The sequence below is a fragment of the Oncorhynchus gorbuscha genome, linkage group LG12, assembly GCF_021184085.1.
Source record: "Oncorhynchus gorbuscha isolate QuinsamMale2020 ecotype Even-year linkage group LG12, OgorEven_v1.0, whole genome shotgun sequence".
NCBI classification, from domain to species: Eukaryota; Metazoa; Chordata; class Actinopteri; order Salmoniformes; family Salmonidae; genus Oncorhynchus; species Oncorhynchus gorbuscha.
The window spans coordinates 32058671-32130759 of NC_060184.1; the positions used below are offsets into that span (position 1 = coordinate 32058671).

Genomic DNA, 72089 nt, shown 5'->3' on the forward strand with positions numbered 1-72089 from the left:
CCTAAATTAAATATCCACATAGGAACAACCACTTACTTATTGTGTGTCTCCTCTAACAGGTAAACATGTCCTCGGTAATGTACTGCTGTCACGACTTCCGCCGAAGTCCGTCCTTCTCCTTGTTCGGCGGTCGACGTCACCAGCCTTCTAGCCATCACTGATCCATTTTTCATTTTCCATTGGTTTTGCCTTGTCTTCCTTCCCACCTGGTTCCAATCCCATCAATTACATGTTGTGTATTCAACCCTCTGTTTCCCCTCATGTCCTTGTCGGAGATTGTATGTGATGTGCTATTTAGTGTTGGTGTGCGACAGGTTTTCTACCCACTTTGTTATTTTGTACATTTTGGTTGTTTTGGAGTTTTGTCAGCATTTATTAAACAGCTCTGTTCATACCAAGTTCATTCTCCTGCCCCTTACACATGTTGTTGGCTGTGTTTGTCACGCTCGTTATACGAACAAGGCATAGCGTGGTATGCTTACATTCTTTAATAATATAAGAATGAACACTGAACAAACTAACAAAACCTGAAGCTAATACAGATAGTGCAGACAGGCAACGTAACATAGAATAAGAACCCACAAACACAAAAGGGAAAATGGCCACCTAAACATAATCCCCAATCAGAGACAACAATAAACAGCTGCCTCTGATTGGGAACCATCAGTCCACCATAGACATATAAATACCTAGACCTACAAAACCCTTAGACATACAAAACCCCTAGACAATACAAAAACTAGCATACCCACCCACGTCACACCTTGACCTAACCAAAATATAAAGAAAACAGAGATATTAAAGGTCAGAGCGTGACAGTGTTTTACATTCAATGAATGGGTTTCTTTACTACCTACTGTAGATTTAAAAAAATAGTTTTGTCACATACACTGGGTAGGTGCAGTGAAATGTGTTGTTTTACAGGGTCAGTGATAGTAGTGGGTCACCCCTGGAGCAAATTAAGGTTAAGTGCCCTGCTCAAGGGCACATTGACATTTATCACCTTGTCTGCTCGAGTATTCGAACCAGTGACTTTTCGATTACTGGCCCAACGCTATGCTACCTGCCTATTGATTGATGATCTAGGCTAATGCCTAGATGATATATTCACAGCCTTTGTAGTCATTTCCCTATGTTGATGTGATCTAATGAAATCATCAAGGGGCATCAATCTCTCCCTATACACCCTAGACAGCCTATTAGAGACCGATGTTTCGACAAAATAACTACACACACACACACACACACACACACACACACACACACACACACACACACACACACACACACACACACACATAATTCAACATCATTTGTATATATATATATATACTTTAACGCCATAAACTTAATAATAAATTAACAAATAATGGATGAAATGATGAAATAAGCTCTAATATACAGGCTGATGAAAGACAATAGATGATCACCTGGCAGTCCATTTATTTATAAACCTAAGCATTACAAATCACATTGTCGGCATCGGCTAAGGTCCACCCAACCAGGAGATGGATGAATTAATCTCAAATGTTATTGTCGGTCAATACATTGCAGAGGACAAAAATGCCCCATATCAACTATATCTAACAATGTGACATTTCAATTTACTGTATGTGTATGGTTAATGGGGGATGATGATTTTTGAAGATCTTAGAATCATTGCCCATTATAATTTACCAGTGAATGTTAGAAGATAGGGAGGGGAAACAAAGAGGAGCAAGTGAAACGTGGAAGAAATCATCATCGTAGACATCGCCACCATCTGAAAACCAAAGGACACTACTATTAGCCATTAGGCCCCACAATAACACAGCTGGTCTTTTATTAAATGAAGACTTTGTCCCAGCCATCACTCAATCACACTTCACAACACATTCCAGAGCTGTCAGTCTGCTAAACACTGAATTCCAGGCAGCCATGCCTCTCTCTCAGCCACTGTGTGTGTGTATATGAGTGTGTGTGTGTTGGGGGGAGGGTTGTCTCTGACTGACACAACCATTAGAGTGTTTTTACGGCTGTCTAAACCTTCTCCTTATAATGGATTATCCTCCCTGGGAATGGGGAGGAGGGGAAGAGAGGAGAGGGGAGGGGAGGAAAAGGGAGGGGGAGAGAGGAGAGGGGAGGGGAGGAAAAGGGAGGGGGAGAGAGGAGAGGGGAGGGGAGGAAAAGGGAGGGGAAGAGAGTTTGAAGTACCAAGCTTTATTAGTCGTATGTACGGGATACACATGGTATACACCATCCTACAAAATGCTTCTTCGAGATTCCTTCTCGACAATACAACTACAATAAGAAAATATAAGAAAATGAAAATTAAGTAAATGGCTCAGTAGAATAGAAAACATTTTAGCATTAGTATAATACTGAAAAGCAGAAATGAGAGGAAAGGACTGGAGCTGAGGGGAGAGGCTCTGTTCAGCTCTCCAGGATTCACAGGGTTGTCCCAGTGCAACAGAGGTGGTTCGTAACCACACTTGCTTGATGAGTAACCTTGCCTGAGGTCTTGCGTAATGATTAGGCTTTAACTCAGTGGGCTAAGACAGTCTTGTGGCACACAGGAGACATGGGCCACTGCTGAGGAAAGGAGACTCTCTCTGCAGCTCATCAGGGCTCAGAGGGTAGCCTCGGCTATATACCCACTCCCTGACTGACTGCTCAGTCATCAAATGACTAGTCTCGCGAGCAATAGCCAAATCACAAGCCACATGAATGTCAGTCAAGTGAGACTAATCCAATGGGTTTAAAGCTCAGAACCTAGACTACCAGGGCTAGTCTGGCAATGTGATGAGTGAATGATGCAATTCAGGCAACATGGAAGAGCTAATGAAAAGAAAGTAACTGGCTGAAGATGACAGGATTCTTTAGATGGTAGGTTATATGGGGACTGAATGAGAATGTCCTTCTGTTTATCATTTACATTGACAGTAGAATCAAATTGTCCATACTCAGACTGATTCAAAACTCTAAAAACAGAGGTGGCAATTATATGGAAAGAGCAAGGGACAAAGAGATGGATTTCAGCATGACCTTATAAGCAGTGGGAAAACAAATCTACATTGTAAGATCTTTGTCCAGAACTTTAGACAGGTCAAAATGATCGTGGAGCACACCCATTTATCACTAAACCCAATCGCTTTCGCCTACCCACTATTAAACAGGCAAGAAGAATATCACAGAAACACATTGCAAATAACTATAAACCCCCCTTTAAGTGACCACAGCGAAATAAATAAATATTTCCTGTACAACTCAATATTGTTCCTTTCTGGATTTTGCTCCATTCTGGAGCAAAGATAAGAACCTATCAATCATGTATGTGTTCTGTCTGCACATTGAAGATTCCATTATGGAAAAAGGCACAATAGTATTTGGCTGTTTATGTTCAAAGCCAAACAAAAGCCAGCCAAAGGAACCAATTTCCTCTTTGTTGCCTTCATGAATAAGAAACCCATTCGTCTTCCACTGTTCCACATTCACAACCCAAACAACAGACTAGTGAAGAGCCATTATCAAGCTGTCTGAGAAAATTAAATACACCTCACAGTCTCAACAATAATGGTCAAAGCTCAACTGAGAATTGAAGGAATACTGTACACTGAAGGGTGTCTGTGGTAGGGCTAACCCACTAACCCACTGGACACAGATGTCAGTTCAACATCTAGTTTGGATGTACATTTGGTTGAATTCAACAATTCCATTATGTTGATGGCTATTTTCCAAACCCAATCAGTTTTCTATATCGATTCAACTCATGGAGATGGAAAACACACATTTTCCATATTCAACGTCATCACAAATTTTAGTTGTTGAAATGACAGAAACAACATGAATCCCCCCCCCCCCCCCCCCAGTGGGATGCTTCAACAGCTAAATTACAGTAGTAGACTATAGCATCATCATAAAGGCTGAGGTGTTCCTGATATTGTTGTGTAAAGGGCTTGGCCAGTCCCATTATAATAGGTAGATATCATTTGAAAACATCATTTGTGCCAGGAGTCTTTCCCTGACCATACAGCCTAACTAGGAAACACTGAGCCGGAGTTGTAGCATAATACAAAGGCTCAGAGGTCAAGGTCACTTCGTCAGGATATCTCTTCGTCCTGTGACCTATGATGTCAACACATCAACATGACAGATCAAGGGTGCATATTTGTGTCTGAACAACCCACAATAACTACATTTTACCGGCAGTAACAGTTACACTGCATACTGCAGCCTTTGCCACCACCATGAACCAGTAGACGAGGCCTTGCATCAGACCAGTAATAACTTTGTTTATTGATTCCTCTTGCTGTTGCCTGATTCTCTCACCCCACGGCTTGTCTCACACCTCCACAGCGAGCCCATTGTCTCTGTAACGGTTCTCTTGTGGTGAAGGACAGTCGGACCAAAATGCGGCGTGTAGATTGCGATCCATGTTTAATAAACAAACGTAAAACACGAATCAATTACAAACACTACAAAACAAAGAACGTAACGAACGTAACGAAAACCGAAACAGCCTATACTTGTGTAAACTAACACAGAGACAGGAACAAGGACACTAAGGACAATCACCCACGAAACACACAAAGAATATGGCTGCCTAAATATGGTTCCCAATCAGAGACAACGATAAACACCTGCCTCTGATTGAGAACCACTTCAGACAGCCATAGACTTAACTAGAACACCCCACTAAGCTACAATCCCAATACCAACACACCACATACAAAAACCCCATGCCACACCCTGGCCTGACCAAATAAATTAAGATAAACACAAAATACCTCGACCAGGGCGTGACAGAACCCCCCCCCCCCCAAGGTGCGGACTCCCGGATGCACCTCAAAACAATAGGGAGGGTCCGGGTGGGCGTCTGTCCATGGTGGCGGCTCCGGCGCGGGACGTGGACCCCACTCAATCACCGTCTTAGTCTCTCCTCCTTGTGTCCTTGGATAGTCCACCCTCGCCGCCGACCATGGCCTAGTAGTCCTCACCCAGAACCCCACTGGACTGAGGAACAGATCAGGACTGAGGGGCAGCTCGGGACTGAGGCAGCTCGGGACTGAGGGGAAGCTCAGGACTGAGGGGAAGCTCGGGACCGAGGGGAAGCTCGGGACCGAGGGGAAGCTCGGGACCGAGGGGAAGCTCGGGACCGAGAGGAAGCTCAGCACCGAGATGAAGCTCAGCACCGAGAGGAAGCTCAGGCAGGTAGCTGAATCCGGCAGATCCTGGCTGGCTGGCAGATCTGGAAGAGTCTGGTTGACTGGCGGATCTGGAAGAGTCTGGTTGACTAGCAGATCTGGAAGAGTCTGGCTGACTGGCAGATCTGGAAGAGTCTGGCTGACTGGTGGATCTGGAAGAGTCTGGCTGACTGGCGGATCTGGAAGTGTCCGGCTGACTGGCAGATCTGAAAGAGTCTGGCTGACTGGCAGATCTGGAAGAGTCTGGCTGACTGGCGGATCCTGGCAGACTGACGGATCTGGCTGCTCCATGCTGACTGGCGGCTCTGGCTGCTCCACGCTGACTGGCGGCTCTGGCTGCTCCATGTAGGCTGACAGCTCTGGCGGCTTCTTACAGACTGGCAGCTCTGGCGGCTCCGTGCAGACTGGCAGCTCCGTGCAGACTGTCAGCTCCTTGCAGACTGGCAGCTCCTTGCAGACTGGCAGCTCCTTGCAGACTGGCAGTCTCCACCGTGGCCTGAAAAGCATCTCCCGCTGAGAGGCTATCAGATAACAATCACCGATTCCGCTCCTCTCCACATGCTAAAGGTCAACACAATAAAACGCACCACTTTACAAATGAAGCTAGTCACGCTTTTAATGTTTCTCAGAGGGCTGTAGAGACAAGCGTACACACAGGCACACACACCATGTCATCCCTGTGAAGCCTGTAAACAAACAGTGTGTGTGTGTCTTGGTGTAGTGTGTGTACGAGCGCATCACGTTCAGCCCGACCTCTCACTGGGGGAGGAAATTAATCCTGATGGCAACATAAGAGCTGTGACTAGAGACAGGCTGTGAATCCTTGAAGAGACACACTGGTGAAGTGGAGTGTGAAAACTGTCTATCGGAGAATCGGCACGGGGGGCGAAATAAAGTCAGAGAACAGTCTCCCATCTAAGCTGCTGAACTTGGCATCCTGTGATGATGCTGTAGTTATTGCTTTGCTCTGGTATCAGTCTCGTCTCTTCTGTCTGAGAAGGAACTCTAGGGGCCAGATTGTAGTGTTTGGGAGGAGAAAATGTAGTTCAACCGCAAATATAATTCCAGTACACCTGGGAGGTAGAAGAAAAAGCGAGGTAAACAGTGATGTGAAAGAGAAAGACGTTGACATAAAGTTGAAATGAAGACACGTCGTAGCTTTTGATTTTGGTGTTTCATCATATTCTGCACTTGACAACCCTACAGAGTTTGTCTCTACAACAGACAACAGTATTTAAGTTTGCGCTATTGGACTGATAATGACCTACCTCTGACAGAGTATACAAAAGCCTGAGCTAAATGTAGAAATCCACAACTTAATTACAATTGAACTAAATACTTCTATAGAATAAACCCTCTGCTAAGCTACCCCCTCCCATTCAAGCATGAGGGCCGGCTGACACAGCGTGATACTGAGAAATCCCCAGTCTGCTGGACTGTATCATGTCGTGTTGATTATTTCTTTGAGGCCTGGATGTAGCTCCATAAATCATTAAGATTTATAATTACTGGAACCAGTTTTGTTCTTATCAAATCTAATCCCCATACCGTCTGGATTGCGGCCCAAATGGCACCATGTTCAGTGCTGGACTAGAGCCTTATACTGGGACAAAAGTAGTGCACCATGTAGGGCAGGGTTTCCCAAACTCAGTCCCGTGGACCCCAAGGGGTGCACGTTTTGTCGTAACAACACGCTGGTGCAGGACCGACTTTGGGATACCCCGATGTAGGTAATAGGGTGCCATTTGGGATGCGCATCATACTTCCGTTGGTAACGCTTGGGAATTGATGGGTCCTCCGCCACTTCGGGTCTTTCATCTCATGTAAATGTGAGGCATTATTCAAGATGTGATGAAAATAAAAATCAGGGGAAACTGAGGCACTCTAAATAAAACGATTACAACAAGAATAGACCTAACAGAGAGTCTGCATTCATTGACTGAGGAGAATGCATCTGGGTCATGTTCATTACGGTATGCAATAGAACATGTTTAGAAACAGAAAAGACACTTATTGGATGAGTCAGGTAGTCCCTCCCAGTTGCAGTCGGTTCTCTTCTGGTTGGTGTTGAATAACCTCGACGATTGCATTCTGTTAGTGCATTTTCTATGACACTACAGCACTGTAAAATCTGATCACAAAGGTTTATAACATTTTTACTAGCACAGACTTCTCCGGGGTAATAATAATATTTCTTAGAAATACTAGGGGGCTTTACTTAAAGCTCACGTTACAGGCAGGATGGTGCTATACGTAAAGATAAATGGATGCTGTAAAGGAAAAAGTCATTATCATCAAATAATCCCTGATAGTTCCTGGGGGGGGGGGGGTCAGCCATACAACACACACAAACAGGGTCCCAACTCCCCCTCCCTCATCCACAACTTTTCCTCCCTCTCCAACTTTCCCTCATGTCCTCCCAAAAACCCAGGGTTACATTCAGTAGGTACAGAAAGGAGAAAACAGCTTCAAACTTAAAATAAAAAGGCCCATTCTCATTGGATACATTCAGGCGACACCTACGTTCAAGTGAAAAAACACATTCAGTGACTTCTGAACTTTTTATGCATACTGAACGCTACCCTCCCTTCCCATCAGACCGAGGGTCTCAGTCTTGTTCCAATCACTCCTTCCTGCGTTCTTGTCATGGTCATAGTCCTTGGAGTCTCTGCTGGTGGAGGGTCTCTTGGAGCCTCTGCTGGTGGAGGGTCTCTTGGAGCCTCTGCGTCTCTGGTGGACCCTGCTGGTGGAGGGTCTCTTGGAGTCTCCTTCCCATCAGACCTGGTGGAGGGTCTCAGTCTTGGTTCCAATCTTGGACTCCTTCCTGCTGGTGGAGGGTCTCTTGGAGCCTCTGCTGGTGGAGGGTCTCTTGGAGCCTCTGCTGGTGGGGTGTCCTGGAGTCTCTGCTGGTGGAGGGTCTCTTGGAGTCTCTGCTGGTGGAGGGTCTCTTGGAGCCTCTGCTGGTGGAGGGTCTCTTGGAGCCTCTGCTGGTGGAGGGTCTCCTCTGCTGGTGGAGGTTCTCTTGGTGCCTCTGCTGGTGGAGGGTCTCTTGGAGCCCCCGTGCTGCTTAACCTCCTCCAAAAACTTGTCCAGACTGAAGGGATCCTCCTCAAACTGGACGGGCCGTCACTACGAGGACCGTGATCCGTACCAGAGAACTCACGGTCAGGAACAAACCTGGGAGAGGGAAGGAGAGAGTCAGGATATGTGTTGTTTCTGAAACAGTAGACAAAATGCTGCTGCTGCTGCTGCAAAAAAGTGTTTTGGATCCTTGTAGTTATGACCCATAGAAAGTATAATTCAGGGAATATTTTCTTTAATGGTTTATTTATACAGGTATATGTAAACATATAGCTAACTAGATAATTAAACTGGCTTCTCCCCTCAAGCCATAGGACTGCTGAACAGTTCATCAAATGGCTACCTGGACGATTTGCAATCGAACCCCTCATTTTATTTGCATTTATTATCATTTTTTCCCCACCGACTCTCTTGCAGAGGCTGGATGTACATTCACTGGACTCTAACCACACACACCTCTCTGTTTATTATTTATGCATAGTCACTTTACCCCTACCTATATGTACATCACAGGAGGTTGGTGGCACCTTAATTTGGGAGGATGGGCTCATGGTAATAGGTGGAGTGGTATCAAATCCATCAAACACATGCCATTCCATGTACTCCATTCCAGACAATATTATGAGCCAACCTCCCCACAGCAGCCTCAACTGATGTATATTACCTCAATTAACCCATACCCCTGCACATTAATCCAGTACCACTTGTATATATCCTCATTGTCATTTTATATCATCCTTTAGTTTGTTTAGGACTTTTTAAAAACTGCATTGTTGGTTAAGGGCTTGTAAAGTAAGCATTTCACTGTAAGGTAAAATGTGATTCGATAGAGGACAGACACACTTTAGTAATAAGGGATACAAAGTATATTGAAAGCAGGTGCAATTATCCTCCCATCAATGTCATAGAGATGGAAAGAGGCCTCATCATTGTGTCTGTACCACTATGGCGTCTGTGACAGCATGGGCAGCGCCATTGAGTACATTTTCTTATTTTGTGAAAAAAGTACAAAGCTTATATTGGTGATCCACAGCCTGCAGTGCCTGAATCCTGAACCAAATATTGCGTCATTAATTTATTGTGGCCACTAGATGGCGATGTTTATGCCATTTACACACCATAGGACCCAATTGGAAGAAGACACTGCGCTGATCATTGGCTGTTGGTTCCCAAACCATAGGAATCCCCACCGATGACTACTTAAAAAATGGTGGAAGCCCTCAATGGAAATGTCCATGCTAAAATGGGTTAGATCCAAGTTGAATCCTTTATCCATCTCTATACGCCATGAATAAAAAGTCTGTTCCCCATTATTTTGGATACCATGTTTAGAAGAGGAGATCTCGGTGACTTTGAAAGAGAGGTCTCAAAAAGGAGCATAGGGGGTTTAACGCGTTATTATAGGCACTAAACTCAGTTTTTCAACTGGTACCCGGCTACCTTCAGAATAGTCTTGAGGCTTGTTGGCATCCTAGAGTAAAACCAACAGCATCGTGTTTGTGAGAGTCTCGTCTCTCCATAGAGGGGTGTCGTGTCTTTACTATCATTAACTGAAGACTGATAGTTTTGTAATTAGTTATTATGTGGTTAGACTGATTAATCATGTAACTGTAATTACTAGGAAGTCGGGGCACCAAGGAAAAATATTCAGATTACAAAGTTATAATTTCCTAAAATAACTTATTTTATCTATTCTATCTGATCAATTAGTCTTCGAATTAATGAATTCTTTACTTTACCTCACATTAGTCTCGTAAATTGTTGGTTATCTGCACGAACCCAGTCTTCACTATGAGTCATCCATACATCAATTGTCTTAAATCATTTATTTATTACTAACTAAGTAATTCACAGAAATGCATAAACAAACAAACAAAGGTAAATGTGGTTTCATGAAATGATAGGAGAATGTGCCTGTCACGTTCTGACCTTTTATTTTTATTTCCTTTATTTTGTTTTGTCATTATTTAGTATGGTCAGGGCGTGAGTTGGGTGGACAGTCTATGTTTGTTTTTCTATGTTTTGGGGTATTTCTACGTTTCGGCCTAGTATGGTTCTCAATCAGAGGCAGGTGTCATTAGTTGTCTCTGATTGAGAATCATACTTAGGTAGCCTGGGTTTCACTGTATGTTTGTGGGTGATTGTTCCTGTCTCTGTCTTTGCACCAGATAGGACTGTTTAGGTTTTCCATGTTTATTGTTTTGTAGTGTTCATGTGTACATTTACGTATTAAAAGAACCATGGACACTTACCACGCCGCATATTGGTCCTCTGATCCTTTTCGCCTCTCCTCTTTAGAAGAAGAGGAGGAAATCCCTGACAGTGCCCTAGTGGGCTAAACTGACATGGCGGCTTGTTAGACAAAAGGGGAAGTGGGGGTCACTACAGAGTGATAATTATAACAATTGAAATGCTAATCCTTTGCACATGAACGCTCACTCATTCAGGAATAATTACAATCAATATATTTACGCTCAGTGTGTCGTCTTGATCGCTGGTGAAAAGTTCATTTATTTTGTAGAATTGTCCATCTCTTTCCCTCAGTTGTGGTTACAGGGGATTGTTCAGAGTGACATTCGTTATAGAATGGATGTTTCATCGGTTGTCGTTCTTCGCGTTCAATGATACCGAATTCCTAGCTGCAGACTAGTAATTATTATCAAAGACTTGTTCTTATTCTGTCGTTAACGATAGTCTAAGAGTTTTACCACGTGGTATAGTTAAAAGATTCAGCAATGGTCTACAACCTTTACCTTTACCAATCTTGTAATTGAGGTAAGCTCGGTCTGCTGATCGAAAACCCAAGTGGGGGTTTTATTCAGATGGGCCGAAGAGGGCTGTCCCAGGATGTCTGACCCTAACTTGGCTCGGGGGCGGTCCTCTGATTTAGTTCAAATCAAAAGGGAATCATATTACACAATTATACAAACAGTATCATACTCACTCATTCATCTCATACAACAATTAGATGTAAACCTCATATCTGAGGCTATTATATAAACAGCGTTATGGTAATGTGGCCACACCGACTCCCATGAGCTTTCCCAAGTTGTGACAAACGGACCAGTTCGTAGCTGGATTCTTCACCGATCTTTTATACCTTCTCCGGAACGTAAACGTTGTTCAGACCTCAAGTTCTGTGAGGTGGAAGGATTTCCTTTGTTCTCTATGAAAATGTACTCTCTCTCTACTATGTGGCCATGTGACAGGGTCTTTCATGAATTTACGACCTCTGACCACAGCAGCCTAGTTGAAGGAGGCAAGGGGGAGGCAGGGAGAGGGGGATGGGGTTGCTATACCCAAAGAGGCCAACGTCATGACAGGGGTCAAAATAGTTTGTTGGCCAAACTGTTGGGGACGCTACAGAGAATTTTGTGAGAAGACCGATTTCCCGGGATGTCTCACGGTTTGACAAACACTGCTCTAGCTCTGCCGCCTTTCACGCAGATGCGGAAGGGCGACATCGGCAGACGCAGAGGTTTGAGACGCATCCCATGTAGAAATGTGATATCTAGATAGATATTCTAACTTAATGTAATTAGATTTCCACGGGGACATTGACACATTGGGGTTTCCTTTATTTTGGCAATTACCTGTATGCATTGATGTGTACTGTTTGGAATGCTGTCCATTGAACTTTCTCTGTGTATTATTTCCCCCAATAGAAATGTGATCGAAAAAGGTAGAATGTATCAGTGATGGCAATCTGTCAGATAACGAATACTGTTCTGTAGTGTCTAGAAGGCTATAGCTAGCATCGCATTCCACCACCAGTCCCTGTTAGTGACCGGGTTATCTGTAGAAAACCCAATAAAGAATCCTAACCTATAAACCAGCCAGTACAACGAACTGAGAGTGGATTTCAGTAGACATAATGGACCTTAGGAGAGGGATATTACGAATGAAGCAAGCTGCTCTGCTCTGGTATACGTACTATACTGTAGACTCCTGCATGTCCCGCTTTGGTGCAATATCATTACAGCCCTTACAGTACACATCACTACAGCCCTTACACTACAGACTGCAGCGTCCTTGCATTGCATACATAGGGTAACAAGATTAGGCTTAAACATTGCATTTCTCAGCAGTCGACTGCATCGCTCAATATATCTCTCCCCAGAGAGGAAGCAGTGCCAGGGAAACAGATGGCCTACGATACCTGATGCTCTGCACGCGAGTGATCAGGTCATCAACATACAGTAATATACTGCATATGGATATAGTATAAGCCAGGTCTCGCCAACCCTGTTCATGGAGAACAACCTGTCCTGTAGGTTCACTCCAAACACTGATCTAGCACACTCAATTCTAATAATGAACCTGTTGATAGGCATAAGCAGGTTAGTTAGAACCTAGGTGGGTAGCTCTCCAGGAACAGGGTTGGAGAGCCCTGGTATAAGCTATAGTCAGCAGGGTCATTTAACAGACGGAGGTGGTACCTGTTGCTCTGCATGAGCTTGTCCAGGTCGTCTCCATACATGTCCTTGTCAGAGCTCTACTCTAGTAGAAACACCACTATAGGAGAACCTCTGACAGCACAGCAGGTGTGTGTGTGTGTCACCTTGGTCTGGTTGAATAGTCTCTGGTCGTACTGAGCCTCACTGGAGGCTCTAGGGTTGGGCTGACCCAGACCGCCAGATGGTTAGTTAAGGAAGAAGGCGAGAGAGAGAGACAACATATGGATACGGGAGAGCTTGGTGTTTAGTACCACCTCTGTAGCTTGTGTGTGAAATGAGTTTCTGCACCAAACATAGCACATCACTGTCTGCTAACATTATCACAATCCCAACATATCTGCAGATAATCACATCCAGCAGAAGCGACTGCAAGGTTAAGTAGACGCTCTGGGCTAACCGGCTCTTCATAATGAGGCCATTTACAACCAGCAGTCAGGCCTGTCGTTGTAATCAGTGGCCGTCTCCCTATCCTTTCTTCCTACTGCTCTCCCCCCTTCCCCCTGCCATCATCTGACAGCTCCACTGCAGAGACAGACAACTGGAGCAGAGTAGCCTAATCTCTATGTCCGCCTCTCACCAATTTGCTCTCTCATTTTCTTTGCCTGTCTCCCTCTCGGCCTGTCTCCCTATCTCCCTCTCACTCTCTGAAGCACTGCAGCTGTAGCAGACAGGACAGTCAGGGGGTCTGGGCTGGTGGCTGCTGTGGCCAGCTGCGTTCCTTCAGCGTTCCGAATGAACCATGAATGATTCAGCAGGGTGTGTGTGTGGATGTATGTACCTCTTATCGGGGGAGGCTCGGGAGATGTTCCTGTCGTGCTGTCTCTCTGTCCTCCTGTCATGGGGGATCTCGTCACACTCTCTGGCCTCACCGTCCTCGCCACCTGCCACAGGAGAGAGAGCGGGAGGGAGAGGTGGCGTAGAAGAAAGAGGATAGAGAGGAGAATAAGGGTGAGAGGATGGAGAGAGACGACAGAAAGAGGGGAGGTATGGAGGGAGAAAGCGTGCGAGAGAGAAGGAGCAAGGGTGTTACCAGGCAGCTCACTCACACATAATCAGGACTGACAGCTGAGTAGTCTGCTCTCTGCGTGCACAGAGCTACTTGGACAAGATTCTGAGAAAGGTCTAGGGGTTTGTGTTCCTCAATGCTACATTTGGTTAAACCTCGTCAGTATATTTCATTTCAAATATATTGATTGATTTGTCACAGACCATCCACACGACTTTACAACACTTTACATTGGCAGTCCTTGTACAGGAAAACATGACATCACAAACAGGTGACCTGATCCTAGATCTGTGGTTAGGTTCAAGCAGGAAGAGGTTGTGGACTGACCTCTGTCCCCTCTGTGACCTTTGATCCCTGCCCTGCGTACTCGCGCCATCTGAGCCAGCTCTCTTGAGTTTTTCCTCCTTCTTCTACTTCTCTTTCTGGGCCATCTTCTTCTCCACCTGGGATCTCATCTCCACAGCCTCTCTGGCCTGGATGCAGTAGACACAGAGTTAGTTTACATTCATTTAAATCAACATCACATTTTAAACTTTAGGCTACAATCATAAATGTGGCTTGGAGGCATATAGGCTTAGACACAGCACAACGAAGAGAAAGAAAACACAGAATCTTCATTTTATGATGAGAGAATCACTCTAAAGGCTATAGCCAATATCATACAGAAAAGTAGTCGGTTTTGAAATTGACACAAAAGTCTGTAATTTTTATCATAGGTACACTACAACTGTGAGAGACGGAATCTAAAAAAATTCCAGAAAATCACATTGTATGATTTTTAAAGTAATTAATTTGCATTGTATTGCATGACATAAGTATTTGATCACCGACCTGTTAATTTTTCTTTAAGAAGCCCTCCTGTTCTCCACTCATTACCTGTATTAACTGCACCGGTTTGAACTCGTTACCTGTAAAAAAGACACCTGTCCACACACTCAATCAAACAGACTCCAACCTCTCCACAATGGCCAAGACCAGAGAGGGTGTAAGGACATCAGGGATACAATTGTAGACCTGCACAAGGATGGGATGGGCTTCAGGACAATAGGCAAGCAGCTTGGTGAGAAGGCAACAACTGTTGGCGCAATTATTAAAAAATGGAAGAAGTTCAAGATGACGGTCAATCACCCTCGGTCTGGGGCTCCATGCAAGATCTCACCTCGTGGGGCATCAATGATCATGAGGAAGGTGAGGGATCAGCCCAGAACCACTGTGCTTCTACACCTGCATTGCTTGCTGTTTGGGGTTTTAGGCTGGGTTTCTGTACAGCACTTTGAGATATCAGCTGATGTACGAAGGGCTATATAAATAAATTGGATTTGATTTGATTTGAGAACTACCCGGCAGGACCTGGTCAACGACCTGAAGAGAGCTGGGACCACAGTCTCAAAGAAAACCATAGGGAACCCACTACGCCGTCATTATTTAAAATCCTGCAGCCATGCAAGGTCCCCCTGCTCAAGCCAGCGCATGTCCAGGCCCGTCTGAAGTTTGCCAATGACCATCTAGATGATCCAGAGGAGGAATGGGAGAAAGTCATGTGGTCTGATGAGACAAAAATTTTGCTTTTTGGTCTAAACTCCACTCGCCGTGTTTGGAGGAAGAAGAAGGATGAGTACAACCTCAAGAACACCATCCCAACCATGAAGCATGGAGGTGGAAACATCATTCTTTGGGGATGCTTTTCTGCAAAAGGGACAGGACGACTGCACCGTATTGAGGGGAGGATGGATGGGGCCAGGTTTCGCTAGATCTTGGCCAACATCCTCCTTCCCTCAATAAGAGCATTGAAGATGGGTCGTGGCTGGGTCTTCCAGCATGACAACGACCCAAAACACACAGCCAGGGCAACTAAGGAGTGGCTCCGTAAGAAGCATCTCAAGGTCCTTGAGTGGCCTAGCCAGTCTCCAGACCTGAACCCAATAAATCTTTGGAGGGAGCTGAAAGTCTGTATTGCCCAGCGACAGCCCCGAAACCTGAAGGATCTGAAGAAGGTCTGTATGGAGGAGTGGGCCAAAATCCCTGCGGCAGTGTTTAAACCTGGTCAAGAACTACAGGAAACGTATGATCTCTGTAATTGCAAACAAAGGTTTCTGTACCAAATATTAAGTTCTGCTTTTCTGATGTATCAAATACTTATGTCATGCAATAAAATGCAAAGTAATTACTTAAAATGTTCTGATTTTTGTTTTAGATTCCGTCTCTCCCAGTTGAAGTGTACCTATGATAAAAATTACAGACATCTACATGCTTTGTAAGTAGGAAAACTTGCAAAATCGGAAGTGTATCAAATACTTGTTCTCCCCACTGTATGTATGTATATATATATATTTCAGAGAGACTCAGAGAAGGAATCGCTAATCACAGGACAAACATCGGTTCTCAACCACAAACAGTGTACCTTTCTGTCAGCAATGTAGAGCGCCTCGGCCAGTTTGGCAAAGTTGTCATTGATGTGAACGGTCTGCAGTCCTCTACCGTCCGCTGCCAGATGCTTGTCCAGGGGGGGTGGTGTAACTCGAGAAGACAAACCCAGAATATAGGACTCACCTTTGGGAACACTTTCTATGAAACACACACTCACACATAATTATGTGGTAATGCCAGAGAAGCCGGTGTTTGGAGGATATACTGGCACAGGTCTGGTTAGGCTTTATCTCGGGTCAGCGAACCATGCCAAGATATCCTCCAAACACCGGCTTCGAGGGCATTGTCACTTTTAAACAACAGGTTACCAACATATTCAAATAATGACAGACATATTTCAATTTTTCACACCATTTCATCCTTCCACAAGATATAGTCTCGACACAAATCTAGGGTTGCTACCAATGCCGGCTGGTTGTTCGTTCTATCGGTTTGGTTGCTAGAGATGCGACCCAGTCGTTCATTCTAAATGTTCCATCGCCATACTGGCTGGCAACTTTCTTATCCCTTCCTTGCTAGCTAGTCAACTACAGCTAACTTAGTCACATCAAAAAGTGCAGCCAGAATAACAGCAAAGTCGCCGCATTTGCATAAGCTGTTTTCTAGTGACATTTATTTGGATACATCCATAACAATGATCTAATGAGGCGTGATTTCAACTGGCATAGAACATGTGCTCACTCGTCAGGACACTGTTGTTCAGAGGAGCTAGCCAACAACACAGCTAACACAGTCACTTCAAACTGAAGCTGGAAAGACATCAAACAAGCTGCATTTCATTTCACTTTTTATTTTATTTTTATACATATCCATAAAATGATGCCAGCTGATTCATAATGTCGATTGGCTGAGAAACGCTGCCTGTCTATCTCATCCCCCGAAACTGTCTATATGCTTTTAATAGTGGAGATCAAGTTAATGAAGTGCCTGGCTGGGCTGATGAGACAGTGGATTGCTCAGTCAGATGGAACAGAGTAAATAGGCATTTTAACGTCATAGGATTTAGCCGGTGGTAACTTGTGGAATAGACACAGACTGGAATGCGCTTTTAACCAATCAGCATTCAGGATTAAACCAACCAGTTGTATAATGCCTTATAATAGAAATATAGTGCATTACACAACTTTGCTTTAGGCAATCACAAAAACCACTAGTCATAGAACACAGGAGTGTACTTACAATGTCAGCAATCCTGACCTCAAACAAACACAACCTCCCATTGAGTCAGTGTCTCCAGAAGGAGAGAGCAGAGTTGGTATATCTTTGCGTTCTTCCAGTTTGAGATGCAGGGAGGAATCTCCCTCGACTGTCATCTGGTAGGACAGAGAGAGAAAACGCATCACATCTTTGCTCAACACATCAACACAGCTAGAGAAGAGAGTACATTTCATTTGGACACGAAAAAAGGTGTTGAGTTGAGCTGATCCTTTTACACATTATTAAAAGTAATAAAAACACTATTGGCAACTTAAAATCTCGAGATCAGTTAAGTCTGTCTGAACCCCAACGGTACCTTTCTGCTTGACGAGTCGATGACAGGTGCAGGAGGGGAGGGAGTTCCACCAGGAATATTCTTATTGATCCTGGAATAAGGAACCTTGACACACCACATCCTAGATGACAAAATAAGCGAGTGTGTTTCTAGCTTTATTTAGCAGATGTGCATGACTCAAGTTATCCTAGCACATAGGCAGGTTGGCTGTTTAGCAACAAAAGCGACGAGTGCACAGCTATAGGACAAAACAGACTTTGACGGTTGACAACATGTAAGCTATATTTTGCACAAGGACCACGTATCGTCTCTGAAATACATTGTTACAGTTGCTTGTTAGCTAGCCAGCGAATATTCCGTCAAAACATGACATGGTATCAAGTACAAGATAAAACTAGCTGAAATGAGCCACCCACGATTCCCTACATGGCAGTTTCTGGTCATTGGTGCTAGCTATTTAGGGGCGGCAGGGTAGCCTAGTGGTTAGAGCGTTGGACTAGTAACCAGAAGGTTGCAAGTTCAAACCCCCGAGCTGACAAGGTACAAATCTGTTGTTCTGCCCCTGAACAGGCATTTAACCCACTGTTCCTAGGCCTTGTTAATTAAAGGAAAAATAAAATAAATATCTAGCCCCCCAGAATCACATAACACGTGCACATTGTTTCTGTGACCTTGTCAGCTAACCTGTCTATAGCAAGATAGTGAAAGCACATATGTTTTAAAGTTTAGTCAGTTATGAGTTTAGTCAGCGACGCTGGTGGGAATGTACTTACTTGACGCTTGGGGCTCCATGGGGTCCTTCTGCATCTCCACCATACGTTTGTCCCCCGAGTTGAAGTCCACGCCCTGCTGGGACGGAGTGTACCTGGGGAAATGATACAGGTATCAGAATCAGTATGAATAAATGCATGCATGCATACATTACAGCACAGTGTGTGGAGGATGTATTTTCTAAGTATACCCTAGTGCTCCTGATGCTTTCTATACCGCCCATGATGACAGGATTTATATAGCCTAGTCTTTAGGGCATTCACTCACTGCTACAATGTACAATGTACACACACACACACACACACACACACACACACACACACACACACACACACACACACACACACACACACACACACACACACACACACACACACACACACACACACACACACACACACACACACACACACACACACACACACACACACACACACACACACACACACACACACACACACACACACACTCTACAGGTCACAAACGCCACCATTTTCCCAGTTGTTATTGAAATTCACAGTTTAATGTCTTAATGTACTCTGAAATTAAAGCATAGAACAAATAAACAACTGGAGACAAAAAAAATGTAACCATGGAATCATTTTGTTTAACATAACACTTTGCAGACATAATAGCCAAACACACTTGTGGCATTCTTTCTACAATGGAAATCAAATATTGTTGGGAAAGTTCTTCCCGACACTGTTGCAGAAGTTCCCATAAATGTGTTGCACTTGAAGGTTGCTTTGCGTTCACCCTTCTGCCCAGTTAATCTCAAACCAGCTCCATGGGGTTTAAGGCTGGAGACTGTGCTGGCCATTCCATGATTTGAAGCCTACTGTCTTATTTTCTTCTAAAGTAGTTCTGACATAGCCTGGAGGTATGTTTTGGGTCATTATCTTGCTGTACGATGAACCCCTGCAAAATGCTGTGATCGCCGTTTTGGTTCAGGGTGCCACTCACTCTGTGCAAGTCTGCAACTCTGGATCCAGCAAAAGTGCACGAGACCATCACACTTCCTCCTCCATGTTTGACAGTTTTTTAAAATTTATATTGTACCTTTATTTAACTAGGCAAGTCAGTTAAGAACTAATTCTTATTTTCAATGACAGCCTAGGAACAGTGGGTTCACTGCCTGTTCAGGGGCAGAATGACAGACCTTGTCAGCTCAGGGATTTGAACTTGCAACCTTCCGGTCTCTAGTCCAACGCTCTAACCACTAGGCTACCCTGCCGCCCCAGTTACTGTCACACACTGAGGAACCATCCTTAAGCCTACTTGACGGTGTACAAAAACCCTGCACGATGAACCAAAGTCCTCCTTGAGGTCTTCAGTTGTCCGCTGGCAGTGCTTCATGGCCCAGGCAAGCCTATTTCTTATTTTGTCATCTTAGCAATGGCTTTCTTACTGCCACTCAACCTCTCAAACCTACAGCTCGAGGTATTCTCTTCACAGTTGAAACAGACTTGCTTAAGTTGACCAGTGTTAAGCTGTGCTTGAAGCGGTTGTCCTGTGAGCCACCTATCACGCAAGCTGTTGACTCTCAGAATCTTGTCTTTCGATTCTGTTGTGGCTTTGGGTCTGCCTTTTGATGGTGTAGGAAACTGTACTCACTGACACCGTGGCAATTTCTCTAAAGGAAAGACCTACACTTTTAAGGGTTATAATGGTCTGTCTTCCTTTGTTAATTTTCCCCTCGCCATTATGATAGCAATATACTACTTCCTGCAGTACAATACTGTCCAAATAATGCTTAAGAGGGTGTAGTAACACAGTCTGTTCCAACACGGCTTTTATATAGACTGCGGGTTTGTAAGTAATCAACAAAAGTTGGGACACCCGTAGGAACTGTTAGCATCAACTTTCAAGGCTTAATTTACTTTCATTGCTGCAGAACAGCTGTAAGTTGTTAACCCATTAATTGTTCCCTGAAAAAGGCCCCTTTTCACAACTCTGGAATGTACATTCATTTTCAGCTTTTGGTAAGCTAAACTTTTTTTAAACCTCTGGCAGTTTATCGCTTACCTTTGTACCATTTCAGGTTATTCACTGGACTTAAACTGCTTAAAATGTAGAAAATAGTAAAAATAAAGAAAAACCCTTGAATGAGGAGCTTCAAATAAAGGTGTAGGTGTATAAAATCAAGCACACAGCCATGCAATCTCCATATACAAACATTAGCAGTAGAACGGCCTTACTAAAGAGCTCAGACTTTCAATGTGGCACCGTCATAGTATGCCACTTTTCCAACAAGTCAGTTCCTCAAATTTCTGCCTTGCTAGAGCTTCCCCGGTCAACTGTACGTACTGTTATTGTGAAGTGGAAACTTCTAGGAGCAACAACGGCTCAGCCATGAAGTCGTAAGCCACACAAGTTCACAGAACGGGACTGCAGAGTGCTGAAGCACATAAAAATCCTCTGTCCTCAGTTGCAACACTCACTACCGAGTTCCAAACTGCCTCTGGAAGCAACTTCAGCACAAGTACTGTTCGTCAGGAGCTTAATGAAATGGGTTTCCATGGCCGAGCAGCCGTAGTGCACAAGCCTCCTCAATGCCTAGCATCGGCTGGAGTGGTGTGAATCTTGTCGCCATTGGACTCTGGAGCAGTGGAAACACGTTCTATGGAGTGATAAGTCACGCTTCACCATCTGGCAGTCCGAAGGACTAATCTGGGTTTGGCAGATGCCAGGAATGTTTGGTGGAGGAGGAGTAATGGTCTGGGGCTGTTTTTCATGGTTCAGGATATGCACCTTAGTTCCAGTGAAGGGAAATCTTAACGCTACAGCATACAATGACATTCTAGACCATTCTGTGCTTCCAAGTTTGTGGCAACTGTTTGGGGAAGTCCCTTTCCTGTTTCAGCAAAACAATGCCCCCGTGCACAAAGAAAAATCCATACAGAAATGGTTTGTCGAGATTGGTGTGGAAGAACTTAACTGGCCTGCACAGAGCCCTGACCTCTACCCCATCGAACACCTTTGGGATGAATTGGAACGCCAACTGTGAGCCTGGCCTAGTCACCAACATCAGTGCCCGACCTCACTAATGCTCTTGTGGAGTTGTCCCTGCAGCAATGTTCGAACATCTAGTGGAAAGCCTTCCCAGATGAGAGGTAACTGTTATAGCAGAAAAAGGGGGACCAACTCCATATTAATGCCCATGATTTTGGAATGCGATGTTCGACGAGAAACATGTCCCCATACCTTTGGTCTTGTAGTGTAAATATATACCTGTATTTAGTATTGTATTCAGCGGATTTCATTTAGAAAAAGCCCATATTTTAACTCACGAACCGGCAGTCACTAGTTAGCTTTTCAGTTCACGCTAGTGCCGTTCTGCTGCGGAGCAGCGCCAGAGTTCTATTGAGCATTGACCACTTTTTGATCATGCCCTTGATGACGTTCCATTCACTCTAAATGTGCTACATTCTCACAGTAAATCGTTGGTAACTTTTGGAACCATATATGGTAGAGACATGAGGTTTGGAGTATTGTTTTTCTAACAACATGTTCTATTGAATGGACATACTTGTAGAAACCTTGAATGAATGAATCTTCCATTTTGAAAAGGGAGAAACTCATAAACAACAGTTGGCATCATCCATCACATTCAAAATCCGTACATGATGTACTGTGCTGGGGCCTGTTTTGTCAGCTGCCCTCACAGGCATAGCTGCAGCTATCTTCTGAGAGACCTGCTTCAGCAGAGCATCGCGGGTCTTCTCCGTCAGCTATTTGACAGCCTCCTCGTCAGGCTTCTGCAACTCTGGGGCATAGTCGCTCAGCACTTCCTTAGGAAGCAGGTCTGAGTACTTACTGAAAATCACCTGCACAGTGACAACAGTGGAGACAGCTGAATATATAGAAACTGAACTGTACACAGGTCCTCCGTGACAGTAGTTATTCAAATGATGGCTCTCTGTTTAATACAGGATTGTGGCAAGAAACAGCTTTTTTTACTTGGTAACTAGATGACAATAACAAAAACTTGGTGGGTCACAGCACAGGAAGGAGTCTGGAGACCACTGCTCTATAAAATAAAGATGTGGGCACAGCGATTCATAGGCAATTTCATCCCCAGAATCATGGTTCCCAGCGTCATGGTCCTATGTGGCTCAGTTGGTAATGTATGGCACTTGCAACACCAGGTCTACTACATTGTAGATCTAGGTAGACCAGCTGGATATCTATTAACATTCTTACTGTCCCTGTCTGGCGATGGCGTCGTATTTGATCTTGGCCTCCCCGTCCACCTGTACAGGGCGTTGGAGCACTTCTTCTTCCTTCCCATCTCCAGAGGGAACTGGGCCACGTGGATTTCAGGGAACGCAAAGCCATCTCAAAAGTCCTCCAACACAAGGAAGGTTGTCAAACACTGAGAGACTAGTAGTAAGAAGCAATGTGCAGATGTACCCATTTCCACTGTCCTACAACACAGGGGAGTCCAACACACAAACTGAGAGGAAAAAGCTATATCCCGTGATATCGCTTTTCTGAACATTCAGGGCGTCATTTCTAACACAACACCAACAATAACACAGCTTCAATCCATTAAACTGGGTATGGAGTAAAGTTTAGTACTTCCAGAGAGCGGGGCACCGAGCTATTCCTGTAGCCGTGGGGAGGGGTTTGTCTGCGGGAGGAGACGAGGGCGGTGGAGTGGGACCTCTGTGCCCGGGCCCTCTACTCGGACTCCAGCTGGTGCTGGGACAACTGAGTCGGCGCAGGTTAGGAAATTGTCATTATTTTTGCACCATTAGCTAAGATTTCCACTTCCAACATCTCGACTGTAAACAAGGCCATCTAACGTTAGGATAACGTAGTTAACCTTACGTAGTTACGGTAGCGTATGTGGGCGATGCATGTGCTAGCTGCAAATACTAGTTTTGAAACACAACAGAAGCTTTTGTGTTCGCAGTAGTAACGTGCAGGTACTAATAAACCTGACCCCGATACAATAACTAGCTAAACACCAAAACAAGAAACTGGTGAAGGAGACCAGCTAAGGTTAGCTTGCTAGCTAAGGGAGTAACTAACTAACGTTAGGGAAAGGCCAGGACTCGTCTCAGGAGTTAGCCATAGCTAGCTATAAGCGAACGAACAAAACATCAATTTCAAAGCAATAATATGGCAGTAAAACCTTAGTAACTTTACATAATCTTAACATGACATCTTATCGCTTAAACGCCTGATTGGAATTGTTTTACATTATGTAACAAAAAATAAGGCCTTTCCACAACACTCACTTCATAAGTGACATTCTTGTTTATTCCACAATGTCTATGATCTCGCAATGCTTGCTTCAACGTTTTTCTGAAAACGGCGAGGCAGAGGTTCAAAGTGAGAGGTTTCACTATCAAATCACATTGTATTTGTCACCTGCTTCGTAAACAGCAGGTGTAGACTAACAGTGAAACGCTTACTCAAGGGTCCTTTTCCAACAATGCAGAGTTTAAGATAAATTAAGAATACTGTCATGTATTGTCATGTATTGTCATGTCTTGTCCCTGTGCTTTCTCTTCTCTTCGTTTCCCCCTGCTGGTCTTATTAGGTTTCTTTCTCTCTCTCTCTCTATCCCTCTCTCTCTCTATCGTTCCGTTCCTGCTCCCAGCTGTTCCTCATTCTCCTAACGACCTCGTTTACTCTCTCACACCTGTCCCCTATTTTGCCCTCTGATTAGGTCTCTATTTCTCTCTCGGTTTCTGCCTCTGTCCTTGTCGGATTCTTGTTTGCTGTTTGCTGTGTCCTTGTTCCGTCCTGTCGTGTTTTGCCTTTTCATCAGATGCTGCGTGTGAGCAGGTGTCTCTGTCCGCTACGGCCCGCGCCTACCCGAAGGGACCTGCAGTCTGTTGCCGCTTATCCTGCAATTCTCCTCAACAACTAAAGAGGATTTATGTTTTCCCTGTTTGGACATTTCCTGTAAAGGATTGAGGATTATGTTTTCTCTGTTTGGACTTTAATAAACTCAGTTTCTGTTAAGCTTTTGGGTCCTCACTCACCTGCATAACAAATACAAATAGTGACACAAGGAATACATATACAGTGAATAACGATAAAGAGTCATGCCCTCTTCACAACTGTGTGGGTATGGACCATGTTAATTCCTTAGTTATGTGGACACACATGAACTTGGAGCTCTTGACCCACTCCAGTACAGCTCCATCGATGTGGATGGGGGCGTGCTTGCCCATTAGTTTTCTGTAGTTCACAATCAGCTCCTTTGTCTTGCTGACATTGAGGAAGAGGTTGTTGTTCTTGAACCATACTGCCAGGTCTGTGGCCACTTCCCTCTAGACTGGTTCATCATCATCGGTGATCAGTCCTACCACCGCTGTGTCGTCAGCAAACTAGATGATGGTGTTGGAGTCGTGCGCGGCCACACAGTCGTGGATGAACAGAGAGTAAAGAAGGGTCTAAGCACACGCGCCTGAGGGGGGTCTTACTCACATCGGCTACAGAGCGCAAGATCACAGAGTCGTCCGGAACATCTGGTACTCTCATGCATGGTTCAGTGTTGCTTGCCTTGAAGTGATCATTTAGCTTGTCTGTTAGACTCATGTCACTGGGCAGCTCGTGGCTGGGTTTCTTGGTAATCCATGATAGTTTGCAAGCCATGCCACATCCATCCTGCCAGAGCCGGCGTAGTAGGGTTCAATCTTAGTCCTGTATTAACGCTTTGCCTGTTTGATGGTTTGCCGGAGGTCATAGCCATCAAACAGGGTCACCAAAATCTAGCCAAAATATGTGCTTATTTTGGACCTAAGCTTGCCACCTGCCTTCCCACCTTTGGGACAATGACTCCCGTTGTTAGGGTGGAGACTTGAGCATCTCGTCATTATACATATACAATTGGATAAAGCCAATGTTGACTTTGTGGCTGTGCTATCTAGTGGAAACTGTTGTATGGGAGAGTAGGGGTGTGTGGAAAAGAGTGGGTGTGTCGAAAGGAAAATAGTGGACGTGTGGAAAGGAGTGGTTGTGTTGAAAGCGCTCTGCTATAGATTAGATGGTTTTGATTGAACTGTGTTTTTTCTTTTACGTTGAGCTACCAGAGGATGAGTCTGAGGATGAGTCTGCCAGAGGATGAGACTGAGAAGTATTTCACTGTATATTTTCACTTATAAAGTTATATGTTTATTTTTTATTAAAAGTGCTGATGTAACTCTACCTACATGTACATATTACCTCAATTACCTCAACTAACCGGTGCCCATTGACTCTGTACCGGTACCCCCTGTATATAGCCTCGCTTGTTATTTTACTGCTGCTGCTGAATTATTTGTTACTTTTATCTTCTATTCTCTACTTATCTAGTATTTACTTAACACTTAAAAAAAATATTCTTAAAGCATTGCTGGTTAAGGGCTTGTAAGCAAGCATTTCACAATTTGATTTGATGATGGCTGCAGTGTTGCTTACATTGACTTGGCTACTCCGTAACTTGTCAAGCAGGGGGCGAAGGGCACAGTGTTGTTGCCATTCATGCCTTCCCCAATGAGTAGTAGACTGTATGTTTGTATCAAGGTTACATCTACAGTATGGTTATCAATATCAGTTATATTTTTGGGTAGGCTGCTATCCTACTTGAAATAAAATCATGGGAGGGGAAAATGCTACCCCCACTGCTAATGGCCCAGCAAAGGCAATTCAGGTGAGGAGCCCCTGCAACAAAGCAACTCACGCCAAACATTTAAGACTAGATAGCACATTAATCAGTGATCCACAAGGATGTCCAAGGTGAAATAGCTTATGAAATCTAGCGATAGGCTATTAGACGTCAAATATATAGGGCGAAGTCAGAAAAAGTGGAACCTCCATTTTGAGGCCTAGCATTCTACACTGCCTCAAAATGATCCGAATTAGGCTATTGAGAAGATGGCAGAAAGAGCATCGATGACCCAAAAGATAAATGCTGCCTTGTCTCATTCATCTCCCTGTCACTCATCCTCAATCCTCTGACAGTGTTATTTCTCCAAACCCTGTCAGCTCACATCCATCACAGCATTTCCGCATCAGATCAAACTTCATTAGGTGTCCATTCGCCAAAAGAAGACACAATAAAGACCAAAATAGCAATAGCCTAAGTGCCTCTTCAATACTGTTGACCTTTGTGCAGGTCTTTTCTAATATGTTCCACTGAATGGAAATCCCTCTTTGAGACTTTCTCCAATAGGATACGTATTGTATTAATACATAACAGTGGGTCACATCCCGTGTGGAAAATATATAGAATAATGTATTAACAAGGTTCTTAAGTGTTCTACCTGGAACTTGGAAGTGATACATATGGCAGTAAATACACTTACACGATTCATTGAAGATTCTTGTAATATACAACTTGTATGTTGCATGTATTGTATGAAAAACATACATTAGAGACATGTAAACAAATCCTTCTAAAGTCTCAATTGGTTTTTTTTATTTTTTTACCTTTATTTAACCAGGCAAGTCAGTTAAGAACATATTCTTATTTTCAATGACGGCCTGGGAACAGTGGGTTAACTGCCTGTTCAGGAGCAGAATGACAGATTTGTACCTTGTCAGCTCAGGGGTTTGAACTCACAACCTTCCAGTTACTAGTCCAACGCTATAACCACTAGGCTACGCTGCCGCCCCAGATACAATATCTATGTAGGAAAATGACCTCAATCATGTATTCAAATGAGTTTTGCCACATACATGTGTATGTTAACACATACAGTGCCTTCGGGAAATTATTCAGACCCCTTGACTTCTTCCAAATTTTGTTACGTTACAGCTTTATTTTAAAATGTATTAAATTGTCACGTCCTGACCATAGGAAGCCTTAATTTTCTATGGTAGAGTAGGTCAGTGCGTGACTAGGGATTTAGTCTAGTTTATATTTTCTATGTGGGGTTCTAGTTTGTTTTTTCTATGTTGGTGGGTTGGTAGGATTCCCAATTGAGGCAGCTGGCTATCGTTGTCTCTAATTGGGGATCATACTTAAGTAGCATTTTTACACCTGTGTGTTATGGGATAATCTTTTGAGTAAGTGTATGTAGCACCTCTGTTGTCACGGTTTGTTGTGTCGTTGGTTTGTTTTGCAAATTTTCACTTTCGCCTTGGTCCGTCTATACAAATGAACGTGACAGAATATCCCATCAACAAAGGACCAAGCAGCGTGCCCGGGAGGAGATGGCATCCTGGATCTTTGGCGGAGATCAGGGAGAGAACATCCTGGACTTGGGATGACATAATGGCAGGAGAGAAGAGCCTGCCATGGAAGCAGGCAGAAGCAGCGAGGGAGGGACAGCGACGTAGTCGGGGAGGAAGGCCACAGAAACCCCACATTTTTTTTATGGGGGGGGGGGCACATGGAGCAGTTGGCAGAGCCGAGGAGTGAACCAGAGCCAGTCTGGGAGAAGAGGGAGAATGTGGAGGAGAGAGAAATGAGAGAGTTATTGAATTGGTGGAGGATGCACGACATTTGCCCTAAGGAGCGTGTTATCGATTTAAAGCCACCTGAGTCAGCTCTCCGTACTCATCCTGAGAAGTGTGTCAAAGTTCCGGTACAAGTGATGCCGGTTATACGCACCAGGTCTCCAGTACGCCTTCCCAGCCCAGTACGTCCTGTGTCAACTCCCCGCAATCACCGTGCGAGGTGTGTCATGGTTCCGGCACCATCTGTGCCAGTTCTACGCACCAGGTCTTCAGTACGCCTCCACAGCCCAGTACGTCCTGTGCTATCTTCCCGCACTCACCGTGCGGAGTGTGTCATCGTTCCGGCACCATCTGTGCCAGCTCTATGCACCAGGTCTCCAGTACACCTTCCCAGCCCAGTACGTCCTGAGCTAGCTTCCCGCACTCACCGTGCGGAGTGTGTCATCGTTCCGGCACCATCTGTGCCAGTTCTACGCACCAGGTCTCCAGTATACCTTCCCAGCCCAGTACGTCCTGTGCTAGCTTCCAGCACTCACCGTGCAGAGTGTGTCATGGTTTCTGCACCATCTGTGCCAGCTCTATGCACCAGGTCTCCAGTGTGCCTCCACAGCCCAGTACGTCCTGTGCCTGCTCCTTGCACTTTCCCTCAAGTGCGGTTCCCCAGTCTGGTATGTCCTGTGCCTGCTCCTCGCACTTTCCCTCAAGTGCGTGTCCCCAGTCCAGTACGTCCTGTGCCTGCTCAACGCACTCTCCTTGAAGTGTGTGTTCCCAGTCAGGTAGGTCCTGTTCCTGCTCCTCGCACTCTCCCTCAAGTTTGCCTTCTCAGTCCGGTATGTCCTGTGCCTGCTCCTCGCGCCCACCCTGAGGTGCGTGTCACCAGCCCGGTACCACCAGTGCCGGCCACACCAGGCTTCCTGCGACGATCCCCAGTCCAGAGCTTCCGGCGACAGTTCCCAGTCCAGAGCTTCCGGCGAACGTGACATAAATAAAACAATTTCCTCCGAAAAATAAATACAATACCACATAATAACAAAGGAAAAATAGTTTTTTGGAAATGTTTGAAAATGTATTAAAAACAAACAGAATCATATACATTTTAAGAGAAGGGATGACCTTAATGTATGTCAAATAGAGGCACAATGGGCTCAAGTACATCTGCCTCACCAGGCACCCATATTGGTAGGATGTGTGTATAGACCTCCTAGCTCTAAGGTGTGCTATCTGGGTAACTTATGTACTGGGTTTGACCAGGCCACAGATAGCAACAGAGATGTATTTATCTTGGGGGATTTTAATATAAATTGGAAGGATCACAATAATTCCAATAGTACAAAATTGATGAGATATGCCAAGAACTGTGGTTTGAAACAAATGGTTAATGATACTACTAGATCTTCAATTAAGTTGGGTCATCGTTCAGACACATGCATTGATCAGATTTTCTGTAATATACCATTGCAATGCTTAAAAGCCAGATTAATGCCAGTGGGCTGGACAGACCATAATATTGTGACCATAACCATAAACACCAAGGTTCCAAAGAAACCCCCTAGGATTGTGGTCAAGAGAAATATTAAAACATTTCATCATGAGCTATTTCTAAATGATTTGGCTGCTGTACCCTGGGAGCTGATTTATCTAGAGGATGATTTAAATCACGCTACAGGAATGTTTTATTGATTTGCTCACTGAGGTAATGGACCATCATGCCCCTTTAAGAAAGAGTACAGTTGGTGCCCGTCCATCTCCATGGATTGATGAAGGAACTGGGTGAGGCTTTTCCTCAAAGAAATATGTCAATGCTTTAATTGATTGGAAAAATGATTCTATAAAGGTATGGAACACAGTTAAGGGCTTACTTGGTACATCTATCTCATCACGCCCATCTAGTGTGGAGGTTGACGGGAGAATAATAACAAAACCAGTTGATATTGCCAATCATTTTGAAAAGACCAAAACAGCATGGGATACAATTAAGTATAAGAGGAGTACAAATTGAAGAAGTGGCAGAAACAAAACTATTGGGAGTGCAGCTAGACAACTCCTTATCATGGTCGTCTCAAATAACCAATCTATGTAAAAAAAAAAAAATATTAAAACAGCATGCATAATCAGAAGGATAGCTAAATATTTACCAGGAAAAATTATTCAGCAAATAACACAAGCATGAATTGAGAGTCAGGTGAACTACTGTTCTGTGGTCTGGGGAAATGCATCATCAAGTGAAGTTAGGAGGCTGCAGAATGCACAGAACAAAGCAGCAAGGATTGTTTTAAGGTGGAGATATGTTTCTTCTGTTGCAGTCATGCGCAATGCTCTTGGTTGGTCATCAATCGATAAGATAATTGAAAGGAACATGCTTATTTTATTTCATAATATACATAATTTAAAATGGCCAAGTTCTATTCACAACAGTATTCAGTTGGTAAGAGACAGACATTCAGTAAATACAAGGAATAGATTGTCCACCATCTATGCGTTATCTAGACAGAAAAGAGAAATAGGCAAAAGAACATTTCGATTTATTTATCTTATTTCACCTTGATTTAACCAGGTAGGCAAGTTGAGAACAAGTTCTCATTTACAACTGCGACCTGGCCAAGATAAAGCAAAGCAGTTTGACACATACAACAACACAGAGTTACACATGGAGTAAAACAAACATACAGTCAATAATACAGTAGAAAAATAAGTCTAAATACAATGTGAGCAAGTGAGGTGAGATAAGGGAGGTAAAGGCAAAAAAAGGCAATGGTGGCGAAGTAAATACATTATAGCAAGTAAAACACTGGAATGGTTGATTTGCAGTGGAAGAATGTGCAAAGTAGAGATAGAAACAATGGGGTGAAAAGGAGCAAAATAAATAAATAAATACAGTAGGGAAAGAGGTAGTTGTTTGGGCTAAATTATAGATGGGCTATGTACAGGTGCAGTAATCTGTGAGCTGCTCTGACAGCTGGTGCTTAAAACTAGGGAGGGAGATAAGTGTTTCCAGTTTCAGAGATTGTTGTAGTTCGTTCCAGTCATTGGCAGCAGAGAACTGGAAGGAGAAGCGGCCAAAGGAAGAATTGGTTTTGGGGTTGACCAGAGAGATATACCTGCTGTAGCGCGTGCTACAGGTTGGTGCTGCTATGGTGACCAGCGAGCTGAGATAAAGGGGGAACTTTACCTACAGGGTCTTGTAGATGACCTGGAGCCAGTGGGTTTGGCGACGAGTATGAAGCAAGGGCCAGCCAACGAGAGCGTACAGGTCGCAGTGGTGGGTAGAATATGGGGCTTTGGTGACAAAACAGATGGCACTGTGATAGACTGCAACCAATTTATTGAGTAGGGTATTGGAGGCTATTTTGTGAATTACATCGCCGAAGTTGAGGATTGGTAAGATAGTCAGTTTTACAAAGGTATGTTTGGCAGCATGAGTGAAGGATGCTTTGTTGCGAAATAGGAAGCTAATTCTAGATTTAACATTGGATTGGAGATGTTTGATGTGAGTCTGGAAGGAGAGTTTACAGTCTAACCAGACACCTAGGTATTTGTAGTTGTCCACCTACAAGTCAGAGCCGTCCAGAGTAGTGATGTTGGACAGGCGGGCAGGTGCAGGTAGTGATCGGTTGAAGAGCATGCATTTAGTTTTACTTGTATTTAAGAGCAATTAGAGGCCATGGAAGGAGAGTTGTATGGCATTGAAGCTCACCTGGAGGGTTGTTAACACAGTGTCCAAAGAAGGGCCAAAAGTATACAGAATGGTGTCGTCTGCGTAGAGGTGGATCAGAGACTAACCAGCAGCAAGTGCGACATCATTGATGTATACAGAGAAGAGAGTTGGTCCAATAATTGAACCCTGTGGCACCCCCATAGAGACTGCCAGAGGCCCATTTCTTTATTTAGAGCAATAAATACATAGAATAAATTAACTGAGCAAACCAGAAACCTTTCAATATATACATTTAAACATGATTTTAAAACAATTTAAATATACTACCTAGAAATGTTGTGGGACTATAGTAGATGAAGAATCAATATTTTTTTTAGATTGAGTATTTATTGGGTCATTATGTAAGTATATTATGTATGTTTGTAATAGTGTGTTATATGTGGAAATGTGTTCGTATTATAAATGGTATTTTAATGTAAAACTCTTTAGTCATATCTCAATTGATCTATTTGCTTATGGCCTTGCCTACACTTAGCGACTTGTTTTTTAAATTATATGAGCAAATTAATATTCCATTTTATTTGGAACGGCAAGCCAGACTAAATTAAACAGTCCTACATGAATTTGGAGGGCTGAAATTATTAAATATTAAAGCATTAGACCTCTCACTAAAGGCTTCAGAATGAGTTATTCTTAAATCCAAACTGGTTCTCTAGCAGATTAGAATGTCTCACCCCATGTCCAAGAATGGCATTTTTAGTAAGAATGTCTCACCCCATGTCCAAGAATGGCATTTTTCCCTTTAATTTAATTTCAACCTCACACTTTCCAATATTTGAAAATGAAATTGTCTCCAAAATATCACTATTTTTAAAACAAGCCATAGAAAGTTGGTGGCAATTTCAGTTTATTCCACCAGAAAAGACAGAACAAATATTACAACAAATATTATCGGCAAATGATTATGGCAGCTCACCACACCTGTCTGATTCAGAGGGGTTAGGTTAAATGCCGGGAGACACATTTCAGTTGAAAGCATTCAGTTGTACAACTGACTAGATATCCCCTTTCCCTTTCCTTTAAACTCAAATATACTATTTGATAAAAAAAAACATTATATGTATATATATATATTTTTAAATTGTATAATCTTTGTAAATTATATAAATAGGACTGGTGGAGTTATGGTGGAGTTATGTCTCACTTGCAGCTAACAAAAATACATGGAAATGTCTGCTATCCAAAATTACAACCAACTAATTGCAGCATTACTGCAAAAATGAAAGAGGTAAGTGGAAGGGGAAGAAAGTAAGGAACTTGTATGTTGGCCCTGCATTAAAGAACAAAATTGGTTAAATAAAATTGGGATGAATAAAAAAGTATACCAGTTTAATTTAAGCCGTTGGAAATGATGCAGACAATTACAATGATGGAAGACACAATCTATCTGCAATATTAAAGCTGATTTACACCTGAAAAAATTAAGAATAACTCAAAAATGAAACAAGCTCTTCCAAGACAGTCCAAAGAAAGCATTTGGTCTAGATCAGTGGTCACCAACCTTTTCAAGACTAAGATCACATCCCAAGTCCAAATGTAAACCAAGATCTACCACTTGCAAAAATGATGGAAAACAAGGCCACAATGTAGTTCCACTTTGACATTCTTTATTTTGTTACCTGTCAGTCACATGCAAAGTATTCATTTAATTATACAAATAGTATAATCAGAAGTAAGTGCAACTATCATTCAACATTTTAAAACAGTCATATTACATTGTTCAATATTTCAACTGGCCTATTACTCATTCACCATTCATGTATATATGCTCCTGACTGGCACAGCGGTCTAAGGCACTGCATCTCAGTGCTAGAGGCGTCACTGCAGTCCCTGGTTTGAATCCAGGCTGCATTACATGATGCATGGCCTGAGATGCACTGCAGCATCATTGTAATTGTCTGCATCATTTCCAACCCCTTAAAACCTGTTGCGAATCTAGGGGCAGTATTTTCATTTTTGGAAAAAAAACGTTCCCGTTTTAAATGGGATATTTTGTCAGGACAAGATGCTAGAATATGCATAGAATTGACATCTTTGGATAGAAAACACTATAATGTTTCCAAAACTGTAAAGATATTGTCTGTGAGTATAACAAAACTGATGTTGCAGGCGAAAGCCTGAGAAAAATCCAATCCGGCAGTGCCCCATATTTTGAAAGCGCTGCAGATGCACTGCAGCTCAGGCTGTGATTGGGCGGCACACAATTGGACCAGCGTCATTTGGGTTTGGCTGGCGTAGCCTGTCATTGTAAATAATACTTTGTTCTTAACTGATTTGCCTAGTAAAATAAAGCTAAATTAAAAATATATATAATCTCAATAATCAGTAAATTACAAGCCTAAGCCAATCATGTACAGTACTGTTTCCCTTTCCCTTTCCCTTTTTGAACAGCACCTTTTGTAAACAATATAGCCTACAACAGATTTAAAACTGGCAATACTCACTCACTCTGATGGCTGTTGATGAGAGCCCCACACACATTCAATGTGATGGCTGTGATTGCACACTCTCAGCAAGTGCTCTGTAGTCTGGCTCGTACTTTGACACAGCAAGTCTGACACTGTTTGTGAGATTAGTTAGACAAGACCTGTTCTTTGACTTGATTCTTTTCATCTGTGAAAGGGCCATCTCACAGAGATATGTTCACCCAAAGTAGGCCTTCACCTTAAGCGCCACAGGATGAAAGGAGGGGAAACTTCAGTGTTTACAAGACCCCAAAAGTCACTGTCTCTTGATCTTGCTTTCAACTCGATGTCATATTGTAATTCAATTATCTCCATGTCAACTCCGATTGGTAAAGCAAATACCTGCTGGAATCTGGCGGACATCTCCTCGATCTCAAAGGGGAGGAAAGGGTTTGAGATAAATGCAACAACCTCCCCTATGTCATTTAACTCCTGAAAACACCTGTTGAATTCGGATGCCAGTTTCTCCAGGTGGGCGCAGAATTCTTGTGGGAGAAAAGCATCTTTGTTTCCAATGTTTTGTGACATTTTCTCCAGGTTTGGGAAGTGCACCAGCCTTCCATTCCACAGATGAGAGGCCCACACACCCACCTTGGCCGTAAAAACTGGGAGGCCCACACACCCACCTTGTCCTTAAAGGCTGGGAGGCCCACACACCCACCTTGGCCTTAAAGGCATTGACAGCGCTGATGATGTGTGCCACGTCTTTTGTCTTTTCCCTGAAGCTCATAGTTGAGCTTTAGTTCAGCTCATAGTTCAGTTTTGCTGTTATGTTCTCGTGAGGAAACCTCAGTCTAGCAGCCATGCATCATCAGACAGTTCCTCATACTCCTCATTTCGTGACTCAGAAATGATTTGATCTCGGGCAGCAAGTCAACAAATCTCTGCAGTACTTTCCCGCGACTCAATCGCCTTATGCAAGCGTGCAGAGTCAAGCCACCGTATGCAGCATCAAGCTCATCTAATAAAGATTTAAAACAAGCGGTGCTGAAGTCCTTTTGTGCGAATTGAATTAACAATCATAACGGACAGACATAACTGGGGTGCCACAGGGTGGGATTGTCTCACCTTACTTCTTCCAGCTCCACATGTCCACTCGGAGAGACATATGTGATGACACTGGCTGCGACGACAAAATTGGGCTGTCCCATGCTATAAGGCTAGCAAACTTTAAAAAATGGCACCTTTTTAAATTGAACCTTTATTTAACTATTTAACTACTATAAGAACAAGTTCTTATTTACAATGACGGCCTACCGGGGAACAGTGGGTTAACTGCCTTGTTCAGCGGCAAAACGACAGATTTGTACCTTGTCAGCTCGGGGATAACCAACTGGAGGAACAAAATGCTTCTTTTTGGAAAGAACTCACTGGGCAGTGGACAAAAACTGGTTGAATCAACAAAGTTTATATGTCCTCTCAACCCTAAAGATGAACGTGATGACATTGAATCAACGTGGAAAACTGCTTAAAATAGCAAAATCCACTTGTATTTGTCACATGCTTGGTGAACAACAGCCGTGGACAAACAGTGAGATGCTTACTGACGGGTCCATCCCAACAATGCAGAGAACAAGAAAATAGAGAAATAATAGAAAAGTAAAACTTGTAATAATAGATACACAATGAGTAACGATAACTTAGCTTATAAAAAAGGGGTACCAGTACTGAGTCGATGTGTAGGGGTATGAGGTAATTGAGGTAGATATGTACATGTAACTAAGTATAAAATGACAGATAGTAAACAATAGCAGCATATGTGATGAGTCAAAAAGTTTGTGCAAAAAGGGTCAATGCAGATAAAACATTTTCTCAATGCTGCAGCTGTTGAACATTTTGAGGATTTGAAGGCCCATGTCACATCTTTTCCTGAGGGGGAAGAGGCTTTGTTGTGCCCTCTTCCCAACTGTGTTGCTGTGTTTGAACCATGATAGAGCCTTAGTGTTGTGGACACAGAGGAACTTGAAGCTCTCGACCCGCTCCACTACAGCCCCGTCAACGTGAATGGGGGTGTGCTTGGCCCTCCGTTTCCTGTCGTCCATGATCAGCTTCTTTGTCTTGCTGACGTTACGGGAGAGGTTGTCGTCCTGGAACCAGACTGCCAGGTCTCTGACCTCATCCCTATTGGCTGCCTCATCGTTGTCGGTGATCAAGCCTACCACCATCATGTCGTCTGCAAACTTGATGATGGTGTTGTAGTCGCACGCAGCCACGCAGTCGTGAGTGAACAGGGTGTACAGGAGGGGACTAAGCACACACCGCTGAGAGGCCCACGTGTTGAGGGTCAGCGTGGTGAATGTGTTGTTGCCTACTCTCACTACCCACAAATCCAATTAATGGTGACATTTTTGGTTGATTTCACATTGAATTCAGATTAGTTGACAACTCAACCAAATGTAAATCAAAACAACTCAATCAAATATAAATCAAAACAACTCAATCAAATATAAATCAAAACTAGACTTTGAACTGACGTCTGGGCCCAGTGGGAAATCTGATAAACTAAGAATCTGCTTCTACAAAAATCCTCCCCAACCAGCTCCGCTAATTCTGGGTGGACTGTTCCAGTTGCAACAAGCACAAAATACCGTGGCTTCCACTTGGACAACCAACTCAGTGGGGACCAACACATTGGTCCCCACAGGCAGTGGAAAAGGCTTCAAAGTGTCTCCATTTTATGAGAATAACCAAGTTTTCCATTTTATGCGAGTAAAGTACATGTCGCATAAAACATGTTTGTTTTGTGTCAGTAAAATGAATAGTGTGAGAAATGTTGATAGAAACGCTTTTATGCGCATATATTGATATAATAACCTTCCTCAACAAGAACTATCCTGAAGCCGTGCGCCAGAAGAGGAAAGAACTCATCCCAGCTATGAAAGCTGCCAGAGCACATGGGGACATTGCTTTCATCCGCTATGACAGGCTCATTGTCCACCCTCCCTCCCAGATGCCTGGAAGGGATGATAGTCAAGCCTATGGGTTCGTAGCTTCAACCACGCAGCATGCACACACACACACACACACACACACACACACACACACACACACACACACACACACACACACACACACACACACACACACACACACACACACACACACACACACACACACACACACACACACACACACACACACACACACACACACACACACACACACACACACACACACACACACACACACACACACACACACACCTATTGATTAATGGACTGCTGAATGTTTATATTTCTTCTCTTGCTTTGTTTGCTCTTTTCCATATTATGTCTATCTCTGATAATCTCATGAAATCAACAACTTGCTAACATCAAATAACATTCATATTGGCCATTTCTGAGACTCATTAAGATAATTCATTTGATGATACAGAGCTATGCAAGGATATAACATATATAGAAGAGACAGAAACGCTTACCGGGGAGGTGTTGCTGTATATAGTCAGAGCTATATCACTGTAATGCTTAGAGAAGATCTTATGTCAAGTGTTACAGTTTTTTTCGATTGCTAAACGACAGTGGGCACAACTGGAGTCACATGTGCAAAACTCTAACTACAGTCTGCACTACCAACAGTCACCTGAGCTAAACAGTTCACATCACCTGCAAAACTCATTCCAAGCAACACAACTCTTAACACATGGCTCAAAACACGCTCAGTGCAGCCAAACACTATGCACAACCCTCACTGAGATAACACACACTGTCACTCAGAACACACTGGGAGTAAAAACACTAGCATCAAACAACAATACAGAAAATACAAACTTTTCATCTTTACAGTTTGAACAATTTCAGTGACTTCATACAAAGTAATATTTTCTTCAAAGAAAAGAGTGGCATTCTTTCACATGATTTATTACAATTTTTAGAACATAACAATTATTTAAGGTAAATGAAAATGAGCAGTTTGCTTCAATAGTCTGTAGTAATTTACGGAATTACAGTAATGAGAAAAAAAGGTAGAAACTAAAAGTACATAGTGTAATTCGAACAAATAATTGAGGGGCTAATCCTGCCTCTCTCTAGCATCAGACCACAGGTTTTCTTCAACATCACATCTAATGTTTTCTCTTGCCATGCACCTGGGGAAGAACCTTCTGGAGTGCCTTATCCATCCCTGGCAGTCCTCTGGACTCATGTCCTCACATCCGGCATGCATGTCTTCCAAAAGAGACATTTGGTCATGTGGGTGGTGACCAAACACTTTCCACCTCCAGGCAGAGAAAAACTCCTCTATTGGGTTGAGGAAGGGTGAATATGCAGGCAGGTACAAAACCATAAATCTGTGATGTCCTGCAAACCAATCTGTGACAGCTGCAGAGTGGTGAAAAGCAACGTTATCGCAAACTATGACAAAAACTTGGGGGTTTCTTATTGGCTCCCCCTGTTCTGCTGGCACTAGCTGAGCATAGAGCTGTTCTAGGAAAGCTATAAGCGTTTCTGTGTTGTATGGGCCAATGAGTGGTGTGTTGAGAAGCAAACCATCATTGGCCATTGCAGCACACATGGTGATATCCCCCCCCCCCCCCTTTGGCCTGGAACCTCCACAGTGGCCCTTTGACCTATAACATTCCTTCCTCTGCGCCGTGTTTTGGAAAGGGTACATCCAGCTTCATCGATAAATACAAATGAATGTGGTCTTTCCAGTGCTTCCACCTCCATTACTCTCTGAAAAACAGTAAGTGCACAGTTTTACTGTAGAAATGCTAGTGTTTTTTTACTGTAAATATTTTGTATAGCTGTGTACGTAACCTCAGACGTCTTACTTGGACATATTGGTATCTTTGCTCTTTTACCCGTTCACTGTTTCTCTCGAACAGTACAGTGTATAACTGTTTCATTGTAACTTGGTGTTTCTTTAGGACTCGAGCAATAGTTGTTGTGCTGACAGAATTAACATTTTCAAATATATCATTATCAGCCAGCACTCTATCTTGAATCTCCCACAGTTTTATTGCATTGTTGACAACAACCATGTCAACAATAGCATTTTCCTGCCCATCTGAAAATATTTTTCCTCTTCCCCCTATTGGGGGCAGCCTTTGGGTCCTGTTGTAAAAATATATTTTACAGTCAAACTTACTGTAATATATATCTGTGTAAATATTCTATAATTGCAATACAAAATAGATTCCTGTAATGTTTTCATTTACTGTAAGGATGTAACTCTCACCTGTTTGCATGATGGAAAATTTGCATTACAGATGCCACTGTGGATCTTTGCAGATTGGGTTGCACCCTCAACCCTGCCTCTCTCAATGAGAGACCATGGTTCACGACATGGTCTATAAGTGTAGCCCTCATTTCATCTGAAATAACAGCTCTTTGTCTTCTTTGTCTTCCTCCATGCATCCACCCTCTCCCTGCCACCCTTCTCCCTCCACGAACCCATCTTCCTTGTTCCATTTCCAAAATGAGTCTTTCTGAGCTCTACCTATATATACTGTAATATGTGTGTGTGTTCACTAACAAGTCTAAAACAAGACACCTGCTTAGCCTTTCAGCTGAAATTGCAATCAGCAGTGTTTGAAAGGCACAAGGCTGAAATCTATTCCGTTTTGAATGTGTGGTTCACACTTTTGACAGCAGTGTGTTAGCATTTTAACAAAGTGCTGTAAATCCACAGTGTTGTGCAGGTTGTGGTTAAAGTCATGGGATAAGTGTGTAGAGTTTTGAAAACTGTGTTCAAGCAATGAAAAACGAACTAGAGTTTGGTCCACATAAACTGCTGCTGTGCAGACTGTAGTTAGAGTTTTGCACATGTGACTCCAGTTGTGTCCACTGTCGTTTAGCAATCGAAAAAACCTGTAATTAAGTGTTGCAGGTTCACTTGGCACATCTAAAGCATTTTGGGGTGTTGCTACAGGCCACCAAGTGCTAACAGTCAGTATCTAAATAATATGTGTGAAATGCTTGATAGTGTATGTGATGTAAACAGAGAGGTGTACTTTCTTGGGAACCTGAATATTGAGGTCCCTAAGAAAGCTTCTTACTGTAACCAGTACCTGTAATCTGGATCAGGTTATTAATCTACCAGAGTGTTTACAAACACTACAGGGACAGGATAATCCACATGTATCGATCACATTTCTACTAATTCTGTTGAACGTTGTTCTAAAGCTGGATCTGTACCCATTGGATGCAGTGATCGAAATGTAGTGTCTAGTGTCTATATCCAGGAACGCCTAAGTGTATAAAAGATCAATCAAAATATTTTGCTGTGACTCTTACGTGGATCATGGTAAAAATAATATGTGTTGTTCTGATGTAATTAATAAGGAGCATCCAGGCGCTGCCCTTGAAGAGTTTATGTAATTGCTTCTTCCAATGATTGATAAACATGCACCTCTTAAGAAATGGACTGTTAGACCTGTTAAGAACTGTTAAGGCTCCATGGATTGATGAGGAATTGAGGAATTGGAAAACTGTATGGCCAACTTAGTCAGGGAATGCCAACAATGAACAATGAGCCATCTTATTTATGCATAAAAAATAAATAATGAAAGAAAAGTAAAGTTAGTGTGGGAGAGGTGTAAAAAGTATTGTTAACGGTAAATAATGACAAACCTCCTGGCATTGACAACATAGATGGAAAGCTACTGAGGATGGTAGCTTACTCTATAGCTATTCCTAACTGTCGTATCTTTAATCTGAGCCTCGAGGAAAGTATTTGCCCTCATGCCTGAAGGGAAGCCAAAGTAATGCCGCTACCCAAGAGTGGTAAAGCGGCCTTTACTGGTACTAACAGCAGACCTATGAGCTTGCTGCCAGCTCTTAGCAAACTGTTGGAAAGAATTGTGTTTGACCATGTTATGCAGGTGAATGAGGACCCAAAAGCGACTTGGCGAAAACAGAGTTTTTAATCCAGTAAAGAAACTTTACAAAACAAAAGGCATAATACTACTCGTAAAGACGAGAACAGACTGGAGACTTGATCAAGAACTGCAGGTTGCCTCGGGAAGGCACTTGAACCTAGCAGACTCAGACACCTGCTCACCACGCAGCATCTGAGGGAAACACGACACGACAGGGCAATTACATTTACATTACATTTAAGTTTAGCAGACGCTCTTATCCAGAGCGACTTACAAATTGGTGCATTCACCTTATGACATCCAGTGGAACAACCACTTTACAATAGTGCATCTAAATATTTTAAGGGGGGGGGGGGTGAGAAGGATTACTTTATCCTATCCTAGGTATTCCTTAAAGAGGTGGGGTTTCAGGTGTCTCCGGAAGGTGGTGATTGACTCCGCTGTCCTGGCGTCGTGAGGGAGTTTGTTCCACCATTGGGGAGCCAGAGCAGCGAACAGTTTTGACTGATAATACATAGATACATAGATACATAGACACAGCACGGTGAATATTAGACAAGGATCCGACAGGGCAGGAACGGAAAACAAGGAGAGAAATAGGGACTCTAATCAGGGAAAAGGATCGGGAACAGGTGTGGGAAGACTAAATGATTGATTAGGGGAATAGGAACAGCTGGGAGCAGGAACGGAACGATAGAGAGAAGAGAGAGCGAGAGAGTGAGAGAGGGAGGGGGAGAGAGAGGGATAGAAAGAGGGAAAGAACCTAATAAGACCAGCAGAGGGAAACGAATAGAAGGGGAAGCACAGGGACAAGACATGATAATCAATGACAAAACATGACAGACCAAATACAATTATATTTCTCTGTAAACAAACTAAGAAAACACTTTCAGCATGCTTATAGAGAAGGGCACTAAACATGTACTGTACTGCACTGACACAAATGACTGATGACTGGTTGAAAGACATTAATAATAAGAAGATTGTGGGAGCTGTACTGTTAGATTTCCGTGGAGCCTTTGCTATTATTGACAATAATCTATTGTTGAAAAAACACACGTGTTATGTCTTTTCAACATGTTCCATATCATGGATTCAGAGCTAACTATCTAATAGAACTCAAAGGGGTTTCTTTAATTGAAGCTTCTCTAATATCAAACATGTAAAGTGCGGTGTACCACAGGGCAGCTCTCTAGGCCCTCTACTCTTTTCTATTTTTACCAATGACCTGCCACTGGCATTAAACAAAGCATGTGTATCCATGTATGCTGATGATTCAACCATACACGCATCAGCAACCACAGCTAATAAGGTCACTCAAACCCTTAACAAAGAGTCACAGTCTGTTTTGGAATGGGTGGCCAGTAATAAACTGGCCCTGAACATCTCTAAAAGTAAGATCTAAGTTCTCAACCTCAGCTGAATCTGGTAATGAATGGTGTGGCTGTTGAACAAGTTGAGGAGACAAAATTGCTTCGCGTTACCTTAGATTGTAAACACTAATGGTCAAAACATGGCACGTCTTGCTCTTCATTGTAATCAGAGGGCTGAAATAAATACTATGCATACCAGTCTCTCTTGTCTAAGAGTTGAGGAGAGACTGACTGCATCACTTCTTCTTTTCATAAGAAACATTGTGTTGAAAATGCCAAATTGTTTGCATAGTCAACTTACACACAGCTCTGACACACACACACTTACCCCACCAGACATGCCACCAGAGGTCTTTTTACAGTCCCCAAATCCAGAACAAATTCAAGAAAGCGTACCTCATTATATAGCGCCATTATTGCATGGAACTCCGTTCCATCTCATATTGCTCAAATGAACATCAAACCTGGTTTTAAGAAAACAATAAAGCAACACCTGACAGCACAACGCTTCTCCCCTATTTGACCTAGATAGTTTGTGTGTATGTATTGGTATGTAGGCAACGTGTGCCTTTTATTTTGTATGTTTATGTAGTTCTGTCCTTGTCTAGTAATGTTCTGTATTATGTCATGTTTCATGTTTTTAGTGGACCCCAGGAAGAGTAGCTGCTGCTTTTGCAACAGCTAATAGGGATCCTAATAAAACATTTTTTTTTTAAAAATATCGAAGTGGACTTGGTGTATGATGTGGTGTGTGGTCCTCCCTCTACGACTCGTCTGGAAAACATGCCGTTCATTAGGCTACAGATTAAATAAATCATGATGAACTTCAAAGGGTTGTGTAAGTGCAAGGTGATGAGCTTGATGCTCCTTTCCAATAAATACCAGACTAGGCACACTCACTATGTAACGCATTTTTTGTTGTGAGAAAACCTTCAGTCGAGTTAGAAAATACAGCAGAAACCCATTTTCCTTGCATTCTTTATTTAGTACATGTACATTTAACCCCAAAAGGTATTTTGATGTGCACTGCGTCATCACTCACAGCCTTTTATCCGCAACTTGTGAACGCAAGAAATGGCCTTCCCACTGATGACCTCATGAACTCTACACCACCAAGTATGCCTAGAGTATGCCTAGAGTATGCCAGTGTGTTGCTGGTGGGCTGCACAATGAAGCATTAAGCTGCACTGGATAGGGTACAGAAAAGGGCAAGCAAGATAATAACCAAAAAACGAAGATCGTTTTTCTGCATAATTCAGTCTTGATGAGTATAAGCATAAATAAAATAGCCCCCCCCCCCCCCCCAAAAAAAAATGGTCAAACTGTTTCAGCCACCTGGTTCTAACTAACCTACACCTGCTCAAGAAAATAATACGAGATCATTTCAATTCATAAGGTTAAGTGCCCCCCCTTCCTTACCACTCAGTCAGTACTAGTAGTAACCTCTACAGTAAAGTGTCAAACATCTTCTCTTCACTGCCTGAGCTGTGGGCAATGAAGAGGTAAGCAGAGATCGTTCCATTTCCACAGTTTTCCTTCCTCTTCCCCTCTCTGAGTGTTACTATTCCAGTAACGGACGTTTCTGAAAGGGTGTGAAACTAAGGGTTACGTAACCGTGACCACATATTGAGGCCGCCACGGTGTGTGCGTGTGTGTGTGTGCAGATGTATGTGTGTGTCGCCATGCATGGAGGATGTAAAAAACAATATTTTCTGGTCCCCTGCTTAGTGCTCAGCTGCTAACCCCCTCCTCTCGCTCTCTTTCTCTCTCTTTCTCTCACCATCCCTCTCTCCCTCCACAGACTCCTTAGGTTGTTTCTAAGTGTGCTGATTGGCTAGTCTGTTGAACAAGGAGCTAGCAGAGGGCAGTGAGGCAGGTTAACCTGAAGGGACAGAAGACATTATCCCTAAGCAAAATAGCCTGGAGGGAGCCCTCTAGCCATTGTCAGTGTCTGACTCTCTGTTTAAACCATCAGATTGGACTTCTGTTTAACCAAACAGAGCTAGAAAGTCAGCCAAAGCTGCTGAAAACATTGGGTTTTGGGTTGAAGAAAGCATTGGGTTTTGGGTTGAAGAAAGATAATTATTATATGACAATTTGTATGTGAATGTCATATTCAGTAGTGAATGACTGATGATTGCATTGACAGTAGCCACACTGCTGCTGGAGTGATTGCTCTGAGCCCTGAACCTGTCAGCAGAAAGACTCACCAAGCAGCTCACAAGCTAGAGTTGCTTGGTTTCTAATGAGTAGAGAGCTGTAACTTTGAGTATCTTGCAGCTCTCGTCCTCCCTTTTCTCTCAATCCCTATCTCCCTTCTATCGCAACCCCTCTCTCTCTCCCTCATTTCTCTTTCTCTCCTCTCTCTCACATATTTTATTCCCACCCCCCTCTCTCTCTCACTCCTCTCACCTTCTCTCTCCCGCCTCTCCTTATCCTCCCCCTCTCTCTCACTCCTCTCACCTCTCTCCTGCCTCTCCTTATCCTCCCCCCTCTCTCTCTCTCACTCCTCTCACCTTCTCTCTCCCGCCTCTCCTTATCCCCCCCCTCTGTATGTCAGTCTCTCTCTGTATGTCAGTCTCTCTCTGTATGTCAGTCTCTCTCTCTCTGTATGTCAGTTTCTCTCTGTATGTCAGTCTCTCTCTCTGTATGTCAGTCTCTCTCTCTCTGTATGTCAGTCTCTCTCTGTATGTCAGTCCCTCTCTGTATGTCAGTCTCTCTCTGTATGTCAGTCCCTCTCTGTATGTCAGTCTCTCTCTGTATGTCAGTCTCTCTCTGTATGTCAGTCCCTCTCTGTGTCAGTCTCTCTCTGTATGTCAGTCTCTCTCTGTATGTCAGTCTCTCTCTCTGTATGTTAGTCTCTCTCTCTCTGTATGTCAGTCTCTCTCTGTATGTCAGTCCCTCTCTGTATGTCAGTCTCTCTCTGTATGTCAGTCCCACTCTGTATGTCAGTCTCTCTCTGTATGTCAGTCCCTCTCTGTATGTCAGTCTCTCTCTGTATGTCAGTCTCTCTCTGTATGTCAGTCTCTCTCTGAGTAGGAGAGGCAGTTATTAATGTGACAGAGGGTAAAAGGACGGTTCGGATGAGATCAATCACTGGGTCCCAGGCGGGCAGGCAGAGGACGACAAGGGCCGCTTCCCAAATGGTACCCTATTCCCTTTATAGTGCACTACTTTTCACCAGGGTCCATAAGGGCTCTGGTCAAAAGTAGTGCTCTGTGTAAGGAATAGGGTGCCATTTGGGAGGCAGAAAATGAGACACGGTGCAGATGGACGCTTTTAATAGACCCAATCATCTGTGGGCACCGGCCAGCCTCCTTCTTCTGGGCCACAGGTGGCAGTTGGCATTTTTTAGCTGTCTTCTCCTCCTTCTCTCTCTCTCCCTCTCTCTTCTTCTCCTCTCTATCTCCTTGCCTTCTCTCTCTCCCTCTCTCTTCTTCTCCTCTCTATCTCCCCTGCCTTCTCTCTCTCTCCCTCCCTCTCTCTCTTTCTCTCTCTCACTCCCCGTCCCACAACACTCTGAGGAGTGCCTCCTCTGCTGAAAGAGCGATCATTTCAGGGCTGAAGTGAGATCACTCACTTGGCGTATGTATGTGTGTGCATGCTGCAGGATGTTTTCAGGCTGCAGTGGATGAATCGAGTTAGAATGATCAATCAATCAACCAGTGTTTACCTATCACATTGATGGATAAGGACAATTATCAACCGACGCCCAGCCTAAAGTATCTATTGATAAGATCTCAAGCTTAATTCTCTTGAATATAAAAGGTTTTAAAAGGAATGGTGGAGAGAGAGAGAGGGAGTGAGTGAGGGTAAAGTATGGAGGAGAGAGGGAGGGAGGAAGAGAGAGAGAGGGAGTGAGCGGGGTAGAGTATGGAGGAGAGAGGGAGCCCAGTTCCCACAGCAGCAACAATGGACCAGTGATGGAGTGGGAGAAGCAGAGTGAGGTAGAGAGAAAGAGACGGAGGGAGAGAAGAAACAGAGCATGGTGGAGAGAGCAAAAGAGAAAGAGAGCCTGTTGTATTTACATGTAATTAGACATGGCAGAACGAAAGGAAAGAAAACAAGCTGAAGTGGGTCAGGAGCAGCCACACACACACACACACACACACACACACACACACACACACACACACACACACACACACACACACACACACACACACACACACACACACACACACACACACACACACACACACACACACACACACACACACACACACACACACACACACACACACACACACACACACACACACACACACACACACACACACACACACACACACACACACACACACACACACACACACACACACACACACACACATGTTTGATACCACATATATTTTTTTATCACTTTGGTACATTCCAAACTGGTCACGCTAGTAACGCAGCCAGTCTTTCATTCAAAACCTGTCATTGTGTATTCATTTGGATTGTAAAAATCTTTCACCACGCAACCATTGATTCAAAATATAAGTTGATTGTGAAATGTAATGAGAACATTGGTTTAATCACCAAAACACAACATAATGATATCTTTTTCAATGTAGTCGTTTGAACTACCAGTTAATCCAATAGCAAACAATGCAAGATACGAGTTTCAAATTGCCCTTAGAAGTACTGAAAGTAATATGCAACAGTACTGTAAATTACAGTAGATTACACAGTTTTCATATGCGGCAGAACAAGTAAAAATCTATAATTGACAGAAAATCTATAATTTCCATAATATCTATCCAATGTGTGCTCAATGAAGACATTCTCTACAATCATTCATACAAAGATTCTATTTTCAGATATAATAGCAAAATCGGTGTACTGTCTGTAATCAAATGTAAGAAATTAAATGAAAAAATTAAATGAATGAAAATAAAATCTACTCTTTATAATGCATTCATTTGCATCATCCCTATCTTGAGCATTTGGCCATAAATTCTCATCCACATCACAGTGAATGTCCTCATTGTTCATGCACAGCGGGAAAAACCTTTTGGCATGGCGAATCCAAGCTTGACATTGGTCTGCATTGATGTTGTCGCATGCCTCATCCATGGCCAGGAGGTTTGCACGCTCATGGGGATGGCGATAGCACACCTTCCACCTCCATGCTGAAAAAAAAGTCTCAATAGGGTTGAGGAAAGGAGAGTACGGTGGAGGTATACGGTGCATTCGGAAAGTATTCAGACCACTTGACTTTTAGTTACTTTGATACGCTGCAGCCTTATTCTAAAGTGAATTGTTTTTTCCCTTCATCAATCTGCACACAATACCCCATAATGAAAAAGCAAAAACAGGTTTTAACATTTTTGCAAATCTATTACAAAATATCCGGAAATATGACATTTACAGTGCATTCGGAAAGGTAATCAGACACCTTCCTTTTTCCACATTTTTTACCTTACAGCCTTATTCTAAAATTGATTAAAATACTTTTTCCCCCTCATCAATCTATATAATCCCATAATGACAAAGAGAAAACAGGTTTTTAGATGATAATTTTTTTTAGACAGACGCTTGGCATTCAGGTCAAAGAGTTCAATTTTGGTTTCATCAGACAAGAGAATCTGATTTCTCATGGTCTGAGAGTCCTTTAGGTGTCTCTTGGGAAACTCCAAGCGGGCTGTCATGTGCCATTTACTAAAGAGTCTTCTGTCTGGCCACTACCAATAAGGCCTGATTGGTGGAGTGCTGCAGAGATGGTTGTTCTTCTGGAAGGTTCTCCCATCTCTACAGATGAACTCTGGAGCTCTGTCAGAGTGACCATTGGGTTCTTGGTCACCTCCTTGACCAAGGCCCTTCTCCCCCTATTGCTCACTTTGGCCAGGACGCCAGCTCTAGGAAGAGTCTTGGTGGTTCCAAACTTCTTCTATTGAAGAATTATGGAAGACACTGTGTTCTTGGGGACCTTCAATGATGCAGAAATGTTTTGGTACCCTTCCCCAGATATGTGACTCGACACAATCCTGTCTCGGAACTCTACGGATAATTCCTTTGACCTCATGGCTTGGTTTTTGCTCTGGCATGCACTCTCAACTGTGGGACCTTATGAAGACAGGTGAGTGCCTTTCCAAATCCAGTCTAATCAATTGAATTTACAACAGGTGGACTCAAATCAAGTTGTAGAAACATCTGAAGGATGATCAAAGGAAACAGGATGCACCTGAGCTCATTTTCGAATCTCATAACAAGGGTCTGAATACTTATGTAAATCAGGTATTTCTATTGAAAAATGTGTATCAATTTGAAAAAATGTCTAAAAAACATTTAGCTCTGTAAGTATGGGGTATTGTGTGTAGTTTGATGAGGATAAAAAAAATCAATTTTAGAATAAGGTTGTAATTAACAAAATGTGGAAAAAGTCAAGGGGTCTGAATACTTTCTGAATGCGCTGTAGGGTCACGAATTGGGGATGTGCCCGAAACCATGCCTGAACCACCTCTGCAGGGTGGAACCTGACATTGTCCCACACAATGACATAAGTGACCCCTTCACCTTGACAGGCCTTCTCAATTTCATTGAGAAGCACAATGTGCAGCATTGCAGGATCCAAGTAATGGCCTACGTCACACTACACCCTCTTCAGAGATAGCTGCACACATGGAGATGTTTCCCCCACCCTGTCCAGGCCCTTGGACAGTCGCCTGTCGGCTGACGAGGTTCCGCCCGCGGCGCCGAGTTTTGGCCAGGTTGAAGTCCGCTTCATCAACAAAGATATACTTGTGATGGGTCACAGCAGCATCAAGCACCATCCCCCTCTAAACATATATTTGGGTTAGTTATTTTTACAGTATAGTTCCAGGATGATATTGTGAAGTAGCATGTGCATTACCAGTAAAAGTAATACAGTATATAGTGCTGTACCTGAACATACTCGGCCAGCATTTGTTTCACCCGGTCGTTGTTTCTCTCAAAAGGTGGGGGCGATTGTTGGTAGAGTGATGAATGCCACATTGGCAAAGGTGTCATTGTTCTCAATCAATAGCCTGCTTTGTTTCGGACAGCCGTATGTCATTCCTGGACCTCACCATTTCCACCACGGCCCACTCCTGCTGGTTGGTCAGCACACGGCCACCACCATGGGGTCTTCTGCCAACTCTGAGGGTAGAACAGAGTATACTGTCAATAGATCATACTGTACGAATATTATAACATGTTTTGTGAGTTTACATGCATTACAATACATGTGTGTAATTTGCTTTAAATGTAATGGTAAAGCATAGTGCATATCCTGCTGACTTATAGGTTTTCTTGGCCAAATGTTCTTTCTTGGCGAATCTTTTCAGATTGGGGTGAACTAATCTGGCAGCCTCGGCCATGGTAAGGTCTCTGTTTACCACATGGTCAACGACGGTGGCTCGGACTTTATTATACAGAAGGGCTCATTGCCTTCTGCCTCACTCTCTCTGATGTCCACCTCTATTGACGTCACTAATGCCAACCTCTTTGACCTCTTTGATGGGGCCCATGCCTACCTCTTTGACCTCTTTGATGGGGCCCATGCCTACCTCTTTGACCTCTTTGATGGGGCCCATGCCTACCTCTTTGACCTCTTTTGATGGGGCCCATGCCTACCTCTTTGACCTCTTTGATGGGGCACATGCCTACCTATTTGACCTCTTTGATGGGGCCCATGCCTACCTCTTTGACCTCTTTGATGGGGCCCATGCTTACCTCTTTGACCTCTTTGATGGGGCCCATGCCTACCTCTTTGACCTCTTTGATGGGGCCCATGCTTACCTCTTTGACCTCTTTGATGGGGCCCATGCCTACCTATTTTACCTCTTTGATGGGGCCCATGCCTACCTCTCTGACCTCTTTGATGGGGCCCATGCCTACCTATTTTACCTCTTTGATGGGGCCCATGCCTACCTCTCTGACCTCTTTGATGGGGCCCATGCCTACCTATTTTACCTCTTTGATGGGGCCCATGCCTACCTATTTTACCTCTTTGATGGGGCCCATGCCTACCTCTCTGACAGGCTCCTTGTCCACGATCTCTTTGATTTCTTCCTCTCCCTTGCTTTCTATTATGCTACATGTTGAAAGAAATTGCAAATGTTCACAAAGCCCCTTTCACATCTATATGATGACCAATTGTGATTACCACTATGTTAAATCAATTAGCAATAACGAGTAGTCATTATGTATGGTTATTATATATCATACATGTCATTTACATGTTTATACTTTAAAAACACACATTCTATATCTCTAGTTCTCAAAATCCATATATACATATAACAGTTTCCATTCTTCTGGGAAGGCTTTCCACTAAATGTTGGAATATTGCTGCGGCGACTTGCTTCCATTCAGCCACAAGAGCGTTACTGAAGTCAGGCACTGATATTCGGCGAGTAGGACTGACTTGCATTCGGCATTCCAAATCATCGCAAAGGCGTTTGATGGGGTTGAGGTCAGGGCTCTGTTCAGGCCAGTCAAGTTCTTCCACACCGATCTCGACAAACCATTTCTGTATGGACCTCACTTTGTGCAGGAAAGGGCCTTCCCCAAACTGTTGCCACAAAGTTGGAACGCACAGAATCAACTAGAATGTAGCGTTAAGATTTCCCTTTACATGATCTAAGGGGTCTAGCCCGAACTATGAAAAACAGCCCCAGACCATTATTCCACCTCCAACAAACGTTACAGTTGGCACTACGCATTGGGGCAGATAGCGTTTTCCTGGTATCTGCCAAACCCAGATCTGTCCATCGGACTACCAGAGGATGAAGCAGGATTCATGACCAATGGCGGCGAGCTTTACACCACTCCAGCCTACGCTTGTGCTGATGTTGCTTCCAGAGGAAGTTTGGAACTCAGTAGTGAGTATTGCAACCGAGGACAGGCAATTTTTACTCGCTACGCGCTTCAGCACTCGGCGGTCCCGTTCTGTGAGCTTGTGTGGCCTACCACTTTGCGGCTGAGCCGTTATTGCTCGTAGACGTTTCCACTTCACAATCACAGCACTCACGGTTGACCAGGGCAGAAATTTGACAAACTGACTTGTTGGAAAGGTGGCATCCTATGACGGTGGCACGTTGAAAGTTACTGAACTCTTCAGTAAGGCCATTCTACTGCCAATGTTTTTCTATGGAGATTGTATTGCTTTGTGCCCGATTTTGAACCCCTGTTGGTAAAGGGTGTGGCTGAAATAGCCGAATCCATTAATTTGAAGGGGTGTCCCTTGTATATATAGTGTATTTCTAGATGAAACTCTAAAAGTTACTCTGGGATTTTGTGAAAATAAAAACCCCAGCCTTTTTGATAATCTGTTTTGAGTTTTGTACTAAGAGTTGTGACATTTTACCACATACTTGAAAATAGTGAAAATAGTACCAAAGCAATTAAAAAACGAAATAATTTCTTGATTTAGCTTCCTATTCCCTGTAGTTGTATACTTTGGCCACGTATTCGGTATTCCAACCTATATTCACTAGAGTTGGTGTTATTCTCAGGTTTGGTTATTCTAGGGGTGTCTCTATCCAGTATAATCTGGTTTAAACACACAGCAGGGAGTTTGCTGTCTGCCCAGAGTGTTTCCACCTCCAGCACACCTTTCCTCTCCATAAATCTACAGGACAGGTACACGGAGTGCTCTCTCTCTCTCCTCTGGCTCTCATTCTCTCTCTTTCAATATATCATTCGCTCTCTCATCTTGTCTCTCGCTCTTTCTCTCTCCCTCCGCATATCTCTCCCTCCCATTCTATTGTCTGAACCTGGCGAAGATAGGCAGAGAAAGCTGATAATCATCTGTCTTACTGTATATGCAGTTATATTTGTCTAGCTTCTGTGTATATCTGTGTGTTTTAATGGATACCAAACCCACTCGGTCTCTCTTCAGAGAGTTAAAACCTTTATTCGCAGTCCTAGTGTCTCCATTATAGGAGAGTTGAGTAAGCCAGCCAGGCCATGATTGACCGCAGCAGAGGGCAGACAACATGGCCTTCAGCTCAAACAGCACTGGGAACCTCGGCATGGCCACTCAGGACTGTGTAGAGAGCACGACTGCAGTGCCAGCCAAGGTCAATAGAAGGCTTTAGCAGCTTATAGGAGTAAATAAGCGTGGAGATGGAGAACAACGGACTCAGATGGACCTGTAAAACGTTTTTATAAGAGGACGTATAGTAAAGCAGCTAACAGGGACGGAAGATGGAGGATGGGGGTTTTACATGTAAAAATAGTAAAGTCACTGTGGGAATCCTAGGGTTCAATTCAATCTGTCACGCTGAAGATCTGCACTACAATGAGATTTAAAGGCAATGTTCTTGCTTTGCGGAGACTACATTTATGGTAAACACTGCATACAGGTAACTGCCAAAAATAAAGGAAACATCAACATAAAGTGTCTTAATAGGGCGTTGGGCCGCCACGAGCCAGAACAGTTTAAATGCACCTTGGCGTAGATTCAACAAGTGTCTGGAACTCTATCGGAGGGATCTGACACCATTCTTCCACAAGAAATTCCATCATTTGGTGTTTTGTTGATTTTGGTGGAAAACGCTCCAGAATCTCCCGTAGGTGTACAATTGGGTTGAGATCTGGTGACTGAGACAGTCATGACATCTGGGCTACATCGGTTTTATGCGTATCACAACATTCAGTGACCACTTGTGCCCTGTGGATAGGGGCAAAATAATGGCCTACTCAGCATTTGTATTCATTAACATAAGCATGATGGGATGTTAATTGTAAATTAATTTAGGAATCACACCTGTGTGGAAGCACCTGCTTTTAATATACTTTGTATCCCTAATTTACTCAAGCGTTTCCATTATTTTGGCAGTAATCTGTATGTCGGCTCAATCGGAAATGACCTGTTAAAATGCACATTTTCAACACTACGGATTGAATTGAGCCCCTAATGTCTTAGTCTAGTGTCTGTCTCATGGGCCCTGTCTCAAGCTGGTATATGGTAAATATACCACAGCTAAGGGCTGTTCTTATGCATAACGCAAAGCGGAGTACCACAAACCCCTGAGGTACCTTATTGCTATTATAAGCTGGTTAACAACGTAATTAGAGCAGTAAAAATAAGTTTTGCCATACCCGTGGTAAACGGTCTGATATATCATGGCTGTCAGCCAATCAGCTTCCAGGGCTCAAACTACCCTGTTTATAATGTTCCAAAAATCGCAGAAATTACAGAATGTTCAGCATCAGGATTAACAATGAAAAGGAGGATAAAAAGAGACATGGATGTTAACTATTCCCTTTTGTGCATCGTAATGTAAAGATTGAACCATTTTATAAGCAAATTACTACAGAATCTTGACTGCATGAACTACTGGGCAAAGAGACTAATTGGAATACCAAATGCCTGAGCTGATGCAAATCTGAGTCCAAAATGGCACTCTATTCCCTGTTTAGTGCGCTACTTTTGACCAGGGCCAATTGGGCTCCGGTCAAAAGCAGGGGAGAATATAGGGAATAGGGTGCCCTTTGGGACACAGCCAGCGTCTTCATAGTATGGACATGTGGCCTAGTTTCATGTTGCATTAGCATAGCATGATGGAGAGAACGATAAGTGCAGAACACATAGCAGCTTATCACCCAATCAAATGAATACATCTGCTCATTCTGGGATGGAGGATATGGAATGGTTAGTACAGTTCATGTATGTGCCAGTAGATGGCAGCACTAACACACTCACACATACTGTACATACATAGCATGGAGACACCGCAAACATACACACATGCATGCACGCATGCACACTTCCCTTTGGCAAGCTTTCGTTGTGCTGTGGAACTCGCAAACGTCTAAGAAACACGTGCAGATATATCTGCCTTCGCTCCTCTGTGTACACAGTGCCACTCAAGCGGGTTGTCATGTGCCTTTTACTGAGGAGTGGCTTGCGTTTGGCCACTCTACCATAAAGGCCTGATTGGTGGAGTGCAGCAGAAATGGTTGTCCTTCTGGAAGGCTCTCCCATCTCCACAGAGGAACTCTGGAGCTCTGTCAGAGTGACCATCGGGTTCTTGGTCACCTCCCTGACCAAGGCCCTTCTCCCTCTGTTGCTCTTGGCAGGGCTCTAGGAACAGTCTTAGTGGTTGCAAACTTCTTCCATTTAAGGTATTTCTGTTTTTAATTTGTAATAAACTTGCAAAAATGTATAAAAACCTGTTTTTGCTTTGTCATTATGTGTGTAGATTGAAGAAAAAAAATGGAATCAATTTTAGAATAAGGTTGTAACATAACAAAATGTGGAAAAACTCAAGGGGTCTGATTACTTTCCAAATGCACTGTATGTGTGTGCGTGTGTGTGTCTGTTCCAGCAACAGCATTAGAGTTTATGAGGAGAGGCCAAATAGCATCCTATTCACTATTTAGTGCACTACTTTTGATCAAGGCCCATAGGGCTCTGATCAGAAAGTAGTACATTAAATAGCTAATAGGGTACCATTTGGGATGCATCGAGAGAGATGCTGTTTCTCCAATCTGTGAGTCTGGACTGTCTCCACTCACACTGTCTTCCTAATGCTAATCCCATCTAGGGCATAGGGAGGGAGGTAGGGAGGCTCTGAAACCAACAGTCATGCTGTGACACACACACACACACACACACACACACACACACACACACACACACACACACACACACACACACACACACACACACACACACACACACACACACACACACACACACACACACACACACACACACACACACACACACACACACACACACACACACACACACACACACACACACACAGTGCGACACACAGGACCCTCACTTTGGGGAGGAAATCACACATCTTCCTAATCGAGACTGAAAATGTTTCTTCACTCCAACAAGAGCTCGTTAAGAGGCAAATGAGATGGCTAATTAGAATGCTCTCAGCAAACATTGACATCTCTCCTCTTCCTCCCCTCATCCACGCAATTATTCAGTCCACTGCTCGCTTGCGTTCACATAAACTCGCAGTGGGTGTCACAGAGAGAAAGTTGTTGTTCTGATAAACCCATTTCATGCTACGTATGTTTATCCCTCCCTCCCTCCCTCCCTCCCTCCTTTCACGTCTGTAGGGCGTGTGGTGGTGGAGCTGATCGAGCTTTGACCTTGAGAAGACAGACCGTGTGTGTGTATGCGTGTGTGTGTGTGTGTGAGTGTGTGTGTGTGTGTGTGTGTGTGTGCATGTGGCAGCCAAGCAAGGAGGCAGCACGTAGCTAATCTATGGATCATGTCATTCATTGGCAGTGCCTGAGAACGAGCAACTAGCGTCGGCCGCTCGATAGCTCACTACAGATGCTTGTAAGTGAAGCCCAAGTGTTACAAGACATGATGTACTCAGAATCACATAACACTACTGTTCTGCTCCCTATTTACTCACAGTGTGGAGGATGTTGTGCTGAAACAGTGAATGGTTGTACTGTAGCCTATCACTGTTGGAAACACCTCCAACTTCCCCATAAACAAATGTAGTCCTGCTATATCCAGCCCGGTGGGAGTTAAAACTGTCCTTTGGCAGGAGAGCACTCATCTCACTCACTCATTCTCTCTCCCTCTCTCTCTAGAGAAGAGGAAGCCTTAGTAGCTAATCTTCTCTCTTCTCCTCTCCACAGCCTCCTCTCAGCCTCCTCTCCTTTCCTCTCGTCCATCCCTAAGGAACTCACACAGGCAAAGATAAGCCCCACCTCTTCTCCATCACTGCTCAGAGAGCTCACCCATAAATCCATAGAGGGAGAGCACTGTGGGCATTATCTAGGGCGGGCAACCTTCTCAGGACGGCTTCAAGCAATGACGTGAGGATCCCCTTCTTGTATATGTAGTCGAGAAGCGGAACACCTGACAGTGACACTTTATTCATGATCTTCATGGAAATGTCACAACAGTCAACATCAGTGCATATAGTTTGATGTCTGTGTAATTATCGTTGCAAAATACATGGTGATAGTTCAGTTACAAAACAACGCTGATGCAAAATGAGCACACCTCTCCATTCCAGAATATCAAAACACTAGAGGAGTGGTAGTATGCCAACTGTATTCATGGGATCCAGTCATGGGGGAACAGTTTCAAAGTGTGTGTCTCTAACCTGTTTTGGAAGACATCTGATTTGTCCGTGCTTCCTTCTCTGTGTCTCAACTCTTCTCTCATTTCACCTATTCTCTCCTCTCCAGGGGACCTCTTGAGACTGACGAGAGGGTGTGCGGAGGATCTGACGCACACACTCACACACACACACGCACGCACGCACGCACGCACGCACGCACGCACGCACGCACGCACGCACACACACACACACACACACACACACACACACACACACACACACACACACACACACACACACACACACACACACACACACACACACACACACACACACACACACACACACACACACACACACACAGTCCAGCCAGCCAGCCAGCCAGCCCCGCTAACCACTGTCTGATCGATTTGTTGGAGCAGCACAGCCTCTCTGCTTTCATCTTTAAGCATAGCGTGGAGGTGGCCCCTGGAGCTTACCCCCTCCTCACCCACAATCAACCTCCCTAACCTCCTCCTCACCCCTCGCTCCTGGAGCTCAGAACCAGTGTTGTAGTACTTGAGTTCAGCACTCCCTCACCATCCTCACACCTCCCCTCACCCCTTTACCATAATATATGCCATTTAACAGACACTTTTATCCCAAAGTGACTTACAGTCATGTGTGTATATATTTTAGATATGGGTGGCCCCAGAAATCAAACCCACAACCCTGGCATTGCTAACACTGTGATCTACCAACTGAGCCACACAGGACCATCTTTTCTTCCCATCATCTCTCCTTATTCCTACTCACCCCTCCCTATATCCCCCCTCAACCCTTCTCCCACGTGGCGCCCACCTCTCTGAAACAGAGCTCATCATCATAGCGACCGCTGCCATTGGTTCACCTGGGGACATCGCTCGGCTCCACGGCAACTAGAGGACCTGTCGGACTGACCGAAGCGAGGGGGGGCTGCTTCCGCTGTAACTACTTCTGACAGGTGAGGAGGGGAGAGGAGAGAGGAGGGGGAGGAGATGAGAGCACAGCTGTGACCTCATCGGCTTAGGTTTGGTTGTTTGGGAGGGCTTGGGATGTTTTGTTATTTTCTGTCCCTGAGGACAGAGATGTCACACTTGCACTGCTTCATGTTTGTGTACCTGGCAGCATCAATAACTGATATGTAGTCATACTTCGTATTTTCAAAAAGCAGGATATATATCCCCGAAGATTTAATATTTGGGGTTTTTGAAAAGTAGCTTTGCATGTATGTAATATAGTTTCAAGTTTTATTAGTCGTATGTATGGGGTACATCGTCCAACGAAATGCTTACTTGCACGTTCCTTCTCTTCAATGCAACACCAATAAGAAAATATAAGAATATGAAAATAAAGTCAATGGCTCAGTAGAATAGAAAACGTTTTAGCATCAGTATAATACTGGAAGGCACAATTTATAGTCCAATATTTACACATGTATTGGGGAAGGGGGGATTAGGGGTAAGTGTTTACATTGAGCAGTAATAAGAGTCTAGTAGCAGCAGTTGTGATGTGTGTGTAGCATGAATGTATATGTGTGTTTAAGTACAGTATGTCTGTGTGTTTGTGTGAGTGAGTGCATGAGAATGCGGAGAATCAGAGCAGGTGGTGAGTCCAGTTCAAGTGTTCAGCAGTCTGATAGCTTGTAGATAGAAACTGTCTCTGAGCCTGTTGGTATCATACCTCATGCTGTGATACTGTCTGCCCGACAGTAAGGGAGGGAACAGCTTGTGGGTGGGGTGTGTGGGGTCCTTTGGCACGCCAAATTTCTTCATCCGCATTAAAAAGTAGAGACGGTGCCTTCTTGACAAGAGTGGTGGTGTTGTTGGTCCATTTCAAGTCCTCGGTGATGTGGACGCTGATGAACTTAAATCTCGTGACTCTCTCTACTGAAGTCCCGTTGATGTGGTTCAGGGGCATGTTCTTTCCTCTGCTTCCTGAAGTCAACAATCAACTCCTTTGTTTTGCTGATGTTGGGGGAGAGGTTGTTGTCATGACACCACAATGCCAGTTCACTTACCTCCTCCCTATAGACTGACTCGTTATTGTTGGTTATCAGGTCAACAACCGTGGTGTCGTCAGCAAACTTGATGATGGAGTTGGTGTCGTGCAAAGCCACACAGTCGTGGGTGAACAGGGAGTACAGCAGAGGACTGAGGACACACCCCTGAGAGACCCCTGTGTTAAGTCAGTGTGGAGGAGGTGTTGTTGCCAATCCTCACAGCCTGTGGTCTGCCCGTCAGGAAGTCCAGGATCCAGTTGCTGAGGATGGTGTCCAGACCCAGGGCTCTGAGCTCGTTGTCGAGCTTGGAGGGAACAATATTGTTGAATGCTGAACTGCAGTTAATGAACAGCATTCTTACGTAGGTGGTCCTCTTGTCCAGCTGTGTTACGGCCGTGTGAGTAGAGGTGGAACTGTCATCGTCCGTGGATCTGTTGGAGTGGTACGCCTATCATACCCTATCCTACCCTACCCTATCCTACCCTATCCTATCCTATCCTATCCTATCCTAGCCTACCCTACCCTACCCTATCCTAACCTATTCTACCCTACCCTATCCTACCCTATCCTATCCTACCCTACCCTATCCTACCCTATACTACCCTATCCTACCCTACCCTACCCTACCCTACCCTACCCTACCCTACCCTACCCTACCCTACCCTACCCTATACTACCCTATCCTACCCTATCCTATCCTACCCTATGCTATCCTAATTTATCCTACCCTATCCTATCCTATCCTGTAGTGTACTGTACTAAACTGTGTTTCAGGACTTATTGAACAATATTGAACCACTGCAGGCTCTCAAAAGTGTTAATTTACACATGGAGACTGGGTGAAGAACAGAGCAGAGCAGAGCTGGGGAATGTGGTGCTATAGCCATTTTCATCGCAGTGTCACTCACGGATAGGGAGAAATTGAGAGCGAGCAAATGAAACTGCCACCACTGTCTCCCGCATGGTTTTATCTGGCTCTGTATGAATTAGGAAGCCCGTATGAAAAGGGCACTAATATGGATTTGCGAGGAAGGCCTCCCCGTATAAAGATATAGCTCAGCAAGCACTCAGGGTGTGTGCGTCCCTAATGGGACCCTATTCCCTATATAGTGCACTTATTTGGACCAGGGCCCTATGGTAGTAGTACACTATATAGGGGATAGGTTGCCATTTGGGATGTGCTCTGGGCCTTGGTGGCCACCAGGGATCACAGGGCATATATTTCATCACGAAGGCTGAACGGGAAATTAGCAGTGCATGACAGGAAAATACTGGGCGTGAAATTAGCTACAGCTCCCTCTCCTCTCCTCCACCATGATCCCTCTCTCCCCTGATGTCAGTGCGTCAGTCGTTGGGCTGGGTGTGCAGCATTGACGCTGTGTGTGTGAATGTGTGTGAGTACAGCATTGACGCTGTAGTATCGTTTCACATCAATCTGTAAATGAGCTGACAGATCAAATGCATATGATTAGATATGTCAGAACCACCAGGCTTCTTCTCACTGGTGGAATAGGGGCTACTGTAGGCCTGCAGCAAAAGTCATTGCTGATGTTATTTTCTGAATACCAACTCCTGCAGAGTTAATCAAATTCATATGATGTTACTTCCTACTCCTGCATGGCCCAATGCACTGTAACAGACCACAACAGACTAGGTGTAGCAGGGCCTGTGCTTGTCCTTGACCTACATTGTAATGTGTTGGAGCATATCACTGTAACTCCTATGGGAGTGAGGGACTCCATATTTCCACACTTGACCACTGAGACATGAATTGGAGGTTGTACCTGAATCGCTGCTGTTTTTTTCTTTCTGCGTGAGTGAACACTGAACAGTGTTTCAAGGTTATCACTCAGGTAGAGTGACATGTTCTGCATCCCTGTAATAACTACTTTCCTCTGGGATCAGCAGTGACATTGTGAGCCAGTGAAAGGTTCTGTAAACCTGTATTAACTGGTGTCAGGTGTAGTGACACGTGTTGTATCCCCGTGATAACCGGTGTCCAATGGGATAAACAGGTGCAGGGACATTTGTTGCGTCCCTGTTATGAATGGTTTCACTTCCTGTAATAACTAGTGACTTTGTGGGCGGCAGGCAGCAGCTGACTGAGGCCTTTTGGGTAAACGGATTAGGGAGTGTCGAACCATCTCTGAACACTAGCTAATAAAGAGCGATGCACTTACACCTTTCTTCTGCTCTCTCTCTCTCTGTCTCTGTCTCTGTCTCTGTCTCTCTCTATGTCTCTGTCTCTCTCTCTCTCTCTCTCTCTCTCTCTTTCTCTCTGTCTCTTTCTGTCTCTCTCTGGCTCTCTCTGTCTCTCTCTCTCTCTCTCTCTCTCTCTCTCTCTCTCTCTCTCTCTCTCTCTCTCTCTCTCTCTCTCTCTCTCTCTCTCTCTCTCTCTTTATCTTTCTCTCTCTCTCTCTTTCCAGTGCCGGTTGTAGCATTTTCAGGACCCTTAGCTTTTAATTTGATTTAAACCTAAGAAGATCTCTTTGTGTCTTTGCCATGTTTGTAGCATGTCCATACATGTTTGGCATGGAAAGGAGTATGTTTACACGCACACTAATAATTTTATATTATACTGACTATGCCAGTAGGCCGAGTAAGGCATTAGTCATGTAAACACCTTACTCTTGTTATCTTAATCAGTGTAAGGTCATGAACTCTGCACCCCCCACAGCAACTTGCCCAAGCCTCCCCATTTCTGCTTCACCCAAGTCCAGATAGCTGATGTTCTGAAAGAGCAGCAAAATCTGGACCGCTACAAATCAGCTTGGCGAGACAATCTGGACCCTCTCTTTCTAAAATGATCCGCCTCAATTGTTGCAACCCCTATTACTAGCCTGTTCAACCGTTCTTTCATATTGTCTGAGATCCCTAAGATTGGAAAGCTGCCGCCATCATCCCCCTCTTCAAAGGGGGAGACACTCTAGACCCAAACTGTTACAGACCCATATCCATCATGCCTTTCTAAAGTCTTCGAAAGCCAAGTGAACAAACCGATCACCAACCATTTCGAATCCCACCGTATCTTCTCCGCTATGCAATCTGGTTTCCGAGCTGGTCATGGGTGCACCTCAGCCACGTTTAAGGTCCTAAACAATATCATAACCGCCATCGATAAAATACAATACTGTGCAGCCGTCTTCATCGACCTGGCCAAGGCTTTCGACTCCGTCAATCACCGCATTCTTATCGGCAGACTCAACAGCCTTGGTTTCTCAAATGACTGCCTCGCCTGGTTCACCAACTACTTCTCAGATAGAGTTCAGTGTGTCAAATTGAAGGGTCTGTTGTCCGGACCTCTGGCAGTCTCTATGGTGGTGCCATAGGGTTCACATCTCGGGCCAACTTTCTTCTCTGTATACATCAATGATGTCACTCTTGCTGCTGGTGATTCTCTGATCCACCTCTACGCAGACGACACCATTCTGTATATTTCTGGCCCTTCTTTGGACACTGTGTTAACCGCCAGACGAGCTTCAATGCCATACAACCCTCCTTCCGTGGCCTCCAACTGCTCTTAAATGCAAGTAAAAACAAATGTATAGTCTTCAACTGATTGCTGCCCACACCTACCCACCCATCCCTACTACCCACTACTGCGACCTGTATGCTCTCGTTGGCTGGCCCTTCATATTCTTCGCCAAACCCACTGGCTCCAGGTCATCTATAAGTATTTTCTAGGTAAAGCCCTACCTTATCTCAGCTCACTGGTCACCATAGCAACACCCACCTGTAGCACGCGCTCCAGAAGGTATATTTCCCCAAAGCCAACTCTTCCTTTGGCCGCCTTTCCTTCCAGTTCTCTGATGCCAATGACTGGAACGAACTGCAAAAATCACTGAAGCTGGAGTCTTATATCTCCCTCACTAACTTTAAGCATCAGCTGTCAGAGCAGCTTACCGATCATTGCACCTGTACACAGCCTATCTATAAATAGCCCACCCAACTACCTCATCCCCATGTTGTTATTTATTGTTTTGCTCCTTTGCATCTGTACTTGCAAATTCATCTTCTGCACATCTATCCCTCCAGTGTTTAATTGCTAAATTGTAATTATTTCGCCACTATAGCCTATTTATTGCCTTACCTCCCTAATCTTACTACATTTGCACACACTGTATATAGTTTTTTCTAATGTGTTATTGACTGTACGTTTGTTTATTCCATGTGTAACTCTGTTGTTTGTGTCGCACTGCTTTGCTTTATCATGCCCAGGTCGCAGTTGTAAATGAGAACTTGTTCTCAACTAGCCTACCTGGTTAAAGAAAGGTGAAATAAAAAATAATAAATAAATAAAATAATCGTAGTAAGCACATGCCGATTAAAACACCTGGCTGTCAGAGCAATATTTCAAATGATTAGGACATAAATAGTTTAATCAGAGTTCCAGCAGTGTATTTCTTCTGCGCATGTGCCAGCACCAGCAGCGCAAGACTCCCTCTAATGGGCGAGTGAAGTGAGTTCGGAAAAACTGAAAGTACTCATGTTAGGTTATCAAATCAAATCAATTTGCCCCGTATACAACGGGTGTAGACTTTACTGTGAAATGTTTGCTTACAAGCCCTTCCCAATGAAATAATTGGACTTGGAATTGTCATAAAATACAGAAGAAGGAAGCAATATACAGGGAGTACCAGATGAATGTGCAGGGGTACAACGTATTTGAGGGAGAAATGTACATAAAGGCAGGGTAAAGTGACCAGGCATCAGAATGGATAATAATAAGAGTAAGAATAAAGAATGCATCACGGCAAACTTATCACATACAAACTTTATATGTCCGAACTCAGAATCAACCGTGCTTCCCAAAAATAACATGGTCGCTGTGGTAGAACATTTATTTTGATTGCCAGATTCTCTGCTTTTATCAGAGTGCCATCAGGTAGCCTGATTTCAGATAGGTCCATGTAAACAGGATTATTAGAGATCCTTCTTGCCAAGCATGCAAACATTTGAATTAAATTACTATATTAATCTGACTAGTCACAATAATCACATAATTGTGTGCATGTAACCATACTCATTGATAGACCAGTTGATGAGAGATCTAGAACCAGGCTAACATGCATCATGAACTTGCTCTATGTGACATTGAAGCATCCCAAATGACACCCTATTCCCCATACAATGCAGTAGTTGTGACCAGGGCCCATAGTGCTCTGGTCAAAAGTAGTGCACTATTTAGGGAATAGGGTTCCATTTGGGACGTAGACATTATTGCATGAGTGCACATGGGTTATCTTATCAGGGCAGCCTCTGCCAAGAACAATGCCTCATAAAATGGAGGCCAACTCTCCTGGAGCACTGTGGAGCCCAGCCACACACATTACCCATAATGAAATGTGACTGTGACTTTCATTCATGTAGACCTTACATCTCACTGAATGAAGAGTACATGTTGTAAACTAGAGACCTAGACCCCTCTTGTGCCCTGGAGTAGCATCCTTTCCTAGACCCCTCTTGTGCCCTGGAGTAGCATCCTTTCCTAGACCCCTCTTGTGCCCTGGAGTAGCATCCTTTCCTAGACCCCTCTTGTGCCCTGGAGTAGCATCCTTTCCTAGACCCCTCTTGTGCCCTGGAGTAGCATCGTTTCCTAGACCCCTCTTGTGCCCTGGAGTAGCATCCTTTCCTAGCATCCCCTCTTGTGCCCTGGAGTAGCATCCTTTCCTAGACCCCTCTTGTGCCCTGGAGTAGCATCCTTTCCTAGACCCCTCTTGTGCCCTGGAGTAGCATCCTTTCCTAGACCCCTCTTGTGCCCTGGAGTAGCATCCTTTCCTAGACCCTTCTTGTGCCCTGGAGTAGCATCCTTTCCTAGACCCCTCTTGTGCCCCGGAGTAGCATCCTTTTTTTAAACACAGACTATAGACGACACAATATATCACTCACTGTACATTATAGAACTTACATCTCACTGATGAATGCCTGGTGTATGTTGTAGAGATGGCCCCCTCTTGTGCCTTTCGAGTAGGATCCTTTACAAAGCATAATATATCACTGACAGTGCATTATATGAAAATTACACCATGTGAGAATGGCGCTGGGATGTATAACGGCTGTTTTATGGGCTACTGACCAATTATGCTATTTTGTGTTTTGTTTTCTTTCTCTGATCATGACTTTTTTTGCACGTCATGTTTCCACCATTGTTTCCTAGGACCGAAACCTCAATTTGGATGAAGAGTTCTACTCCAATGACTCGACCGCGCAGGACATACCCTAATCCCCGACACTCGGGAGAGGAAAAGACAACGATATAGATGTCGACGTGAGGACATCTTGATGAACTACGACGGCGAGTGACTGAACCTATGCCCTCTGTTCAACAGTTGGCGAATGTAGAATAACTGGAGAGCAAAATAGACGAGCTCCGTAAGAGGCTAACCTAGCAACGGGACACGAAGAACTGTAATATCCTATGCTTCAGTGAGTCGTGGCTGAACGAGGACATGGTTAATATAAACTAAGAGGTTTTTTCTATGCATCGGCAGGACAGAGTGGCAGCGTCTTGTAAACTCAAGGAGGGGGTCTCCTTGTTAACAACAGCTGGTGCCTAATCTCTAATATTAAGGATGTCTGGAGGTTCTGCTCTCGTTGAGTTAGAATACCTCATAATAAAGTGCAGACCATACTATTTACCAAAATAGTTTCCATCTATATTTTTCGCAGTTGCTTATTTAACACCACAAACCAATGCTGACTCTAAGACCGCACTCAACAAGCTATATACGGCCATAAACCAACAAGAAAATGCTCATCCAGGGGCTGCGCTCCTAGTGGCAGGTGATTTTAATGCAGGAAATGGAAATACGTTTTACAAAATATCCAGCAGCATTTCACCAGTGCAACTAGAGGAATAAAAATATAATATTTACTCCCTACACAGAGACGCATACAAAACTCTACCCCATCCTCCTCTGACCATAACTTTATCCTCCTAATTTTTGCTTACAAGCAAAAACTCAAACAGGAAGTACCAGTGACACGCTCAATTCAGAAGTGGTCTGATGAAGCGGATGATAAACTACAGGACTGTTTTGCACAGACTAGATTGTTCCGGGATTCACCCAATGGCATTGAGGAGTTTACCACATCAGTCACCGGCTTCATTAATAAGTGCATCAAAGACATCGTCCCCACATTGACCTCACGCACATATCCATGGATTACAGGCAAGCCATGGATTACAGGCAACAGCCGCACTGAGCTAAAGGCTAGAGCTTCCGCATTCAAGGAGTGGGACATTAACCCAAACGTTTAAAATAAATTAACCATCAAACAGGCAAAGCGTCAATACAGGACTAAGATCAAATTCTACTACACCAGCTCTGACGCTCATCGGTTGTGGCTCAACCGACTCAAAACCCAGTCATGAGTTGCCCAGTGACACGAGCCTACGAGACGAGCTAAATGCCTTCAATGTTTGCTTCGAGACAAACAACACTAAACCATGCATGAGAGCACCAGCTGGTTCCGGAGGACACAGAGCTGTAGTCAATGAACAGCATTCTCACTTAGGTGTTCCTTCTGTCCAAGTGGGGAAGGGCAGTGTGGAGTACAATAGAAATGGATTACTAGGACGTGTTCTCAGAGCATGCGCTGACCAGCTAGCAAGTGTCTTCATTTCAACCTCACCCTGACCCAGTCTGTAATACCTACGTGTTTCATGCAGACCACCATAGTCCCTGTGCCCAAGAATACCAAGGTAACCTGTCTAAACGACTATCACCTCGTAGCACTCTCTATACATCTATAGCCATGAAATGCTTTGAACGGCTGGTCATGGCTCACTTCAACACCATTATCCCAGACACCCTGGACCCACTCCAATTCGCATACCGCCCCAACAGATCCACAGATGATGCAATCTCTACAGAATGCTCTCTCTGCTACCGCACGGCAAGCGGTACCAATGCACTAATTCTGGAACCAACAGGAGCCTGAACAGCTTCTACCCCCAAGCCAAAAGACTTCTAAAAAAGACAGCTAAATAGCTAATTCAATGGCTACCCGGATTACATGCTTTGACCCTTTTCCGCACCAGCTCTCTTGCACTGAATCTATGCACACACACTGGACTCTACCCACACACTCACATATACTTACACTGACACCCCAACACACACACACACACACACACACACACACACACACACACACACACACACACACACACACACACACACACACACACACACACACACACACACACACACACACACACACACACACACACACACACACACACACACACACACACACACACACACACACACTACATACACACACACATACAAAGAACACTGATAGTCACTACCCCTACCTACAGTATATGTACAGTACATAGCTACCTCAAATAACTTGTACCCCTGCACATCGACTCTGTACTGGTACTCCTTGTATATAGTCTTGTTATTTTCTACTCCCTATACTGTATATAGTCTTGTTATTTTCTACTCTCTATACTGTATATAGTCTTGTTATTTTCTACTCCCTATACTGTATATATTCTTGTTATTTTCTACTCTCTATACTGTATATAGTATTGTTATTTTCTACTCCCTATAATGTATATAGTCTTGTTATTTTCTACTCTCTATACTGTATATAGTCTTGTTATTTTCTACTCTCTATACTGTATATAGTATTGTTATTTTCGACTCCCTATACTGTATATAGTCTTGTTATTTTCTACTATCTATAATGTATATAGTATTGTTATTTTCTACTCCCTATAATGTATATAGTCTTGTTATTTTCTACTCCCTATACTGTATATAGTCTTGTTATTTTCTACTCTCTATACTGTATATAGTATTGTTATTTTCTACTCCCTATAATGTATATAGTCTTGTTATTTTCTACTCCCTATACTGTATATAGTCTTGTTATTTGATACTCCCTATACCGTATATAGTCATATTATTCTCTACGCACTGTGTCTCCAGTGCGCATTCACAGCCCGGTGCGCTCGGTGCCAGCTCTCCGTACTTGCCTTGCGAAAGCTCCTGGTCTCCAGTGAGCCTCCTCGGACAAGAATATCCTGTGCCGGTTCTACGCACTGTGTCGCCATTGCGCCTTCACAGCCCAGTACATCCTGTGCCTCCTCCCCGCACTCGCCCTGAGGTGCGTGTCATCAGCCCGGTGGCACCTGTACCGGTCCCACGCATCAGGCCTCCAGTGCACCTCCACAGTCCAGTACGTCCTGTGCCTCCTCCCCGCACCCGCCCTGAGGTGCGTGTCGTCAGTCAAGTGCCAACTGTACCAGTCCCACGCATCAGGCCTCCAGTGCGCCTCCACAGTCCAGTACATCCTGTGCCTCCTCCCTGCACTCGCCCTAAGGTGCCTGTCATCAGCCCGGTGCCACCTGTACCGGTCCCATGCATCAGGCCTCCAGTGCACCTCCACAGTCCAGAGCTTCCGGTGACAGTTCCTAGTCCAGAGCTTCTGGTGACAGTTCCCAGTCCAGATCTTCCGGCGACAGTTCCCAGTCCAGATCTTCCGGCGATGTTTCACAGTCCGGAACCTCCAACGACTGTCCACAGTCCAGAACCTCCCTCGACGTTCCACAGTCCGGAACCTCCCTCGATGGTCTACAGTCCGGAGCCTCCCTCGATGGTCCACAGTCCGGAGCCTCCTGAGACGGTCCACAGTCCGGAGCCTCCTGAGAAGGTCCACAGTCCGGAGCCTCCTGAGACGGTCCACAGTCCGGAGCCTCCTGAGACGGTCCACAGTCCGGAGCCTCCTGAGACGGTCCACAGTCTGGAGCGTCCTGAGACGGTCCACAGTCCGGAGCCTCCTGAGACGGTCCACAGTCCGGAGCCTCCGGAGACGGTCCACAGTCTGGAGCCTCCTGAGACGGTCCACAGTCCGGAGCCTCCTGAGACGGTCCACAGTCCGGAGCCTCCTGAGACGGTCCATAGTCCGGAAACTCCTGAGACGGTCCACAGTCCGGAACCTCCTGAGACAGTCAACGGTCCGGAACCTTCTGCGATGGTCCACAGTCCAGAACCTCCAGTTCCATGGCCGGAGCCTTTCCCTGCACCAATGCCCAGTCTAAGCACGGCGTCCAGTCCCGCTCCATGGCCGGAGCCTTTCCCTGCACCGATGCCCAGTCTAAGCACGGCGTCCAGTCCCGCTCCATGGCCAGAGCATTTCTCTGCCCAGTCTAAGCACGGCGTCCAGTCCAGCTTCAAGGTCAGAGTCTTCTTCTGCGTTGGTGCCCAGTCCAGGCACAATGTCCAGCCCGGGTCCATGGCTGTATTCACAAGATGAGCGGATTCTTCGTCCTGCACCTGAGCCGCCTCCGATGCTGGAGGATCCGTGGGATGAGAGGGTTCTTTGTCCCGCACCAGAGCTGCCACCGACACTAGACATACCCCCTAAACCTCCCTCTTGGTTTCCCTTTTGCAGCAGGAGTCCGCACCATTTGGGAGGGGGGTACTGTCACTCCCTGACCATAGAAAGCCTTTATGTTCTATGGTGGAGTAGGTCAGGGCTTGACTGAGGGGTGTTCTAGTTTATTATTTCTATGTGTAGTTTAGTTTTTGTATTTCTAGGTTGGCCTGGTATAGTTCCCAATCAGAGGCAGCTGTCTATTGTTGTCTCTGATTGTGGATCATATTTAGGCAGCCTTTTCCCAGCTGTTGTTTGTGGGATCTTGTTTTTGTATTGTTGCTTTTGAGCCCTACAAGGCTGTATGTTCATTTGTTTGTTTCTCTTTATTATTTTGTTGCTGGTTCACATTTAAAATAAATATGATGAACCCAAATCACGCTGCACCTTGGTCTACCCATTTCGACGAGCATTACAGTATATAGTCTTGTTATTTTCTACACCCTATGCTGTATATAGCCTTGTTATTTATATTCTTTATTTTTGTTTAATTATTCACTTAGCCACTATTTCCATTTTTACTGTTCGTCTACACCTGTTTTCTACGAAGCATGAGCCAAATAACGTTTGATTTGATTGAATTCATATAAATATGCAGACCCTGTCATTCCTTTCCATGTTACTGTACGCTAAACTTATATTTAATGGAGCCCTAGCTTACATAACCTGCTATCCTTAGATCATTCCATCGTTTGACGTCCGCATGACTTCCGTTCATTTCCTCAATCTTTAAACTGACACACTTTTACTACCGGTCCCCATTTCGCTATACGTATTATCATAAATGGCGTTACGTATGGTGACGTTATCAGGCTAAGCAGCTTGGCAGGAAGCTGATGATTAATCACGTTGGAGTGTGATGTCGACACCTCATCAGCCAACGCTGTGATGAATGTGGCTCTCTAATGCTGAAGCTATAAATCACTATCTATCGTTGTGTGTGTGTGTGTGTGTATGTGTGTGTGTGTGTTTGTGAGTGTGTCTGTGCACTAATGCTGAAGCTATAAACTGTTATCTATCGCTGAGCTCTCATCGTAATGAATGGCACCAGCCAGAGAGAGAGAGAGGGGGAGAGAGAGAGAGAGACTGAGGAGAGGGACATGCAGGGTAAGAACATAATACTCACTGCCATACTTGAGACTGAGGAGACGGAGTCTAGTGCTGCCTCTCTGGGGTTGAAGTAACACCATTGGCTGGCTATGTTCCAGTGTCTATACTAGTATAGCACTTAAGATGCTTTCCCAATACATTGATTCGTTCTAAGTGGTATGCTAAGTGTGGATATTGGAATGCTGCCAATGTTTATGTGATTTCCATATCTAAATTGGAAATGTACATAGTGAATTCCGCCTCCTCCTTCTTCTTCTTCTTCTTCTTCTTCTTCTTCTTATTTTTCGTGATAAGACTAGAGACAGTATAATTATGATGACAGGGCATGAGAAACAACAACTGCCTCCTCATTCTAATCACAGACTGTGTCCCACAGATAAAATCTACACAGCAGATTATTCAAATGGTGCATGTCTTTGTCAAAGTAACGGTCTGAGAATTCTCTCATCTCATCCTCTCATCTTGGAATGGTTTTCAGTCATGGTACACGCAGTAACAGTTTGCAATAAGTTGCTCTTATTATACCTGTGAAGTAAAAAATAAAGTATTATTACATATACTTTAGTAATTGCATTTGAATTGTATGGTAATGGAGTTGAGCGGTAACTGGTTCACTGTGGATGAATATCAAATCAAATCCAAATGTATTTGTCACACACACAGTTTACAATATGTATAAAATGTGGCAGTACAATAATCAATATAAATAATGAAAAGTCAAATTAAAAATATAAAGTAATTAGAAGGTAGTTTGCAAAGTAATGAACGGATATGTACACAGTAGGATATACAGTATAGATTATGAATGTGCTATGTCAAGTATGATTGTATTTACAAATGTAAAGCGAATAGTGACTTGGCCGCACATTTAACTAAATAGTATATAATAGAACAGCAGCATTGACTGTGTGTGTGTTTGTGTGAGTATGTGTGTGTGTGTGTGCAATACCAGGCGGTGATACAGCCGCCATTCAAGATGCTCTCAATGGTTCAGCTGTAGAACTTCTTGAAGATCTGAGGGCCCATTCCAAATGTCTTATGTCACCTGAGGATGAAGAGGCGCTGTTGTGCCTTCTACGCCATGGTGTCGGTGTGATTGGTCCATGTCAGGTCCTCTGTTGTGCCTTCTACGCCATGGTGTCGGTGTGATTGGTCCATGTCAGGTCCTCTGTTGTGCCATCTACGCCATGGTGTCGGTGTGATTGGTCCATGTCAGGTCCTCTGTTGTGCCTTCTACGCCATGGTGTCGGTGTGATTGGTCCATGTCAGGTCCTCTGTTTTGCCTTCTATGCCATGGTGTCGGTGTGATTGGTCCATGTCAGGTCCTCTGTTGTGCCTTCTACGCCATGGTGTCGGTGTGATTGGTCCATGTCAGGTCCTCTGTTGTGCCTTCTACGCCATGGTGTCGGTGTGATTGGTCCATGTCAGGTCCTCTGTTGTGCCTTCTACGCCATGGTGTCGGTGTGATTGGTCCATGTCAGGTCCTCTGTTGTGCCTTCTACGCCATGGTGTCGGTGTGATTGGTCCATGTCAGGTCCTCTGTTGTGCCTTCTACGCCATGGTGTCGGTGTGATTGGTCCATGTCAGATCCTCTGTTTTGCCTTCTACGCCATGGTGTCGGTGTGATTGGTCCATGTCAGGTCCTCTGTTGTGCCTTCTACGCCATGGTGTCGGTGTGATTGGTCCATGTCAGGTCCTCTGTGATGTGCATGCAGAGGAACTGTTGTCCCTCTCCACTGCAGCCCCCTCCGATGCAGATGAGGGTGTGCTCACCCCCCTGTTTTCTGTAGTCCATGATCAGCTCCTTGGTTTTGCTGACGTTGAGGGAGAGGTTATTTTCCTGGCATCACTTTGCCAGGGCTCTAACCTCCTCCCTGTGGGCTGTCTCGTGAGGCACACCACCGTTTTGTCGTCGACAAACTTAACAATGGTGTCGGAGTCATGCATGGCCACGCAGTGGTGGGTGTACAGGAGGGGGCTGAGCCCACACCCCTCGGGACTGCTGTGTTGCGTGTCACCACCTGGGGTCTGCCCGTCAGGAAGTCCAGGATCCAGTTGTAGAGGGAGGGGTTTATAACCACTGCCCTGAGTTTAAAGCATGGCTGCGTTTACACAGTCAGCCAAATTCGGATGTTTTTTTCACTCATTGTTCTTTTGACCAATTATATCAGCCCTGAAAAAGATCTAATGAGAAAAGATCTGATGTGATTAGTCAAAAGATCAATTAGAAAAAATATCAGAATTGGGCTTCCTGTGTAAACTTCTACGCCATGGTGTCGGTTTGATTGGTCTGGCCTAACTGTCCAGTGAAAATCTCACTTTTAAATGTTCATTTTCTGTTTACTCATACTCAGTTTATGTTG

General features: G+C 44.2%; 1 pseudogene; it reads right to left on the bottom strand.

Moving 5' to 3' along the window:
- Positions 1-7745: 7745 nt before the first annotated feature.
- LOC123990362 lies at positions 7746-34729 on the bottom strand (annotated as a pseudogene).
- Between the last annotated feature and the right edge of the window lie 37360 nt (positions 34730-72089).